Consider the following 72,089-nt stretch of genomic DNA (forward strand, 5'->3'; position numbering starts at 1 on the left):
ATAATAATAATAATACCATTCGTTTTAGCTAGCACTTATTATTGTATTTGTTATATATAACTTACTGACATGACCCCTCATCCTCTCATCTCTGAAAGACAGAAATTTTAATTTTGAATCTATTTTGTAGGTAGAAAAGAGAAGTCCAAGGGATAAACAACTTCCTCAAGATCACTCACTAAGGATCTAAACAAATGATCTTTTTTTCACAGCATTGCGTTTGATTTTAAAATTGGAAGATAGGTAATGGGAAAAAAATATGTTCCTTAGCTTAAACAATTAAAATTTCACTTCCACCCCACATTAAATTTATCATCATTTTTCTTCTTTTACATCATTTTGAAGGAGTCCCTGGCTTTTTATTTACCTCCTTGTTCAAATTCTCTATTACCAAGCAGGTTTTTTTTTTTCTCCCCTTGAAATATCCTTTACATCTGTCCTTTTCTTATTTATTTACGTCACACCAATTCTTATCCCCGTCTCAAAAACACCATCATAGTCTCTCTTTGCCTCTAGCTTCAAATTCATACTCCTGCCAGCTAAGTCCTAAAACATCACGTTCATCGATGACAGATGACTCCCATAATCAAATAATGAGGAAATCTCCACAGTTCCTGCTATAGTTTAGACCTTTATCATTATGTCTCTCACACAAACTAATGAAATTATTCTCATTAACTCCAAAATTGCTCCTTTCTAATATCCTAGCCTCCCTGTTTCCATAGTAACCTCAATGAAAGGCAAATTTCACTCTGCTTTTTCTTTATACCAATACCAGTGATCAGCGACTTCTAGATATTAAAGGTAGATTCTGACTCTTTTGCATGTGCAGAAGACATGTTGGATTTTTCACAATTGTTATTTTTCCCTAAGACTGATTTGCCATTTTCTAATATTATATGTTGTTTCTAACCTCTGTGCATTATCACAAGGTGATCTCTTGACCAGAAATCTTTTACACTATCGTTTTTCCACTTGTACTTCCTTTCTTTCCTCTTTCCTTTATTTTACTATACATCTCATTTTTCAGGGTTTAGCTAAGACATGTCTACTAAATTAAGCATTTTCCTGTTCTATTCTCATGACCCAGTTTGGGTTGACTATATATATATATATATATACATATATATGTGTATATTTGTGTATATACATATACACATGTATATATATACATATATATGTGTATATATGTGTATATACATATACACATGTATATATACATACATATATATGTGTATATATGTGTATATACATATACACATGTACATATACACATGTATGTGTATATATGTGTATATACATATACACATGTATATATGTGTATATACATATACACATGTATATGTATATATATATGTATATAGTCAACCCAATCTGGGTCATGAGATACATATATATTGGTATTGAGGTAAAATTTATTGAAAACAAGTATAACCATCTTAATGGGTAAAATTAGTGACATTTAATACATTCACAATGTTCTTCAGTCATCCCTTATGTCAACTTTGAGAATAGTTTCATCAATCCCTTAAAAAAGGTTTGTACATGTTAAGCTTGAACAATTGGTATCAAATCTCAGAATCTGTCGCCAAACCCAAGGTTGTGAAGATTTTCTCTTATGTTTCTTCTAAGAATTTTGCCATTTTACCTGGTACATTTAGGTCTTTGATCCATTTTGAGTTAAATGTGGTAGATGCTGTGAGATAGGGGTCCAATTCAGGGGATATTCACTTGTCCCAGCACAATTTGTTGGAGAGACTATTTTTAACTCAGTGAATGGTTGTAGAACCATTGCTGAATTGGCCATAAATGTATGGATATTTTTATGGATTCCCAATTCTATTCCATCGGTCTATATGCCTATTTTATGCCAGTAACACATGCTTCTGATAACTATAACTTTGTGGTAAATTTTGAAATCTGAAAGTATGAGTCCTCCCACTTTTTCTTCTTTTTCTAGATAGTTTTGTTTTAGAAGCCTCCTGCAATTCCATGTAAGTGTGAGAATTAGCTTTTCCATTTCTGAAAAGAAAAAAGCTGTTGAAACTTTAATAGGGATTTGTACCGGGTACTGTTGCTACCTTAACAGTATTAAGTCTTTCAATCCATTAAGTCTTTTGTTTACTCAAATCTTCTTTAATTTCTTTCAGCAATATTTTGTACCTTTAAGTGTATGAATGCTTCACTACTCTGGTTAAATTTAGTCCTAAGTATTTTAGTTTTGTAGACGTTACTGTGAATAGAATCATTTTATTAATTTCCTTTTTTGGATTGTCTCTGGCTTGGGTACAGAAATAACAACTAATATTTGGGTGATGATCATGTGTCTTATACTTAACTGAATTTTCTTATTAGCTCTTTTTGTGGATTCTTAGGATTTCATACATATCAAATTATGTTATCTGCAATTGATTTTACTTTCTCCTTTCTAATTTTGATTCCTTTTATCTCTTTTTCCTGCTGAATTTCTCAGGCCAGAACTGCAGTTACAATGGTGAATAGCAGTGGTGAAAGGAGTTGTTCTTATCTTCTTCCTGATCTTAGTAAATCTTTCAGTTTTCAATACAGAGAAATAGTAGATATAGGCTTTCCATAAATGCCCTCTGTCAGGGAAGAATTTTCCTTCTATTCCAAGTTTGTTGAATGCTTATATTATGAATGCATTTGTATTTTTTCAAACGACTTTTCTGCATCAATTGATATAATTGTTGTGATGGTTAATTTTTGGTGTTACTTTGGTTCAGATAAACAATGCCCACATAGGTGATAAACATTATTCCTGGATGTGTCTGGCAGTGTGTCTCTGGAAGAAATTAGCATTTGAATCAATGGACTGAGTAAAGAATATCACCACCTTCTAAAAGTGGGTATTTTTCAATCTGTTGAGGTCCTGATAGAACAAAAAGGTGAGGAGAAGGATGAATTCATTCATTCTTGAGCTGAGACATCCTTCTTGTCCTGTCCTCAGACATTGGCACTCCTAATTCTTGGGTATTCAGATTCAGACTAATGCTTGCATTATCGGCTCCATATCACCCCCCAATTATCAGGCCTTCAGATTCCGACTAATTATACCACTCCCTTCCTGGGTTCTGCAGCTTGACGGCAGATCGTGGGACTTCTTGGCCTCCATAACTATGTGAGTCAGTTCTTATAATTAATCTCATATATATTCTTTTTTCTTTTCAACGTTTATTTATTTTTGGGACAGAGAGAGACAGAGCATGAACGGAGGAGGGGCAGAGAGAGAGGGAGACACAGAATCGGAAACAGGCTCCAGGCTCTGAGCCATCAGCCCAGAGCCTGACGCTGGGCTCGAACTCACAGACCGTGAGATCGTGACCTGGCTGAAGTCGGACGCTTAACCGACTGCGCCACCCAGGCGCCCCAATCTCATATATATTCTTTTGCTTCTGTTTTCCAAAGAAATCTGACTAAGACAATCATGTTGCGTGTTTTATTGTTTTTTTCCCCTTTATTCTATTAATGTGATGTATTACATTGGTTGATTTTTGTATGTTGAACCACCCTGGCATTCTTGGGATAAAATCTCACTAGGACAAGATATATAATAATTTTAAGATGACGGTAACTTTGGTTTGTTAGCGCTTTATTGAGGATTTTTATAATTACATTTATTAGTATTATTTGTGGTTTTCTTGTGACGTTTTTGTCTGGCAGTGATTTCTGGTTTCGTTACATGCTGGTCATGAGAGAAAATAATTTGCGTGATTTCTGTCTGTTTATATTTATTGAGAATTGTGTTGTGACCTAACATATGGTCTATCTTAGAGAATACTGAAGTACCCAATTGTTATCATCAAACTATTTCTTCTTTTAAGTGTATCAATTTTTTTTTTAACGTTTATTTATTTTTGAGACAGAGAGAGACAGAGCATGAACAGGGGAGGGGCAGAGAGAGAGGGAGACACAGAATCTGAAACAGGCTCCAGGCTCTGAGCTGTCAGCACAGAGCCTGACACGGAGCTCGAACTCACGGACTGCGAGATCATGACCTGAGCCGAAGTCTGACGCTTAACCGACTGAGCCACCCAGGCGCCCCTTAAGTGTATCAATTTTTACTTTATATGTTTTGGGACTGTTATTTAGTACACATATGTTTATAATTATTTTATCTTCTTAATGAATTGATCCTTTTATCACTATACATTATTCTTCTTTGTCTCTTAAAGAAGATTCTGACATAGAATATTGCCAGACATAGAATTCTTGGTTGACAATTTTTAGTCTTTCAAGACTTCAAATATGTTCTCCCACTATCTCTAGCCTTTGTGATTTCTGCCGAAATATTTGCTGTTCATCTCTTTAAGGATCTATTATATGTGACTACTCCCTCCCTTTAGCTGGGTTCACATTGTCTTTTTACACTTTTGGTGGTTGGGCTTTTTTGTTGCTGTCATTGGAATATCTGCACTCTTTATCACATACAGTCTCTGAAGTTTCTGTTCCTGTAGCTTAGGGTCAGCTAGTGTTTTGACAGGCACTTCCTTTGACAACTGGAGTCAAAAAATAAAATAGAAAATGATAGAGAAAGAAAGAAAAGGAAAATGAGAAAAAGTCTCTCAGTATTTGCGACGTGGCTCTGAGATGGGGCACTGCTTCAATGCTTAGCCAGGCCACGTAAAATGGCCTCAGGCTCATTGCTTTCACTGAGCTTAACATTCAACCAGAGGTGAAAGGTTAAGGACAACTCAGGTCTCTCTGAGTGTCTGTATTCTGCCCAGGACATATGCATGATTTCCAAATTCTCTGGTATACATAATGTCTTCAATATCCTAATTACCTAAAGAAACTCTCTCTCAACTTTGTCCTCTAAGACTCTGGGCACGGTTATTGTTCGCCTCAACTGTGAACTTCTGCCCAGATTGCAGTGATTTGTTTATTTATGTTACCATGTTTTTGAGGAATGAGGAATAACCATTGTTCCCTCCTAAGAAAGTTCTAGGTAGGTAAAACAGTATGGCCCTAGACAAGTAAAGGCAGACACAGTTTTTTGAGAATACGATCTTCTCTGTTCTATCTGGAACCAAGGACCAAGGGCCCCCACTAGCAAGGTGAGCCGCTGCTGCTTTGATTCCGATCAAGTAAGGGTAGATGGTGGAGCTAGGACAAGTAAAAATGCTGTAAAGCTTCCCAACCATTTTAAAATAGGTTTTTTCTTCATGTAGCATTTACTTTCTTGCCATAAATCTTTTATTATTTTTCAGATTTCTGACAAAGTTGGTTCTGACAATTTTCACTTGATATCTCAGTTTGAAGAACATGACCTTGGAGCTGCCTGGTCGGCCATTCCCATTCATGACCATTTCTATTGACCATTTTTGATTGTGTGCCAACTTTTCCTGAATCATTTGTCATTTTACCTTTAACCTAGGCCTAAATATATTCATTCACACATCAGTATTCCACTACCTGCTTAAATTTAGGGACTATCTCAAACCTGACATATGCTTACCTAAGACCATCCTAACATGACATATCGTGGGTGGTCATGGATATTTAGTAAATGAATAAATTGAATTTTAGTAAATTCAATGAATTTACTAAATTGAATTTTAGTAAATTCATCCTATGTGATTTTGTGCGTTCTGCTCAAATGATCTCTTTTATCATCTATTTCCTTGACAATACTATTTGAATGTCAGATGACCACCTGAATCATCCGTATGTTTGTTTCTATTATTTATTTGGTCTACTTTTTTTAAAATCTATGTGTGTGTGACATATAGTTGACTATAACAGACAAAAAGGCTAAATATATTTTATCATATATAAATTTATCATTTAATCAGGATATAACAAATGGCAATATCATATTTAGAGTTTGAAATCAAATAAATTTGGTGACTGAAAGAATTTTATCATGGATTATGAAGCTAGTAAAGTTGCATTCATCAGATTGTAGACACAGCCAAAAATATGTTTCACAATTTGTATCCCTTGGATTATAGCTCTAATCACTATGCCATAATCTCTGTGAAGACAAATATTTTTTATGCCAAAAATAGCAGCAATAGGCTTTCAAAAATTCAAAAATTAAAATTGAACAACATACTTTATGATTGAAATTTTGTATTTTGATCAGTGTTTGGATTCAATTTAATTTTTTGGAAGAATAGTTTTAAATATAGAAATTTAACTTACCTTAATGATAATGGATTTATTAGCAGCATCTGTTTTTATAACGTATTTAAAGAACTTAAGAAAAAAGGACTACATTGTAAAAACAGATGCTGCTAGAAATATTTTGATTTTCATACTCCAAAATGTTTTTAGGTCTAGCAAATTATTTATGAATATTGTCACTTGTTCTTCTCAGTTTCAAATCAAATCACGTAATCATTTGCAAGATATTACAGCAGCAGTAGCTATAATATATAAGGAAGTTTTTTTTATTCCTTATTATATATTTACTACGTATGATTTCGTATATTTACATTTATATGACATTTATACATTCAATTATTCAAATATTTTGTTTTATCATTTAATTTGAACACTAGATAAATGGTACATTTCTTAACTTCAGATTTCATGTAGATCTTGCAAACTTACCTAAAAGCAATAACAAAATCTTTATTAATGTCCCAATACAACGTGTGGGTTTTTATGGTTTCTGAATTATATCATTGGTATGATCACTAACTTACCAGTAAACTATTTTCTAATTTTAAGAATTATATGACTAATTAGTAAAAAGAAGGTAATTTTAATTCTATGTAAAATAAAATTAAGCTTAAATATTAATTGTTTTGGCTCTAATATAACTATGAAAACAATAAGTGTAATAGAAGCAAGAAATAAAAAAGAGAAAACTCAACTATTGAGCTTTTAGAAACTAATTAATTATATAGATATAGACATAGATATATGGATAGATAAAGACAATTTTTGTTGCTGTTGCTTAATGTTCCCATAGCAGACATATTTACATTTATTATACTTCAGAATTAACATGCAAACACAGATACACATGCACACATAGACACATGTACACATCCCCGATACTCTAATTCTATACCCCAGAATTTTAAAAATTATTTCCTGAACGGAAAATTATAAAAGGTCAGTGTAAACATTCAAGAAGGATATACAACAAACAGAACAACAATTCCCCTGCATATTATGGTGTATCTTACACAAACAACACTTCTCTAATAATGAGTAGCTAATCTAAATAAGACAAAAAAAAATTCTATATAAAAGCATTAGAGAGCTTCCAAGGTTGGTAGGCTTTAAAGAGTCAATATTCTAGGTAGAAAAAATGTAGTCATTAAGGGGAACTTCATATTCCAAGGCTGTAATTTGTAAGCTGTCTACATTGAGCGACTGGTGAACAAAGATTTAGCAGTCTCTTAGGATTGAAGAGGTAGAAATTGAATTTCTGTGATACCAAGTCACCTAGGGATGGAAGGGTCAAGATCTAAGTGAAAAGGAAAATACAGGAAACAGGTTACTAAGATTAAAGCTCTCTTTCAAGGTCATAAGCCAATGAGAAGCAGCAACCCAGAGTCTGAGAACCTAAATGGCGTTTAGCGATCTCAGCGCTGGTGCGTGAAAACGAACAGAGTAGAATTACATTCCACCACGAGGATGACCAATTTAACTCTTTAAGGTCTTAGCTGGAATCATAAAAGAGACATCCTAGGAAGAATTGTGAATCAGCTTTGGATCAGGCATCAATAATTGAAATCTCACCCCATTTCATCCCAAATCCTGATTGATGGAGATTGGCTTCCAAAATAACTGCTTGGTAGGTGTTTGAAGCCTTTGAAGATTTTCACACAAAATATTCGATATTCAATTAAAAATCACAGGAATAGAAAAATAGATTTTAAAAAAAGTAGACCAAATAAATAATAGAAACAAACATACGGATGATCCAGGTGGTCATCTGACATTCAAATAGTATTGTCAAGGAAATAGGTAAAGAGATCATTTGAGCAGAACGCACAAAATCACATAGGAATGAAGCTGAAATTCTAGAACTGAGAAATATAATAGCTGATGCTAAGAATTCAATAAATGGATTTATCAGCAGCTTGGATCCACCTGAAGGAGGGTTAAAAAAGCAAAATGCAGTCAGTAAAAGATTCACAGATAGCAGTATAGAGATTTAAAACGATAAATTACAGCAAAAACCATGAATTAGATTGGGTTCTGTGAAGAAGTCTAATATATATGTAAGGTGGAAATCTAGAAATGGAAGAAAAGGGATATTTAAAAGGGTTTTTGTTTTTGTTTTGTTTTTTTTTTTTTGGAAAATACTTGCAACTAAAATTTTTGAAAAAACATTTTTGCATTTTGGAAAATGCAGTCAGTTCTTTAAAATATAATGGTTGAGGGGCACTTGGATGGCTCAGTCAGTTAAGTGTCCAACTTTGGCTCAGGTCAGGATCTCACAGCTCATGAGTTCAAGCCCCACATCCGGCTCTATGCTGACAGCTCAGAGCCTGGAGCCTGCTTCTGATTCTACGTCTCCTTCTCTCTGCCCCTCCCCTGCTCACACTCTGGTTCTCAAAAATGAATAAAATGTTTAAAAATAAAATAAAATAAAATAATAAAAAATAATGGTTGAATGTTCAAAGTCAAGGAAGACATTAGCCACAGTTGCAATAATTGCTGTAAACATCAGTTTAGCATCCAGACCTATTGTTCCAGCAAAGCAGCTGTCCCAAATATTTTTAATGACAACTTTTTCTCAAAATACAAACTGATTGCTTTTTTAAAAAGGCGAAAGATTTATGCGATCTGAAGAGAAACCAGAGCATTAAACGGATTGCTTTTTAGATGCCAGTTCAATACAGCAACATCAGAATTGAAAATGCTAAAAACCTAAATGAATCCTAAAAGCATCTGAAGTAGGGGAAAAGATACATTCCATTAGAATTAAGTGGCTTTTAAATAAATGGGAATTAATGTTGATTTATTGCAACATTATACTATATAACAATGAGAAATACATTTTACTGTATTGTATAACAATGAGAAATACATTTACATTAATGCAGCACTAATTAGTATCTACAGACATAATGTTGAGGGAAATAAGGTGAGTTTATGTGGTAATAATAGTCAGGGTCCTGAGTTTGATATGTAGTTACTAAAAGAAGCATGAGAGAATTTAATTGTTAGTAATATTCAATAATTTGATCTGATTAGTGATTAAAGGGTATGTTTACTTTGAGACAAATATTGAAGTATGCGCTTATGATTTGGGTACTTTCTGAATACATATTATATTTCAATGAAATGTAATATTTAAAGAAATAAAATACCTCACTTTACTTTCTGGTTCCACCCAATGCTGTATATCACTCTACAAAATCCTCAGCTCTGTACATACGTATACAGCTTTTTTTTTTTTTAATTTTTAATGTTTACTTTGAGAGAGACAGAGTGTAAGCATGGGAGGGGCAGAGAGAGAGGGAGACACAGGATTCAAAGCAGGCTGCAAGCTCTGAGCTGTCAGGACTGAGCTGGATGTGGGCCTTGAACTCACAAACCATGAGATCATGACCTGAGCTGAAGTCAGATACTTAACCAACTGAGCCACCCAGGCACCCCATACATATATAGCTATTTAATGAGATTATCAAATGAGATCTTGTTTTGCATTTTCTTTATGTATATGTACAAAACGGCTTTAAAAACTTTTGTAACAGGTGCAGAACAGTCCGTTGTAGAGATATACCTTTTCCCCCCTCAATCCCTCTATTTTCAGGGGCACTTGTATTATTCACAATTTTCATCTTTGTTTTTTACTAATCTTAAAAAATCTAATTTTCACACCTAACCCTCCATTCCACTGAAGGTAAAGGTCTTTCCTCCTCCAAACCAAACTTCTACAAAAGGCACTCACTGTAGTGACCATCTGTCTCTTCATTCACCCTGCCCACCTACCCAAGGAGGTTTAGCTTCTGGTCCCATTATTCCAGCCAAGCAGTTCTTATTCTTCACAAGGAAATAGCATTTCTTTTCCGTTTCAAGTTATCTCTGCGTAACCATTTCTTCCCTTTGTAATCGCTGTTGTCCTTTGATTTTAATGAAAATAAGCATTTCAAGTTTTCCTCCTATTAGTTCCTCTTTCTAAGTGTCTTTTTTGACTCACCATAGTACACCAATTTATTATAGGTATTGATGCACCACACAGCTAATTTGGGCCCCCCTCTGTTTCACATTTTCTCTCTGAGGGATATAATTAATTTCTTTGGTGTAAAATATTATATATCTGCTCACCACCCCACAGGCCTATATTCAACAGCTGCTTTGTGTCCCCTTTTGGATATCTCAAAAGTAATTGAGAATCAACATATCTAAGGCTGAACCTAGCATCCTTTCAGAGTGGTGTGTTTAAATAAATATTCCCCATATCCATTCAGTTAAGAAAGCCAGGTATTATGGCATCATTTTTTGACATTTATCATTCTCAAAACTTGTGTAAGTACACAGACACACACGTTTAGTGAATCCTCATACCGTGAATCCCTTACTTACCAGTGTTTGTTTCCTTTCTAGTCCCCATAACCACTACCTCTCCCTGGACCACTAAGACAATTCAGACAAAGAGCTACTCAAAGCGTGTCTTCCCTTAGGAGGCAGGCATAATGTTTCCAAAAGTTGACCTCTGTCATCCACCCAGGATGAAACTCTTCATTGTTCTTGTTACTCATGGGATAAAGAATAGTTACTCTTAAGATAAAGAATGAGACTTATGACATAACGTTTGTGACTATACATAGAGTTACATGTAGTTGTTTTCTGTTATTTACATTCTCCTTTATATCCAGAGAATTAGATTTATAAAATATGAATACACATAATAGCAGCAAAGTACTAAGTTATAGTGGGGGTTAAGTAATATGCATAAAGTGTACAAAAAGTTCTTAATATAAAGTCTAGTACTTAATAAGCATTGAGGTATGTTATCATTATAATCATATTACTATAAAGGTTAACACAAACACATAGACTTAGTTGCTTGACTAAAATATATTAAAAGGATAATTGAAACTGCTCACAAGTTTTAACCATCACACCAAATGTAGAACTCGTCCTCATGTAGGATGAGATTTCAAGAGAGTAAGATTATTATCATTATTTTCATCATCTTAATCATATCCTGAAGAAGCATTTTAAATATATTTTGAGGTATCTGTCAAATAAATGGATTGACATGCTTACTATAAGGGAGAGAAGAGCAGGTAAGCGTATTGTTTAACATGTTATATAAGATTAAATGAAATATTTAATTTCTCTGGGTAAGAAGTGGTAAGATAATTCTGTAAGACAGACAATATGTAGTAGCAAGTGTATTAAAATTGTCAAACAATACCCAATATTGTAATCTAGCTCTTTATTATTGTACTTTGTGAGGTGATATTACCCAGGAGGATCTTTGAGCCTTTTTTTTTTCCCATCCTAAAGTAACAAGAAATTTGTCAACATCAAAAGCTAACAACCACTGACATACATCTCTTCTTATCCACTAACAAACATCTCTTCTTATCCATCTTTATAGAACTTTTAAACATTAGCCATAGCTGAAACTTGGCAGACTCTCGAATGAGTCTATAGATTTTGTGATGATCCAAAAATTATTTGAAATATCAAAAGAGATACATCTTAGTATAACTCTGTAGTATTTCTTCAATACAGTTTGAAAAATATGATATTGATTTCTCCTTGGCTATGGTGAAATGATGCCTTGTGTAGCTTACAGTAAGTCTTCAAGAGTGTGTTAAGCAACATTCTTATCCTTAGGTAGTCTTCACTTTATATTGTGCCATATTTACCCTGCGGCATTTTCTTAATGAGGTTATTTTCTATGTCCGACTAACATAAATTGCTTAATTAATTTCCCTCACATCATTAAAAGCAATGAACTCCATTAATGTTACTGAGACTGAAAATAAATACAATGTTAGAAAGTTGAAACGATCATGAATCTCACTGTAGAAATTGCTTTGAATAAAATAGTCCAAATAGTATTGGCCTATTTACTGTAAATTATTAACACTGAAACTCAGACAACTTGGGTTATGACCTAGAGTCCAATACCCGTAGCCATAGTGAATATAGACAGATCGGATTTTTTTTAAAGTTTATTTATATATTTTGAGAAAGAGCATGAGTGGGGAAGGGGCAGAGGGAGAGGGAGAGAAGAGAATCCAAAGCAGCCTCCGCACTGTCAGCACAGAGCCCAGACTCACAAACCAGGAGTTCATGACCTAAGCCGAAATCAAGAGTCAGGTGTTTAAACAACTGAGCCACAGGGGCACCCCTACAGATTGTTAACTCAATACAGGTTTCATTGTCTTTATTTGTATAATAAAGATAATGGTTAGATTTTAAAGAATCATAGAGAAAATCAAAGATATCAAAAATTGGTTTGAATGTTTAAAACTAAGGACTTGGTGAGCTCCAGAGATGATCAACCTTAAATAGGGTCAAAGGATTGATAAATAATTTTTTTACCAGTAAATCTGTATTTCACAAAATATTTTTTTTTAAAAACTGTACACAAAAATAGCAAAAATATAAAGTGGGTCCAAATGATTTATTGATTTATCACTGTCATGTTAACAGTTTTTTCTCTGGAAATTTTCAGAAGAAGCAGAGGGAATGATATCAAAATTATGGATGCCACAAGGCTTGTATGTCATGTTGGCTTTTGTATCTCAGACTCCTTTGTCGAGGATGAAGTGTCAATCACACCGTCGTGTGAGAATGAGACATGACACTGAAAATAAATCAAATCTGAAAACCTGAATCTCGTTTTACACCCAAGCCAACAACAACAAAAAATGACTTTTTAATAAGTAGTATAAATAAATAGTGAGAGAAAAAGCTAAAACTACTAATTTGGTAGTAATGTAGCGTGTACATTGTATATACACACAAATACCACGATATATATGCCACTATTTTCTTTATTCACTCATCTATCCATGGACCCTTGGGTTGCTTCCATGTCTTGGCTATTATAAATAATGCTGCAGTAAACATAAGGTGCATAAATCTTTTCAAATTAATGTTTTTATTTTCTTTGCATAAATATCCAGTAGGGAAATTACTGGATCATATGGTATTTCTATTTTCAAGTTTTTGAGGAATCACTGTACTATTTTTCACAGTGGCTGCACCTGTTTACATTCCCGCCAACAGTGGACAAGGCCTCCCTTTTCTCCACACCCTCCCTAACATTTGTTATTTGTCTTTTTCATATTAGCTATCTGACAGGTGAAAAGTAGTATCTCATTTGGTTTTGATTTCTGTTTCCCTGATGATAAGTGATGTTGAGAAGCTTTTCATGGGTCTGTTGGCCATCTGTATGTCTTCTTTGGAAAAATGTCTATTCAGCTCCTCTGCCCATTTTTTAACAGGATTTTCCTAGGGTTGAGTTGTGTAAGTTCTTTATATATTTTGGATATTAACCCCACATTGAATATATCATTTTAAAATATCTTCTCCCATTTGGTAGGTTGTTTTCATTTTGGCAATGTTTTCCTTTGCTGTGCAAAAGTTTTTAATTTGGGTGTAGTCCCACTCATTTGTTTTTGCTTTTTTTCCCCTTGCCTAAGGAGACATGTCTTAAAAAAATGTTGCTAAGGTGGATGTCAAAGAAATTACTGCCTATGATTTCTTCTAGGAGTTTTATGATTTCAGGTCTCACGTTCAGGTCTTTTTTTCGATTTTGAGTTTATTTTTATGCTTAGTGTTAGAAAGTGGACCGGTTTCATTCTTTCACATGTAGCTACTCCGTTTTCCCAATACCATTTGTTGGGAAACAAGACTGTCTTTTTCTCATTTCATGTTCTTGTGTCCCTTGTTCTAGATTAATTGGCCATAAAGTTGTGGGTTTATTTCAGGGCTCTCTATCTTACTCCACTGATCCACGTGCTTATTTTTCTGTCAGTACCATATTATTTTGGTGACTACAGCTCCATAGTATATCTTGAAATCTTGAATTGTGATACTTCCTGCTTTGTTCTTCTTTCTCAAGATTACTTGCGCTCTTCAGGATCTTTTGTGGTTCCATACAATTTAGGATTATTTATTCTAGTTTGTTAACAATGTTGTTGCTAGGGGCACCTGCTTGTCTCGGTCATTTGAGTGTTTGATTCTTGATTTCAGCTCAGGTCATGATCCCAGGACTGTGGGATCAAGCTCTGTGTTGGGCTCTCTACTGATCATGGAGTCTGCTTAAGATTTTCTCTCTTTCTCTCTCTCTCTCTCTCTCTCTGCCTCTCTCTCTCAAAAAAAAAAATGTTGTTGGTATTTTGCTAGGGATTCCTTGAATCTGCAGATTGCTTGGGTGGTATGGACATGTTAACAATATTTGCTCCTCCAATCCACCAGCAAGAATACTTTTCCATTTGTTAGTATCACTTTCAGTTTGTTTCATTGATGTCTTATAGTTTTTAGAGTGCAAGTCTTTTACCTCCTTGGTTAAATTTTTTCCTAGGTATTTTATTATTTAAGTGCAATTATAAACGAATGTTGTTTTGCTTTCCCTTTCCGTTACTTTGTTTTTAGTGTGTAGAAGTATAACAGATTTCAGTATATTAATTTTGTATCATGCAACTTTACCATATTCATTTATTAGTTCCAATAATTTTTTGGCAGAGTCTTTAGGGTTTTCTATATATACTACCATGTCATTGCAAATAGAGTTTAAGTCCTTCCTTACCATTTTGAATGCCTTTTATTTTTTGTTGTTGTTGTTGTCTGATCACTATGGCTAGGACTTCCAGTACTGTGTGAGATAAAAGTGATGACAGTGGACATCCTTGTCTTGTTTCAGTTTTTCACTATTTAAAAAAAGTTTTTTTAACGTTTATTTATTATTGAGAGACAGAGAGAGAAAGAGCATGAGCATGGGAGGGGCCGAGACGGGGAGACACAGAATCCAAAGCAGGCTCCAGGCTCTGAGCTGGCAGCACAGAGCCCGATGGGGGGCTCAAACTCGCAAACCGTGAGTTCATGACCTGAGCTGAAGTCAGATGCTCAACCGACTGAGCCACCCAGGCGCCCCCAGTTTCTCACTATTAAGGATGATTTTAGCTGTGAGTTTTTCATATATGACCTTTTTTTATGTTGAAGTATCTTCCCTCTAACTGTACTTTGTGGAGAATTTTATCATGAACAGGTCTTGGATTTTGTCGAATGCTTTTTGTGTGTGTGTCTATTTAAATAGTCATATGTTTTTTATCCTTTCTTCTCTTAATGTGATGTATCAGGTTGATGGAGTTGTAAATACTGAACCACCCTTGTATTCCTAGAGTAAATCTGACTTGATGATGCTGATTTTTTAAAGTATTGTTAAATTTAGTTTGCTAATATTTTGTTGAGATTTTTTGCATCAGTGTTCCTCAAAGATACTGGCCTGTAGTTTTCTTTTCTTTTCTTTCTTTCTTTTTTTTTCATGTCTTCATCTGGTTTTGATATCAGGGTTATGGGGCTTTGTATAATGAATTTGGAAGCTGACCTTTCTCTTCTACTTTCTTGGAATAATTTGAGAGTAATAAGCGTTAACTGTTTTTTACATGTTTGGCAGAATTCGTCCATGAAGCCATTTGGCTTAGCTCTTCTGTTCGTTGGAAGGTTTTTTGTTCTGTTTCAATTGTTGATTCAAATTTTATTACTAGTAATTGGTCTTGTTCAAATTTTCTGTGTTTTCCTGATTTGGTTTCAGAAGATTATATGTTTCTAGGAATTTATTCATTTCTTCTAGGTTGTCCAATTCTTGGCATATAATTTTTAAAATATCCTCTTATAATCCTTTGTATTCTGTGGTGTCATTTGTTATCTCCTCCATTTCTGACTTGACTATTCCCTTTTTTTCTTGTTGAATCTGGCTACAGGTTTGTCAATGTTGTTTACCTTTTCAAGGAACCTGCTCCTGGCTTCATTGATCTTTTCTATTCCTTTTTTTTTTTTTTTTTAAGTTTCTATTTCATTTACTTTTGCTCTAATCTTTATTATTCCCTTTTTTTCTATAAGCTTTGGATTTGTTCTTCTTTGGCTACTTCTTTTATGGGTAAAAGTTCATAAATAATTTTAAGCAAACATTGACTTAAAACATAAATAAATCTCTCAAAAATCATAAATATTATATGTCCAAGCTCTCTGAAGTACTAAAACACTAAAAATATATATGAAAGTGTGATTAACGTTGTATCTGCTACTGTTATTGCAGACTGATTTGTTTCTTTTTTATCTGTATAGTCATTTAAATCTTACTGACATATAGAAATACCTATGTTTAGAAATAGAACACTGACTTAATGATTCTGAGTTGGCAAGTCTAGAATGATTTTAAATTTATTTCTATTGCTGGAAATAAAGGATTGTTTGAGCCTTCCATATTAGTTTATATTTAGGGTTTGATGGCTATTCTTAAATAAATAGCCAGGGAAATTCTGTTTTGTATTGTCACTGTTTGTAATTTGGAACTGAAATGTCTCAAGCCCAGAGCATTTATTCCATCCTGGAACTCTAGTCTACTTCTTACCACATTTACTTAGTCATATAGAGGGTGTTTGGCCCCAATTTACTAATCATATCAGTATGCCTACTTAGCATCAGAATGTACAAAAGGTTTTTTAGCCCAGAATATAAGAAGCTAGCTTTGTATATTTCATTTCCAACTTGGTACATTTGGCTAATTCACTAGTTTGCTCTATCCCACAAACCTGAACTCAAGTTTATGTCCCATCCTCCCCTTTCCATTCAACAAGTTGGGTCTCTTACCCTTTACATATCTCTTTACTTAGCTGGAAAAAATGGCATATATACTATATATACAACTGCATGTTACATATACTATATGTATAATTAATAAAAGAAACCAAATGCCTAATAGCATATACATATCATTATAACATAATCTGTCTTAATATGGTCAAATTTTAATTCAAACTATTTTTGGGAATTTTTATGTTTCTTTTCATTATTTGATTATCAACCTGTTCTTACAACTTTTTATATTCTCAACTTATTTGAGTAAGTTATAATTATTTTTCAGTGTTGGATGCCAAACTGTAACAATTTGAACAGTCGGAGGCCCTATCGGCTTACTCTTTATCCTTTCAAAATTATCATAGAGATTTTTAGTTTCTTAGCAGTAAGCATATAATCCAGATGTACTTTGCTTTTTTTTTCTTACATCACAACATGGAATGAGCTTCTCTCTAATAATAGAAATTCTTTTTAATGATTTTTTTAATGTTAATTTATTTTTGAAGCGAGAGAGAGACAGAGTGTTAATGGGGGAGGGGCAGAGAGAAGGAGACACAGAATCTAAAACACGCTCCAGGCTTTGAGCTGTCAGCACAGAGCCCAAAGCAGGGCTCAAATCCACGAACCGCGAGATCATGACCTGAGCAGAAGTCGGTCGCTTAACTGACTAAGCCATCTAGAAGCACCCCTAGAAGTTTCTTTTGAAGGAAAATATTATCTCATATCAATCTTAGTGATAGAGACATACAACAGATTTATTTTATTTAATAAACATTTATGGAGCATATATGATACAATAAGGTTTTTCATGCAGGTACAACTAAATAAGACTCCTTTGCTCTTGATTTTATTTTAAAATTGAGTTAATGTGGAATTACTTTATAATTTATTTTTGTTACTATTTTTGCTTTTGTTGCATTTATTATTATTTTTCAGAATACTGTATTCATTTCTATTTATAGCACATAATATCTAAAGGGTTTAGGGTCATACTGTAATATTAATATTTGCGTAATTTTATTTTTCAAGAATGGATACATATTTTAGGGCTGAAGGTCATAATTTCATTTTATCAGTTCTTGTAAGCTAGAACTTTACCCCAAGGAAAAAATGTGTTATCACTAATGTAGGCAGTATTACTTAGCTTGTCATGGCATGTTGCTTCAAATTCCAGGGTAGCTCTGAAATATCTGGAAGAATTGGAAACTAATGATATGCCTTTTGGTGTAGCAAGTTGACATGTTGATAGATTAGGTATTCCCAACAAAACATCACTGTAATTACACTGTAATCACAAGGGTCAATGTGCAGATCTTCTTTTTTGATCACGCTTTATGTCTCCTGCCTTGTTAAATCAGTAATTTATTATGGAAATCTTATCTTTAGAGATTGAAGCTCATCTCCTACCCCATTTATTGGCCTGACTAGACCTAGATAGCAAGTAAAAATAGGAAGAAACACACACACGCGGGCACACACACACACACACACACACACGCAAGTAGGATACCAGGTATTTCTTTTTCTTTGTGTTACTCCATATGTATTTGTTTATTCGTTTTGAGTTTTGTTGGGAAGAAGGAAATAAAAAGGAGATTGGCAATTGCATTGTTCCAAATTCAAAACCTGCAGAGAAGATTTGCTGAGAGCTTTCTTTCTAGTTATCTGGTAAGAGGTGCAGAAAAAATAATAGTTTAATCTTTTTTTCCCTGAGTAATTAATGAATTGACCCTTGGATAGTGGTAAATAAGCTATTATAATATTAAATTGGATAAATGTGCCCAAATTCTTCATAAATGGAAATCAATAATATAATTCTCACAATACGTCAGGTGTACTCTCACAGTAGGAAGTTTACAAATTACATTTAGTGATATGCTGCTTAATTCCATTCATAGAAAACTTGATATCAATATAGCATTGAAAACTATTTTTGAGTTTTTAACAGTATAAAATTTGAGGATATTAAAATATTTTTGCTAGGGTTTATTTGCGTGGCATTAGTGACCACATACGTTGGGAACAGGCAAATATATACTGTGGTCTCATTAGTTTTTCACTAACTAGCATATCATTTTAATTTTCCATTGTCTTAGTTTCTTTTGCCACAAAAGGTGATTGCTGAGGTAGGCTATATATAATATGTTTTCATATTTGATCATTTTGCTTTTAAGTTTTTCAAGATCTCCTGGGGGAGGTGTGTCTGTAAGAGAAGCAAAGGCTGATTTAAGATGGTAAAATGATTATATTTTGGCTGTAGTGCAAAATATAAAAGAAATGGATCCTCAGTTTAACTTGTCAATCCTTGTTATCTCTTCTGCAATACATAAGAGATATGCACACTAAAAATATGTCAGGCTGCAAAGTATTCACCAATTAAAAGTAAAGAAAAAGAAAGTTGCCCTCTATTCAGTGTTACTGTCCAGATCAGACCTGGCTTAGATTATTACTATTAAGAACTGTATTATTCCTGCATTTCCCCCTTAATCTTAACTTTAGTGATCTCAAGCCTATATATATATATTTTTTTTTCTTCTTAAAGTATTCGAGCCCCAATTCCATGTCAAATAAATAGCTTTTGAAACCTAATCATCTAGGTATTTAATCATAAGTATTTCTCATCCATATATTTCCATAGTTATTGTTGTCACTCTAGTCTACTAAATATAAGGTGTTCAAATTTTGGCCTTCACTCACACTTTGCGCTTCTACTTATTTCTAGCATGGGGGGGGGTATTTTATGATCAAATTTGGCCTAAATCCATTAACCATGAGCTTATGTTCTTACCCCCCAAAATTACATATTTACATTTAAACCAACATGTATGACAGAATAGAATATTCTGTGGATGGAGTGTGGCTAGGTTACTGATAGCACAGGATTCTCAACCTTCGTTAGCACGAGCAAGGGAAATTGTACAGGCAAGTAGAACCAAGCTGGCACCAGGAGACTAGTTGCATATGAGATCCAGATAAAATCTTGAATCCCCCAACCAATTTCATGGCCTAGAAAAATCCAAATCTCCCCTGAAGATTCGTGCTAATTTTTTCAGGGCTTTCATTCTTCTGGCCTTCTCTCCTTCTTGGGTGGTAACTTCCTTAACCATCACCTTTGTTCTGTTCCGTGTTGAGAGTCACATGAGTTTTAGTGGCCTTCTTTTGTTCTCTCAATCAAAACATATTCACACAAAACGTTCATTTCTTTTTAGATTTAATATTTGGGGGGGGGGGCATTTGGATGGAGTCAGATCATGCATCAAAAAGGCTAAGCCATCTTTATTAAACTCACATTTGTTGCTTCCTTTTCTCTTCTCCTTTCCTACTATTGTGCAGAGCAATCGGGCTACATCTTTATTTCATGCCCACGTGACTGAGGTACACAGCAGAAAAAATGCTCATTTGTACAGTGCACCCGAGAACAGTGTTGTGCTTATGGATAATTTTCTTTTTACAGAGACACTATGTAATGGGGATTTACTAGTGTACTGAGCCAGATCCAAACCTGATCACAAAGAGGAGAGAGGAGTTGTAATGAACATCCCTGTATAATTTTATGAGCCAATCCAAGTAGAATCTTTTAGCAAGAGCGGTACCAAAGCAGTGAGGTTTTCAAGAGGCACGCTGAGATTAAGACATTTGCATTGTATTCCAACATCAGATCTCAAAAGAAACAGATCATGTTACTTATAATCAAAAGTGGATCAGTATTCCAGTCATGATATTAGGTACACTGTCTTTCCCATAAGGGTGGATGTTTACTGCCTCTTACTCACTGTAGTATGTGTAGTACAGGAGGGATTTATTTTATTCTTTATTTCTCTATTCTACCCTCAGAAAACAGAATGACTGATATGACTGTGTGTCAGAGGGGCCCATCCCAGTTTGTGAGTTTTTTTTTTTTTTTATAATTTAACTTTATTTTTTTTAATTTTTTAAAAAATTTACATCCAAATTAGTTAGCATATAGTGAAACAATGAATTCAGGAGTAGATTCCTTAGTGCCCCTTACCCATTTAGCCCATCCCCTCTCCTACAACCCCTCCAGCAACCCTCTGTATGTTCTCCATATTTATGAGTCTCTTTTGTTTTTTTCCCCCTCCCTGTTTTTATATTAGTTTTGTTTCCCTTCCCTTATGTTCATCTGTTTTGTCTCTTAAAGTCCTCATAGGAGTGAAGTCAGTTTGTGAGTTGGTTTTTTTTTTTTCAACGTTTATTTATTTTTGGGACAGAGAGAGACAGAGCATGAACGGGGGAGGGGCAGAGAGAGAGGGAGACACAGAATCAGAAACAGGCTCCAGGCTCTGAGCCATCAGCCCAGAGCCTGACGCGGGGCTCAAACTCACGGACCGTGAGATCGAGACCTGGCTGAAGTCGGACGCCCAACCGACTGCGCCACCCAGGCGCCCCCAGTTTGTGAGTTTTTATACCTAGTTCCTAATCTCCCTCGTGAGCATTCTGCAAAGGATCTTTGGAACAGAGCAATTGGATGCGGATTTACCACATGACTGGGACCCCTAGAGTCTAAATTGCAATTCAACCCTGTACTTCAAAGTTGGAAAAACTTGTTAATATTGATCTGCTTCTTTCTCTCCTATGTATGGTGACTTCCCTCCCCATCCACTGCACTGCCAAAGTTGAAACAGTTATGTGTTACATCTTGGCCAGAAAGAATTTGTCATATTTTGGATTTCAGGTAATTATATCACTTTGGAGCCTAAGATCTCAGTTGGGCTTAAAATGTTTCTCTGTGTCTCCCTCTCTCTCTGCCCCTCCCCTGTTCATGCTCTGTCTCTCTCTGTCCCAAAAATAAATAAACGTTGAAAAAAAAATTAAAAAAAAAAAAGGGGCGCCTGGGTGGTGCAGTCGGTTAAGCGTCCGACTTCAGCCAGGTCACGATCTCGCGGTCGGTGAGTTTGAGCCTCGCGTCGGGCTCTGGGCTGATGGCTCAGAGTCTGGAGCCTGTTTCCGATTCTGTGTCTCCCTCTCTCTCTGCCCCTCCCCCGTTCATGCTCTGTCTCTCTCTGTCCCAAAAATAAATAAACGTTGAAAAAAAAATTTTTAAATGTTTCTCTGTGTAAATTATCTTTATTGTTCTCATTTTTAGTGTTAGAGTGACAATGCCCTGCATACTTATGTGTTCTGATGGAAGCAAAAGTTTCAAGCCATGCTTTCTTAAATAGTTCTCTCACTTTGCAAATTATAAATATCAATATTTATAAATATTAATATCAGAGTATTTCTTATACTATTAAGAGTACAAGAGAATACATATTTTAATATAAACATAAGACCATCTCATTATAATAATAAGTGATATCCCAATATCACAAGAAAACAAAATTTTATAAGAATGTTAATCACATAAAACATGAAAAATGACTCCTGAGCCACATTCTGACACAGGCTACAACATGGTTGAAACTTGAAGACATTGTGCTAAGTGAGATAAACCAGACACAAAAGAGCAAATATGGTGTAATCCAACTTACATGAGATATCTACAGAGGTCAAATTCATGGAAACACCAAATAGAATGTTGACTGCCGGGGACTGAAAACACCCCCACTGGCCAAAGTTGTAACAATTTAGGCAGAAAGTAAATGACAATATTGGATTATAACCTAAATAATAAAATAAACATGCATGAACACACACTGATATAAATAAATGATTGAATCAATGGGTAAAATAGAGGGGAAGCTAATACTTCTTTGCAGGAAATCCCAATTAGTAAATATAAAAATAATGAAATAGAAAAATACACGGTGGTAATCACTGCAGGCTAGGTTCACAGACCATACTAATCCTTGTGGGTGAGAGTATAAGGAGAAACAATATTTTCATAGACTTAAAAGATGTTTTCCTCAATATATTTTTATTAGAATGGAAACAGGATAATATTTATATTGAAGAAATATGGCAGACACTGCAGAGTTGTTATCTGTTTCCTTTTTAAAATATATAAATATAATATTCCCCTTGATATCAGACACTAAAAAAAAATTCCTCCACAAATTGAGGGCGTCTAAGAAATTCTAAATCAGTATTTTTTCAAAATTGTCAACATCAAGAAAACAAGGGAAGACAAGATCTGTCATAGGTTGGAAAATGAAAAAAATGAATGATAAATGAAATGTGGATACTGAATTGGATGCCAGAATTAAAAAAAGATAGGGGTGAAATAGGAGTGACTTAAATAGTTTAAAAACTAATTTCTTAGTTTCAGTAATAGGTATGTAAAATGTTAAAATTAGGGCAGGGGCGCCTGGGTGGCGCAGTCGGTTAAGCGTCTGACTTCAGCCAGGTCACGATCTCGCGGTCCGTGAGTTCGAGCCCCGCGTCAGGCTCTGGGCTGATGGCTCAGAGCCTGGAGCCTGTTTCCGATTCTGTGTCTCCCTCTCTCTCTGCCCCTCCCCTGTTCATGCTCTGTCTCTCTCTGTCCCAAAAATAAATAAACGTTGGAAAAAAATTTAAATAAATAAATAAATAAATAAATAAAATTAGGGCAAACTGAGTGGAGGGGACAAGGGAAATCTGTATACAATTTTTGCAACTGTTCTTTTAGTTTAAATTTATTTCAAAATAAAATGGTTTTAAAAATGAACTTCACCCACTTTTAAAGGTATGACTTTTGGAGGCAATCATGTCTCTCTTTTGGGAGGGAGGGTAATTATTTTAGATATTTGAAAGCAGCATAACAGTATTTATTTAGCTGGGTACATATTCATTCATTCTTTATTCATTCATACATTTATTCTCCCATCCATCCATCCATTCACTAATTCACTTAAGGGTGTTCCAATATTCAATTTTCACTGAATTACTTAGGTTTTGCAACATACGTGTAAATATTTTTAACTGGAACTTTAATATAATCTTAAACACAAGTCCTCATTTGGACTCTTCTATGCTACGAAATGTTACATGCAATATAAAATAAATTTTCTTTAAATAAGGACTACCTGGAAAATTCACATTAACACTAGTTTGTTAAAATCTAATTCTTGTCTTGAGTGCCATTTGTGACTAATTTAATTTTAATACCTACTAACCTTTATCACTTATTATTAACTTACCATTATTTACCTTTCTTATTTTTGATAAAATGCTCAGGAAATAAAAATGAAATCTGAGAAACAGTAGAACCATCTAAAAGTAATACTTTCTTTGCTCTTTTTTTTTTTTTTTTGGTATTTAATTGTAACCATTTCCAAAAATTTCTTAAGTGTGAGCTCAAAAATCTACAATGAGACTATTGAAAGCAAAAAAAAAAAAAAAAAAAAAGAAAAAAAAAAAGAAAAAAAATAGTACTATTTATCCCCTAAGCAAACAAAAAAAGATCCAATGTAAACATAGCATCTTCTTTTCATTCAAGTCATTGTGAGTGATTCCAATCTTTTCCAAGAAGCTTTCAGTGACTAATCTATCAGTCATGAAGTGTGTGTAAACACCAAAATAAATAAACGTATGAAAACACTTTGGGAATATAGAATCATCTGTTTATGTTGTATACTGTGAGTCAATACAAGAGTTGATTTCTGACTCGATACGTACATTCCCAAGGGCTGTAAGGCTACCTATCACTTTCCCTGATGAAGCAGTAGAAAATCTGACAGTTAGTTGTCAGAAAGGATTTCAGTGAGCATCCTAAAAATAAAAGGAAAGAGCAAATTGTGTGGATCGTTTTTCAAGCGATCTCAGCTCTAGAAAGTTCCAGAAGAGTGAATACAAATGATAGATTCATTTTGAAATATACTGCTAATTGATATTGATAGTAGAATAATTAAGTACCCAGAGTAGACTTGAACCAAAACTGTAAAGTAGATGACTTTTCAACTTGGGAATCTTAATGGGGATTATTGTACACTTTTTTTTTTCATTCTACTGTAGTTTCTAACTCTGCAATCTTTGCAACCCCTAGTGCCACACCAGCCACCCTGTATTCCTCATGTGTACCTTTGCATGGAAACTGGACTTATGCCAACTTACCTTCTTTCCTTTTCTTCCTCTCTTCCTTCCTTCTGATAAATATCTATGAAGTGTTGATTACACACTAGGCTCTAAGCTAAGAGATCGTACAGCATTGTATATAAAATTGTCACAGCTCTTAGCCACACACAGAATGTATGGCTTGCTATCTAGCAGATAAAAAAGACAATAAACAAATAAATATGCACACATCTCTTGCCTTCTGTGATGCATCTCCTTACCTTGCCTCTGATATTAGCCTCAGTTAATATAAGTTGTAGTAGACAGTTCTGGTGAGAACAGACTTACCTGGTGCTGACACTCCCCATTCCTACACTTAACATCTTGCCACTTTTGTTCCCCAATGACTTTTCCAATACCACTATATCTTGACCTTTGAGCACATGCTGTTAAGAAGGTCAGAATAGAGTTGAAGACCTTGGAGGCCATCCTCTGCCAGTAGAAGAAAGCAGCTGATAGATAAATGCTCTAGCCTTTCATCTGTTAGGAAGTCAATTCAAGCAGGCTTTTTAAACAGTTATCAAGGGCTGCTAGTAGAACTGTGCATCTGTTTTTTAGTAATGTGACATATATAATACATCCTGATACAGAATTTTCTTTATTCTCTGAATTGCTTACTTTGTTCTATTATATCTCCATTCTGGGCTTCATCCTCCCCCAAAATATCTGCACTCAAGTCCTTGTTTCAAGTTCTGCTGTTAGAGGATCAAAAAAATTAGAAGAATATCCTTTCAGTTCAGCAAATGAATGTCTAATTATAAGTCACATTAATTTTGATGACTAATAAAGAAAAGGGTATTAACAACAGAGAAACTTTTTTGGATTTTTCTGAGGGGTAGGGAGGTTTATGAGGAGTTAATTGTGTTGGCCTGGAATTGACCTGAGCGACTTAAATATCTAAAGGGCACTGCTCCTGCTTAAATTACGAAATGCACTGGTTAATACAAAGAGTTAATACAAATTTGGGGACGGGTTGTTTAAGCTTGGCAGTGGTGATTATTAATATCAGTTAGATTGATGATTTATACCTTCTGAGAATCCCAGAGGACTCTTCCGTGGCACTCTTTACATAGCAAGAAATATGCCTACATTCCTAGCAAGGTATAAGAACCCCCAGCTGAGACTCTAATTTAAGCTTCCTGGTTCCTCTGTGTTATAAGACCGCCGTGGCAGTTTCTGATCAGGTCAGAATAATCACAATGACCATCATAGCTCTTATAAAGCAAGAAAAATGAAAACATGAGTATGTGTTATAATCATTGGTCAAAATACTTTTTCTTAACACTGTTCCTATCCTGTATCTTTTTCCTAAAATAAACCATAGGTTAGTGAGCATTGACATTTTGGGTCCTATAATCTTCTCTAACGCTAAAACCCTAACTCCCAATCTTATGCAGAGGAGATCATACTTATCAGTGAAGAAACTACATTATTTTTGTTATTGTTGTTATGAACAAATCATTCAATATATGTTGGTTTAACTTCAAGAAGGATCAGTATAATTTTCCATCGTAACAGGTATAAGAAGACAAATCTTGTGATTATCTCAATAGAAAAGGTATTTTACAAAATTCAGTGTTCATTCCTGAGAAAAACTTTCAACAAACCGAGAACTGAAAGAAACTTTCTCAACCTGATAAAGGTCATTTATGTAAAACCTACAGCTGACATCATACTTAATGTTAAATGGTCATTATCAGAACAAGACAAGAATATCTTACTACTTTTACTTCAACACTGTAGTAGATTATAGCCAGTGCAATAGAACAAAGAAAAATAGAATTCAGATTGGTAACAAAGACATAAAACTCTTGTTTAACATGAGATGTTGACATGATTGGCTATGTAGACAATGTAATGAAAACTAAAATAACATGCTAGAATTATTGTGGTGAGTAAGGTTTTAGAAGACAACTGACAAAAATTTGCTATATTTCTATATACTCTCAAGAAATTGAAGCAATAAAAGCAATTTATTTTTTTATTATTTTTTTTTCAACGTTTATTTATTTTTGGGACAGAGAGAGACAGAGCATGAACGGGGGAGGGGCAGAGAGAGAGGAAGACACAGAATCGGAAACAGGCTCCAGGCTCTGAGCCATCAGCCCAGAGCCCGACGCGGGGCTCGAACTCACGGACCGCGAGATCGTGACCTGGCTGAAGTCGGACGCTTAACTGACTGTGCCACCCAGGCGCCCCCTGAAAGCAATTTATAATAGCATCAAAAGTACACAAAATCTGACAAAAATGGTCAGATTTGTACATTAAAAATTATAAACATTGTTAAAAGTCACTAAAGATCTCAATAAAAGCAGGAATATACTTTGTGTGTTGACTATCAATATATTTAAGATGTAAAATTTCTCTAAGTGTAGATATAATGCATTCCCAATCAAAGATCAAACAGGTGTTTTTCCCCTGTAGAATTAACAAATGAGTATAAAAATCAAATAGAAATGCAAAGTACTAGATTAACCAAAAGTCTGAAAAGCAATGATAAGCACAACCTACTTTCAAGACTCATTATAAAACTATACTTATCAAAAAGTATGGAGGTGAAGTCAAGGTAAATGATCTATAGAATAAAATAGAGAGTGCAGGATTAGACTTACATGTATATTGACAACTGATTTTAGCAAATGTGCAAAGTATACTCAGGAGAAAATGAATCATCTTTTTGATGGATGTTACTGAAATTACCATACCCCTATATTTAAAATACTTTGATAAATGTTTTACGCTACATGCAAAAATTAATTCAAATTGGATCATATATAAAAATGAAAATCTAAAATTGTGAAAGTTTCTCAAGAGATCTTAAGAGAAAATCTTTGTGACACTTGGTTAGGCAAATATTTCTTAGATATTGCAACAAAAGCATATTCCATAGAAGAGAATTTGATACATTGGACTTTGTGAAAACTAAAAGCTTTGCTTTTCAAAAGTCACTCTTAAGAGAATGAAAACACATAATACAAACTGGGAGAGTATTTTTGTAACTCATGTATTGGCTAACAGACTTGTGGACAAGTTCCACAAACAGCTCTCAAAAGTCACTAAGAAAAAAATACTGAAAATACTTAAACAGCTACTTCAAAGAAGGTATAGATTTCCAATAAGTATATGATTTCAGTAAACATATATATTATTTCCAATAAATGCATGTTTTATATATGCTCAAAATCATTGATCAGTAAGGAAACCCAAAGCAAAACCACAATAAGATGTCACTCCACTCATATTGTAACAGCTTAATTAAAAAAAAAGAAAAAGAAAAAGAAAAAGGAAGAGAGAAAAAGAAAAAAAAGCCATCATAACAAGGGTTGGCAAGGATATGGAGGAACTGAAAGGCACTATTGGTGAGAATGTAAAATAGCCTCTCTGCACTGACATTGGAGGCTGTGGCAGGAGGTGTGCCCTGTGCATGCAGAATATTGCCTGTGAGTTCCTGGACGGGTACCTGCCCCCTAAATGCTCTTTCAGAACCGCGTCATCGTCACCAAGGACGACGCGTCCATCCAGATGAATGTGATCAAGATTGATAAGGTGACAGGCAAGTTCAACAGCTAATTTAAAACCAACGATATCTGTGCATCCATTTGCAGGATGGATGGGTCACATGACTCCATCCTCAGACTGGCAAAGGCCTTGGGCAATGTTTCAGTGAACTTCTGACTGGAGAGGATAATGGATGTGGAATATTTACCATAAATAAATAGCAACCCGTCTCCCCCACAAAAAGAAAGAAAATGTAAAATGGCACCTCCACTTTGGAAAACTGTTTGCTTGTTTTTGTGTTTACCATACCATACTGTCAGTCCACTCCTAGATATTTTTTCAAGAGAGTAAAAACTATTTATCTGCGTATATAAAGACTTGTATAGAAATGTTCTTGGAAACTTTATTTGTAATAGCCAGAATCATGTAATAATCTATTAACAGATAAGTAGATTAAAAAATTGTAGGGGCGCCTGGGTGGCGCAGTCGGTTGAGCGTCCGACTTCAGCCAGGTCGCGATCTCGCGGTCCGTGAGTTCGAGCCCCGCGTCGGGCTCTTTGCTGATGGCTCAGAGCCTGGAGCCTGTTTCCGATTCTGTGTCTCCCTCTCTCTCTCCCCCTCCCCCGTTCATGCTCTGTCTCTCTCTGTCCCAAAAAATAAATAAACGTTGAAAAAAAAAAATTAAAAAAAAAAAAAATTGTAGCATAGTCATATAATACAATACTACTCAGCAATAAAAATATAAATATGATACATATGTAAATTCCATCTTTATTATGCTGAGTGAAAAAAACAGGCATATGAGAGAATTCACTTGACAATTCTATTTATATAAAACAAAAAATGCAAAGTACTCCATTGTGACAGAAAGCAAATGTGTATAATATACAGCTATTATTTTATTTTAGAAGTTTAATTATATTTTAAACCTATTAAAATAAGTAAAAACATATATTTGTAACTTTAACTGCTTTTTTAGCATTTCCAGACCTCCACATATCTTTGTCTAAATCCAAAGTTTTATCTGATTTTATACCCCTTTTTTCATCAAACTTTTTAAGATTAATTTTAGTACAACTGTGCATGTAATATATTGTCGCACCTTTCATTTGTTTAAGAAATCTGTATTTCACCTTCAGTTCTGAAAGATAGTCTCTCTGGGTATAATATTCTAAGTTGAATTTTCTTCTTTATTTCATTACATACATACATACATTGGAGAGGGGATGACTCTCCAATGTCTTCTGGCTTGCATTGTCTCTAGTAATGAATCTTACATATTTTATAATCTTATGCCTCTGTAAACAATGTACGTTTTTAAAATTTTTATGTATTTATTTTGAGAGAGTGTCTGTGTGATGAGCAGAAGAGTGGCAGGGGGAGAGAGAGAGAGAGAGAGAGAGAGAGAATGAGAATCCCAAGTGGGCTCCATGCTGTCAGCACAGAGCCTGACATGAGACTCGATCTCATAAACTGTAAGATCATGGCCTGAGCTGAATCCAAGAGTCAGATGCTTAACCAGGTGAGCCACCCAGGCACCTCAATGTACATTTTTTTCAATGATTGCCTTTAACATTTTTTGTGTTTGGTTTTCAGAATTTTGTCTTTGCTGTACTGGACATATCATTTGAATTTGTGTTTGTTCATGTGTGTATATGTTGGTTTTTAATCTATTTTGAATACATGGTGTTTCTAAGATATTTGTTTAATTGATTTAATGATTTTTGGAAAATTTCTTGACATTTTCTATAAAAGTTTACTCTGTATTCCTTTCCTTCTAGGATTCCAATTACATTTTAAACAATATGTTTTTATTAGTGTCTTGTTAACATTGACTGCTTTGTCTCTTGAAAAGTTTTTTTCTTTCCTTCTCCTTCCTCTTCTCTTGGAATTGTGTACTTTCGCAATAAAATTTAGAAAACCTATGTAGCACATATATATGCAATTCTTAATCAGTCAAATAGACCTGACTTGTCTTTAGGTTTTCTAGTTATTCTGATTGCTTTCAGGACAGCAATTTCTCTTAATCACTCCTTGTGTGAGGAGAAATAAGAGGAGATTTCACAGTGCTAATTAAAGAGCTAAGAAAGGTTGGCTAAAACAGAATCTACAGAATTTCATGAAATATTTGGTCATTGTTATTTTTCATTTCACACAGAACAAATTCTTATTAAAAGGAATAATCTTCTGTCATAGCCTCTTCTCAGATACTTAATTATAATGTTACATACATTTGCTGGCTAGTAGACTGAATCAGAGAGGTTTACCTGTATGCGTTGGACAGAATAGCTGGGTATTAAATTTTTATTTGGCAAATCCCATTAGCAGAATGTAAAAAAAAAAAAAAAAAACAAAAAAAACACTATTTGCAAGTGGTACTATGAAAATGGGGTGAAATTAAAATAATGTACTAAGAGTGTAACATGGAATACAGTGTAACAAAATGAAACAAAGTGATAGTTTTCCTATATAGTTGTTAGCATTAATATAAAGTGATCTTTTTATAGATAGAATTAAAGTGGTAGAAACATATTCAGGGTTATGTTCCATGTGGATCTGAATGAATTTGCCTTAGCCAACTGGTTTGTGTATTTGAAGATATTATTTAATCCTTCAAGTAATAACAGTTATGGTGCTTTTTTTTAATAAGTTTTAGTATCCCTTGTTATTATGGGTCACCTTTCTTGATAATGGGGGGATTTAGCGTTAATTAAAATGCTTCAGAAATCATACCTTAAATGTAACTTTTATTGTTGAGCATCCTACTCCATCAGAAAACTAAAAACAGATTTGGAGTGACAGAAATGTCAGCAGAGTAGGAGGATTCTAGGCTCACCTTGTCCCATAAATACAACTAAATAAATATCAAATCATCATAAATTCCCCAGAAATCAACCTGAAGACTGACAAAACACTAATGGGAGAGAAGAGGCCGTACTGAAGAAAGCAGAAAGTGTAAAGATGTGGTTTAAGGGTGAAACAAATCCTGCCTGCTGTGGAAGGGTAGGAGGCATGGTGATGGAGAAGGGTGAGAGAGGAGCTCACAGGGGAAGGCACAAGGAGAATGTTTCCTCATAGCCATTGGCTTGGGAAATGGGAGGGGCTGAATTGCCTGAATTCTTGCAACCACCAAGGCTTAAAAGCCTGGAGTTTTAAAGGTCAGTGGACTTGGCTGGCGTACAGCCCAATGGACACTATGCTACTGTTGGAGAAAAGGCAGACATACAACCTGGGTGGCATCCAGCATGGAAACAATGATCTGAAGAGCTCCTGGAGCACACAGTGGGAAGATTATTTGCTCTTCTTTGAGCATGTCCTGAGACACAGCATTTGTAGAGACACTTTTCCAGTACAAAGATGTGCCATTTCCTTCCTCCACCTCTCAGCATAAACACAGAGCCACCTGCAGGAAGTAGCACAGTGTGGACATTGGCTGCCTAACTTGCTTACACCAAGCCTCACACGTCTACACTCTGGTGGAACTGACCTCCTCAGTCATACTTGGCTAAGTCCCAGCATGTCAGGACCCTCCTCCAGAAGACCAACACAGGCCCCCTGCCCACACCATGTCTCCTGAGAGTTTTACAGGGTGTCAGTTCCAGAGCAGATGGTGACACATCTCATTTCACAAGCAGAACAGAGCACAGTTAATTAAAACTCACCACATTCAGGCTAGGGAATAACAAAACACTGCTCACAGTAGAAAAGGAGAGTCTCTGCAGATGACTGGAATGAAGGATAGAGCAGTCAAAACACAATAGCAGAGGCACTGGAGGCACTCCCTGAAATGCTAGGACCTGGGCACGACATGACCTTTTCTTCATAAGGCATTTACTTTCATAAGGCATTTTTCAGGAGCAGAAGACACATGTGGCTTTTCTAACACAGAGAAGAAGGCAGAGACATAGACAAAATGCCAAGATGGAGGAATGTATCCAAAATGACAGAATAAGAAGGCCATGGCCAGAGATCTAACTTAATTAAATGGATATAAGAAACATGCCTGATGGAGAATTTAAGGCAACAATCGTAAAGATACTCACTGAGTTTGAGAAAAGAATAGAAGACATCAGTGAGGCCTTTGCCACAGAGATAAAACAGTTAAAAAAGAATTGATCAGAGATGAAGAGTGCAATACATGAGATTATAAACACTATTGATGCAATGAACAGCAGGCTAGAAGAAGCAGACTTAGAAGACACTGTCATAGAAAGTAATGAAGCTGAACAAAAAAGAGAAAGCAGAATTATGCAAAACGAAAATAGAATTAGGGAATTCATTGATTCCACCAAACATAATAACATTAATATTATAGAAGTCCCAGAAGAAAGAGAGGGCAAAAAATTTATTTGAAGAAATAATACCTGAAAGCTTACCTAATCTGAGAAAGGTAGCAGATATTCAGATCCAGGAGGCACAGAGAGCTCCCATCAAAATCAACAAAAGCAGGCCCACATCAAGACATATTATAATTCAATTTGGAAAATATAGCAGTCAGTGAAGAAAAAAATCTTAAAACCATCAAGACAAAGAAAGTCCTTCACTTACAAGGGAAAACCCATGAGGCTACCAGGAGATTTTTCATCAGAAATTTGGCAGGCCAGAAGAATGGCATGATATATTCAAACTGCTGAATGGGAAAAATCTGCAGCCAAGAATACTCTATCCAGCATGGTTATCATTCAGAATAGAAGAAGAAATAAAGAGCTTCCCAGACAAACAAGAACTAAAGAGTTTGTGACAACTAAACCAGCCCTGAAAAAAATATTCAAGGGGATTCTCTGAGTGGAAAGGAGAGACCAAAAGTGACAGTATAAAGCAGGAAACACAAAAGCCGTAAAAATGAATATTTATGTGGAAAATCAGTCAAGGAACTCACCAAAAAAGGATATAAAATATAATAACGTACACCTAAGATGTAGAGAGAAGAGGGGAAAAGAATGTGTTCAAACTTAATGGCCATCAACTTAATATAAACTACTATTTGCAGAAGTTATTTACAAACCTAATGGTAACTGAATACCGGAAACACTAATAAGCATGCAAAGAGAAAAAGAGAAAGATATCTGAATATATCACTAGAGATCATCAGCAAAACATGAAAGAGGGGAAAGACAAGAAAGGATCAGAGCAAATATCCATAAACAACCGCAAAACAAGCAAAAGCTTGCAATAAATATACCTATCAATAATTACTGTGAATGTAAATGGACTAAACACTCAATCAAAAGACATAGGGTGATAGAATGGATAAAAAACACAACCTATCTATATGCTTCCTGCAAGAGACTCATTTTAGGCATAAATAAACCTTCATATTGAAAGTGAGAGGGTGGACAAAGGAAAGCCAGAGTTGCGATACATATATAGAACAATGTGGGTTTTAAAACAAAAAAAGTAGTAAGAGACCAAGAAGGGCATCACAAAATAAAAGGGACAATCCAATAAAAAGATAATACAATTGTAAATATTTATGCACCTAGCATGGAAGCACCCAAATATATAAAAACAGTAATAGGGGCGCCTGGGTGGCGCAGTCGGTTAAGCGTCCGACTTCAGCCAGGTCACGATCTCGCGGTCCGTGAGTTCAAACCCGCATCGGGCTCTGGGCTGATGGCTCAGAGCCTGGAGCCTGTTTCCGACTCTGTGTCTCCCTCTCTCTCTGCCCCTCCCCCGTTCATGCTCTGTCTCTCTCTGTCCCAAAAATAAATAAAACGTTGAAAAAAAATTAAAAAAAAAAAAACAGTAATAAACTTAAGGGAACCATTGATATTAATACAATAACAGTAGGGGACTTTAACACCCCAGTGACATCAATGGACATATCATCTAAGCAGAAAAATCAACAAGGAAACAATGACTTTGAATGACACACTGCACCAGATGGACTTAACAGATGTATTCAGAACATTCCATCCTGAAACAGCAGAATACACATTCTTTTACAATGCACATGGAACTTCTCCAGGATAGACCACATCTTGGGCCAAAAAACAGGTTTTAACAAATATAAGAAGACTGACGTCATACCATGCACCACTTCTGACTGCAATACTATGAATCTAGAATTTAACCACAAAAAAACATTGGGAAAGACCACAAATACATGGAAGTTAAATAACATGCTACAAAACAACAAATGGGTCAACCAGGAAATAAAAGAAGAAATTAAAAAGTACATGGAAATATATGAAAATGAAAGTGAAAACAGAACAGACCAAAACCTTTGGGATGCTGCAAAAGTGATCCTAAGAGGGAAGATTATAGCTGTACAGGTCTACTTCAAGAAACAAGAAAAGTCTCAAATAAACAACCTAACATTACACAAAAAGGAGCTATAAAAAGAACAATAAACAAAGACTAAAGCCAGCAGAAGAAAGGAAATAATAAAGATTAGGACAGAAATAAATGATATAGAAATTTAAAAAACAATAAAACAGATCAATGAAACAGGAGCTGGGTCTTTGAAAAAATATTAAAAAAGTAATTAATCTCTAATCAAACTAATAAAAAAGAGAGAAAGAAGGGATTCAAATAAACAAAATCACAAATGACAGAGGAAAAATAACAACCAACACCAGAGAAATACAAACAATTATAAGAGAATATTATGAAAAATTATATGATAACAAATTGGACAACCTGTAAGAAATGGGTAAATTCTTAGATGCATATAATCTACCAAAACCGAAGCAGGAATGGGCACCTGGGTGGTTCAGTTGGTTAGGCGTCTGACTTTGGCTCAGGTCATGATCTCACGGTTCACGGGTTCAAGCCCTGTGTCGGGCTCTGTCCTGACAGCTCAGAGCCTGAAGCCTGCTTCAGAGTCTATGTATCCATCTCTCTCTCTGCCCCTCCCCTGCTCATGCTCTGTCTCACTCTCAAAAATAAATAAACATTTAAAAAATTTAAAAAAAAATGAATCAGGAAGAAATGGAAATTTTGAACAGATTTATTACTAACAAGGAAATTGAATCAGTAATCAAAAAACTCCCAAGAAACAAAAGTTCAGGACCAAGATGACTTCAGAGGCAAATTCTCCTAAAGATTTAAACAAGAGTTAATACCCATTCTTCTCAAACTCTTCTAAAAAAAATTAAAAGGAAGGAAAATGTTCAAATTCATTCTGTGAAAAAATAAATAATCCAATTAAAAAATGGACAGAAGACATAAAAAATATTTTTCCAAAGAAGAAATACAGATGGTCAACAGACACATGAAAAGATGCTCAACATCACTTCTCAGGGAAATGCAAACAAAACTACAATGAGCTATCAGCTCACACCTTTTAGAATGGGTAACGTTAGCAAGATAAACAAGTCTTGGTGAAGATATGGAGGAAAGAGAACACTCCTGCACTGTCCATGGCAATGCAAACTGGTGCAGCCACTCTGAGGAACAGTATGAAGGTTCCTCAAAAAGTTAAAAATAGAACTACTTTATGAACCAGCAATTCCACTACTACATATTTACTCAAAGAATACAAAAATACTAATTCAAAGGGACACTTGCACCTGAAATTTATAGCAGCGTTATCTATAATAGGCAAATTGTAAAAATAGTCCAAGTGTCCTTCAACTGATGAATGGCTAAGGAAGAAGTTTATGTATATATACAATGAAATATTACTTAGCCATAAAAAATAATGAAATCTTGCCATTTGCAAGAACATGGTTGTAGCTAGAAAACATTATGCTAAGTGAAATAAATCATAATGACAAAAATCATTTGATTTCACTCATATGTGGGATGTAGAGAGAAAACAAATGAGCGACGGGGAAAGAAAAAGAGGCAAACTAAGAAATAGACTCTTAACTATATAACAAACTGAGGGCGACCAGGGGATATGGATAAGGTGACGGGTGAAATAGACGATGGGGATTAAGGAGGGCATTTGCTGTGGTGAGCGTTGCATGCTGTATGGAAGTGTTGAATCACAGTATTGTACACCTGGAACTAATATTACACTGTATGTTTTCTAACTGGAAAAGCTTAAAAAAGAAAAGCTTAAAAGAGAAATAAATAAAAGCTTAAAAAAGAAAACTAAAAACAACTTGTGTATCAATTCATCAGTGATTATGTAGATTTAGATTAGGCTTAGATTTCCTTAGTTTTAAGGTAATGTCTATTTTCTGTTCCAGGGTTTCATGCAGGATAGCAGTTTACATTTAGTTGTCCTGTCTCCTTAGGCTCTTCTTTCTTGTGACAGTTTTTCAGACTTCCCTGGTTTTTGATGACCTTGACGATATTGAAAAATAATTATCAGGTATTTTTGAGATCCTCCTATATTGGAATTTCTTTGATGTTTCTGTCATAATTAAATTGGGGTTATGAATTTTGGGAAGAAGACCACAGAAGTCAAATACCATTTCCCCCATTATATCCAGGGTAAATACTAACATGGTTTATCATTGTTGATGTTGACCTTGAATACCTGTTGAAAATAGTGTTTGTCAAGCTTTTTCACTGTAAATTACTGTTCTCTGTGTTTGTGTGTTTCTTTCTGCCTTTCACACTATTCAAATTATTCCAGCTTAGTCGTTTAGGAGCTCTTTCAGTTGACTCATGTTTGTCTTCAACACAGATTCATCAATGTGAGTTATGTTTTTGTTTTGTTATTTTGTTTGCTTGTTAGTTTTTGCATGTTTTTGTTCTTCTTAGCATTTCTTTGCTTTCTGCTTTAAGCTTATCTTAGTATATTTCTCCAAACAGCCTTGGTTGTTTCTGGTTGTTTTTATTGGAGACTGTTATTTAAATATACAATCTGGGTGCTACATTTGTGGCTGGGGGTGTGTTTTCTCTGAGGTCATCTTATCTGACAGATCAAGGAAATAAGTGTACATATCAACCAATATACAGGCACATATTATAAATATTTCTATATGCAATCATCTACATCCACATGAAGTGAAGCATGAGTACATGTGATATCTCTAATTCTTTTCTTTTTTTTTTTCAGTTCTTATCCATTACCACATAGATCATTTTATTTTCATTGCCTTGCTTATCTGTAGCTTCTAATTACAAAACAAAGAGAATTAACTCCCGCAATCCACCACCATTTACTTATTTTAATTCCAATATACGTGTATAGTAGTATCACAATTACTAACCCATGTCCACATAGCCTTTGGAAATATTTTATAAACTAGAATACATGAAATTCCTTTTGTCTTTAATATTACAGATTTTATTTATTTCCAAATTGATTTGTATTGGCACTGCTTCCCCCCAACTTAAGTGAAGGTGTTTCACACATTTTTAGTATTGTTAGAGTCTCCTATCATAGTATGGATACCTTATCGGAAAGTTCCAACGTCCCAAATATTCTTTTAAATTTGTATAAATTAAGGTTTACCTTTTGTGCGCTAATGTTCCGTGTGTTTTGATGAATGCATAATATCATAGCCATCATTACACTGTCATACAGAATTCTTTCACATGCTAAAAATTATCTGCGCATTACGTATAAAACCTTCACACCCTAACCACGCCCAGCGCTTGGCAATCTCTGATCTCTTTTGTCTTCACAGATTTGCTTTTCCTAGAATATCATGTAATTGGAATAATATGCTATGGAACGATATACTTTTCAGGACGGATTCTTTTACTCAGCAATATTTATTGAAGTTTCTCCATATCTCTCCATTGCTTGACAGCAAATTTCCTTTTTATTGCTAAATAGTATCCCATTTTATGTTTTTCTCTAATTAGGTTATCTATTTATCTATTGAAGGACATCTTGGTTGCTTCTAGTTCTGGGAAAATTATGAATAAAGCTGCTATAAATATTTGTGTGTAGGTTTGTGTGTGGTCTTAAGCTTATATACCAGTTGAATAAATACGTCGAATGTGATTTTTGGACTACATGGTGAGATTATGTTTGGCTTTGTACAATACTGCCGAACTATCTTCCAAGTGGCTGTGTATTCTCTCCATAAATGATTGAGAGTTTCTGTCAATGCGCATTCTCACTAGCATGTGGTTTTGTCAGGTTTCACTGGTTTATCCACTGTTGCTGTTGTTTAATTCTTGTCGTAGCTATTCTAATAGGTAATGTAGTGGTTCCAAATTTTTTAAATATGCTATTCCCCAGTACTCTGGTTTCTCTTCAGATTGCATAAATCTTTCGCCTTTTAAATATGCTATTCCCTAATCATAAGTGAGGTAGAGGGGTGCCTGGGTAACTCAGTCAGTTAAGTGCTGACGTCAGCTCCGGTCATGATCTCTAGGCTCATGGGTTTGAGTCCCACATCGGGCTCTGTATTAAAGCTCAGAGCCTGGAAACTGCTTCTGATTCTGTCTCCCTCTCTCTCTCTACCCCTCCCTTGCTCTCACTCTGTCGCTCATTCTCTCTCTTTAAAAATAAATAAACATTATTTTTTTTAATTAACAAAAATAAATGAGGTAGAGCATCTTCTATACTCTTAGTTGTCATCTATATATCTTCCTTAGTGAGTTGTCTGTTCAGATATTTTACCCATTTTTTCATTGGATTGTGGGTTTTCTTACTGTTACGCTTTAAGATCTCTTGCATATTTTGGATACAAGCCCTTTATCAGTTAGGTGTTTTGCAGATACTTTTTCCACGTCATGACGTCATTCTCTTAACAATATCTGTATAGATACCCATTTGTAGTAGCACCATTTGTTGAAAAGACTACTATTTTTCCGTGGAATTGCTTTTGTGTCTTTATTGAAATTCAGTTGTCTCTATTTGTGTGAGCCTGTTTCTGGGTTTTGTCTTCTTTGCTATTTGTGTGCCTATTTTTTCACAATACGATGCTGTCTTGTTTACTGCAAGCTTATAATACATCTTGAGTTATGCAGTTTCAGTTCTGTTGATCTACATGCCTGTTCTTCACTATGACCACACTGTCTTAATTACTGCAGCCTTATAATAAATTTTGAAATTACGTGATGTAGATCTTCTAACTTCTTGCTTCTTCACTATCATGTTGGCTATTCTTTATCTTTTGGTTGTCATATAAACTTTAGAATCAGATTATCAAAATTCTAAAATTATTTTCTGTATTTAGATTAGGATCGCATTCAATTCATAGATTAAACTTGAAAGAATTAATATCTTAATTATACTGTGTCTTCCAGTCCATAAACAAGGATTCCATCCTCATGCATCCTTAGTTGAGAGTTTCTTTTATATGTATGCATTATTAAATTCTAAATATATAAGGATTATCCTGCTTTGTTTCCATTTATTTACTTCTAGTTTAAATCCACTGTGGTTTTGAACATATGTTATTTGATCTCTATCATTTTAAATATGTTAAAGTTTACTTTTAGACCCAAAGTATATCATATCTTCATGAATGTTCAATTTGCTTTGAGAATAATGTATATTTTGGTATTGTTGGATGGGGTATTTAATAAATGTCAATTAGATCAAATTATTTAATGATAGCCAAGCAATTTCACACACACACACACATTTCAATATATTACATCGTGGTGATTTTGATTTTAATATACATCACTAAGGCACATGACACATGGAAAATGAAAACCACCACCACCAACAAAGTCTTTTTTGTGACCTAGGTGGAGAAATAAGATAAAAGACACCTGGTTCTGTGTAGGTGACATACACGTACTTATTGGGAAATTAAAGAATCGCTCTTTATTCCCTAGACACTTGGCTAAAGATCAGCAGTTCAGGGCAAGTCAGAACTCTCTAATTCTGAAAAGGTTAGCCTAGTCAAGTTTCTTTGACATTACAGGAAATTTTTTTAAAGCAAAAGAGTATAATCAGAACTCACCAAAAAGACTCTCTTAGTCTCTTTATACTCATACAATTGAAGTTATCCTAATCTTCTACCAATATTTCTTGAAGTATTATATACCCCTTTCAGAAACTTATCTCCTATTATAATGTTCATTTGAATATATATTAAATCATTGAATACCATTCTCTCATTTGCTGCTCTGAACGTCATTTGACAGATCCCAAAGTATCTGAAGGTCAGTGATGTTTAAATGAATGTTTTTAACTGACACTGTCTTCTATTTGTGGCAGACACTTAAAAGAAGGCTGCAAAAGTTTTAGTCCTTTATATACTCCATTTTATTTTATTTTATAATTATTATTTTTTAATGTTTATTTGTTCTTGAGAGACAGAGAGACAGAGCACGAGTGGGGGAGGGGCAGGGAGAGAGAGAGGGAAACACAGAATCTGAAGCAGGCTCCAGGCTCTGAGTTGTCAGCACAGAGCCTCACGCCGGGCTCCAATTCACAAACTGCAAGATCATGACCTGAGCTGAAGTCGGACGCTCAACTGACTGAGCCACCCAGGTGCCCCTATATACTCCATTTTAAAGCACATTGGCTTCTCTGTGTTCTCATCTATCTCAAAACCACCCAGCCATTTTCCTTTTTTAACACTTACATTCTTTTTGCTGCTAAAAAATATATTTTAACATTCCTTAATTTTCAATTAATGTAAAGTTACTTTGTTCTGAAATAAATTAAAAAATATGATTGCTTATACTTGGAACTTATGTACAGAGAGATAGATGATAGATAGATGGATGGATGATATAGATTGATAATACACAAAGAATGGTGATGTTGTATACTTAAAGGAAACCAAAAATATAATAAATTATTTCTTTTAAATTTAAAACATTGTTATAAATTATAATGTTGGTAGTAGTAGAAGTAGCAAGTGTAGTAGAAGTGGCAAGAGTGACCATAGAATCAGAAGTATAGTTTAGATAGTGAGAATATTGGACTACTTTGTCCTAGTCTACTCTGTCATCGATAAGTATTACTATACCTTTGACCAGATTTTCTTCTTTTTTTTATTTTTTATTCATTTTAGTGTCATTTCCCTTTTTGTTATCTGAGATGACTGGCTTAGTCTCTCCATTGCTTTCTAACTTAAAAATGTTGAATCTACTGTCTGGATTAGCATTTGGGGGAGAAGTGTTATCGAATTCAATTATTCACAAACAGAGGGTTAATAAGCTTTAATAAGGAAGTTGTGATGTATGACAGTTTGAAATGTGATCTGGAGTGATAGAGTGATACAATGATTACCCATAAGTATTAATGAACTAAAGGAGAGACATAAGACAACAAAAGCATATTGAAAAAAATTATGAGTTGTATAAACTTGAAATTTATGTAGAAGACAAAGCATTTCTGACAGCATATTTCTTTGGATTTGTGAAGACATTCAATTACAGAAATTTAGCAAATGTTTAATGAATGAAAGGATAAAAGTGAGCTTTAATTTGAAACAATGAATATAATTAGGTTCTGAAGGTTGGGTTAATTGAATTTCCTAAAAAAAGGATTGGAATCCAGGAAATCAGAGGTCCAGTTCAAATTTAACTCAGGATTAATTCTAAGCCATTTACTGCCCTCAAGTCACTTTCTTCCAGAAGCTATTTTTCAAAAGTGAAGGCTGAAGAGAGCTGGTCTGAATGTGGAGTGAACCAGGAATCATGGAATATAAAGAGAATGGATGTTCTAAAATGGATGTTGTAAAAAAAAAAAAAAATGGTAACTATGTGACTTCAGGAGTATGAGGGTGCAGAACAAATGCCTAGTTTAACACATGAAATACAAGATGTACAGAAACAGACGCAGTACAATTCCGGAGAATACACAAGGATGGGTGAACTCCCAAAAAAGCAATTCTGTAGACTGGTAACTGAGGCTAGGAAAGTCAAGAGGAAATAAAGAAATCAAATACATCCCTTCTTAGGTAGTTTTAAAACTCTCTCAATTGTCCTTATTTTTCATTTCCATATATTTTTTAAACCTTAATGTCATAAATAGAACACAGTCAATGTCTTTTAATTAGCGGTCTTTTGTTGTTGCTGTTGTTAGGTCACTGAGATTTTTCAAGCTGAAGTGGCCACGTTTTAATAGCACCAGGTAGTCAAAGAACATGAACATGAATTTGACAGAATATGACAGAGAATTTCTGAAAACTCTTTATGCATGTTTTTTTACATGATTTCATGAATGAAAGAATGTTAAAACATAAAATACATGCTGGAAAACAATGATTAGTTAAAACCTATAATATGTGTATGTATTTTCTGAGAAGTATGAATGATGGAAGTTGCAGAATGATAAACATAGAGTAATTGTGTGCTTCATTCAAAGGTGACAAAATAATGTTTTTTTGTGTGATAAAGGTAAAAATAATCTCCACTCATGAACATGGATATGTTTGTTTGAAAACCTTATATTCTACATGTGTTCCTTTCTTGATTGCTTCCTCATAAGCTTATTTAAGGAAAAAAAAAATGTCTAAAAGAAAAATCTGAAGTATCAGGGACTTTAGCTGCAGATAGCATATTGAAAGTGTATTGCGTAGCTTAAAGAATCTCTAGGTGAGCCAAAAACAAGACTTGGAGTTTACACAGTTGGGAACAGTACCCAAAGAAATAAAACAGAGATGCCCTCCCAATGGGCATAGATTCTGCAGACAATGTGCAGTGGGCACCTCTGATATGTCCACTTCTGGAAGCCAAATTTGACATTGGGCCTGATTTTTTGTTCCTAACTTCTGAACAAAATCGGTACATGTGATTGCCAGATGCTAGGTTACCCATCTGTGCCCTCACTGTACTGAATCATAGGTTTTCTGAAGTACAGAAGACATAATACCTGTTCAAAGGCAAATATCTGCACCACTGACAACAGCAGACCAATTGGTAGCCTCCCTGTCTGAAATGAGATAAATTGAAATTATGCAGGGTAATGATTCACAGACCTTTACAACCTGAAAGCTGTAAGTTAGTTGGGCTCTGCTGTCCAAGGTCCTGGGGAAAAGGGGGTTGAGCTGAGTCCACTGTGGTATGCATGTGTAAATCTGTAGGGTAACACTTCCAACTTCTTGTCCTACATATAAGGAGCTTAAAGTCACCACTCTGTCCTAAAAGTAAGTGAAAAGGTGATCCCACTGAAAAATCATTAACTTCTTGGATCCCTATGAGAAGTGAGGGCACAATAAAAATTACTGTGCCTACGATTGGAGAGATAGGCAAATACAAGTAATCACAAATAGAAACAACAGTGGAAACCAGTGCTGGAGTAGGAAAACCTGAACTGTATTTGATGAATTTCTGGAGGCTCAGTTCAGGCAACCCTGAGAGTAGAAAGCAGCACAGGACCCCGCCACAGGAAGACTCCTGCAATGTTATAAAACGTACTCCAGGAGCTTACCCGGATCTCCACAGTAAATGCCAGTGATAAATCTCATGTTTCTGGCGAGGGGAGGAATAAAGTCCCCTTTTGAAATAAACCAGAACACTCTGTTCTTCTTAACAAGATCTGCCTCAGGAGAAACTAGTTAACCAGAGCCTAACCTGCTGGGGTTTTATCAGAATTTACCTAACCTGAAGGAAGGAAAATCCTCAACTCCGCTCAGACTTAATCATCCTGTCCCACCCAAGGCAGAGAAGTTCACAAGTTAGAAGTCCGGAGGCAGGTTCACTAAAAGATTGAGACCTAACCTTAATACCGTTATGGATGCTTCCTGTTCCTCCACACCTCACCACTATTTAGAGAAGTTCCTTTTACCTGGTACATCATGTCCAGCTATGAAGAAGAAATTACAAGGCATAGCAAAAGGCAAAAAAAAAAAATTGAAGACAGAAAAAGCAGAAGGATCAGACATGGCAAGGATGTTGAAATAACCAGGCTAAAAATGTAAAGCAATTATGGCTAATATTCTAAGGGCTATAATGGACAAAGTAGATAGCATATAAGAACATTAGGCAATGTGAGCAGAGCAATGGAAATCCTAAGAACCAAAAAGAAATGCTAGAAATAAAAAACATACTCAGGGCTATTAGTAAACAGGACACACATGAAGAAAGACCCTGAGCTAGAGGATATAAACAATAGAATACTGAAAAACTGAAAAAAGAGAACAAAGACTTGAAAGAACAGATCACAATATGTAAGGACTGTGGGACAACTCTAAAGGTATAACATAAACCTAATAAGAATACCAGAATGACAAAAAAGACAAAAAGAAACAGAAGAAATATTTGAAACATTAATGACTAAGAAGTTAATTAATGTCAGACACCAAACCACAGATCGAGAAAGCTCATTGAACACCGGCAGGATTAATGCCAGAAAAACTACACCTACACATATTATTTTCAAACTGCAGAAAATCAAAGACGAAAACAATTTAAAGAAGCTACAGGGAAAAATTTCTTAAGATACCTTACCTATAGAGGACCAAAAATAAGAATTGCATCCAAGTTCTCCTCATGAACTATCCATGTAAGGAGAGTGAGATGAAATGTTTAAGGTACAGAAAGACAAAACACCCATCTAGAATTCTGTACCCTATAAAGTTATCTTTCAAAAGTGAAGGAGAAATAAAGACTTTCTCAGGCAAACAAAAATTGAGGGAATTTGCTGTCAATAGCTTGCTTTGCAAGAAATGTTAAAATAAGTTTTTCAGGGAGAAGGAAATAAAATAGGACAGAACCTCAGATCTACAAAAAGAATGAAAGAGTATCAAAGAAGGAATACATGAGAGTAAAATAAAAACTTTTGTTTTTCTGATTTTTTTCCTGTTTTTAGTTTATTTATTTTGAGAGAGAGAGAGAGAGATAATCAGGGAGAGAGTAAACACAGAGAATCCCAAGCACAGAGCCTAGCATGGAGCCTGATGTGGGGCTCAATTCCATGAACTGTGGGATCATGACCTGAGCTGAAATCAAGAGTCAGATGCTTAACTGACTGAGCCACCCTGTTTTCCTTATTCTTTTTTTTTTAAGTTTATTTTTGAGAGAAAGAGAGACAGAGTGCAAGTGGGAGAGGGGCAGAGAGAGAGGAAGACAGAATCAGAAGACAGTGAGCTATCAGCACAGAGCCCAACATGGGGCTCAAACCCATGAACCTCAAGATCATGACCTGAGCTGAAGTCGGAGGCTTAACCAACTGAGCCACCAAGGTGCCCCTGTTTTTGTTATTCCTAATTAATACAACAGATAATTGTTTGTTAAAAATAATAGTAATGATACATTTGATTATATAGGCTATGCATATTCATCTACTCATATATACCTTCATGTATATTCATCTGTTTATCTTTATGCGTGTCATATAAGTGAAATGAATAAAAACATTGACACAAGATAATGAGAGGAAGGAATTGGGATTGATCTGTTTATATAAAGTATGCACACTACACATGAAATGACCTGTTGCTATTTGAAAATGGACTTGCAGTCAGAGAGAGACAAATACCATAGGATTTTGCTCATGCAGAATTTAAGAAACAAAACAGATTAACATAAGGGAACAAGAAAAAAAAGAGGGAAGCAAATCATAAGAGACTCTTAATGCTAGAGAAAAAACTGAGGATAGATGGAGGGGAGATAGGTGGGGGGTGGGCTTAATGGGTGATGAGTACTAAGGAGGGCACTTGTTATGATGAACACTTGTTATGTTAGTGATGTATCTCTCAATTCTACTCCTGAAACCGCTATGGCACTATATGTTAACTAACTAGAATTTAAATAAAAATTTGAAAAAAATATGGACTTGGATTAGTTATACATGTGTATTGTAAACTGTAGGACAACCACTAAAAAAGGTAAAAAAAAAAATACAACTGGTAAGCTAAGAAAGAGAGAAAATGGAATCCAAAAATTCTCAATTAAAACCACAAAAGACAGAAAAATAGTGGAAGACACAAAAAGAAACACAGAACATGGGAAACAAATAGATAAAAGTGATAATTAGGGTAGATGTTAATTGAATTATATCAATAAAATTTTGAATATCAATGATATAATGCACTAATTAGATGACAGAAGTTACGAGTGGATCAAAAATATGTCCCAACTATATGTTGAGTGTAAGAAACCCACTTAAAGTAAAAAAGATACGTATAGATTAAAAGTAAATGGATGGAGAAAATTATACTATGCTAATACTAATCAAAATTAACCAGGAGTAGGCATATTATGTTAATTTTAAGTAGAGCAAACTTCAGAGCAAGTGAAGTGATCAGAGATAAAGATGGCATTACATAATGTTAAAGGGGTCAGTTCTCCCAGCAGAATTCCATAACAATTCTTCTTTTTTTTACGTTTAAATTAGTTAACATACAGAGTTGTCATAGTTTCAGGAGTAGAACCCAGTGATTCATCTCTTACATATGTCACCCAGTGCTCATCCCAGAAAGTGTCCTCATTAATAAGCATCATCAATTTAACCCATCCCTCACTCACCTCCCCTCCAGCACCCTTCACCTTGTCGCCTGTATGTAAGAGTCTCTTATTCTTTTCTTTTTTATTAAAAAAATTTAAATGTTTATTTGTGATTAAGGAAGAGAGAGACAGAGCGTGAGAGGAGGAGGGGTGGAGTTAGAGAGGGAGACACAGGATTTGAAGCAGGCTCCAGGCTCTGGGCTGTCAGCCCAGAGCACGATGTCGGGCCCGGACTCACAAACCGTGGCATCATGACCTGAGCCAAGGTCAGATGCTTAACCAACTGAGCCACCCAGGCACTCCAAGAGTCTCTTATTCTTAACGTGTATACACCTAACAACACGGTGTCAAACTATGGAAGGCAAAAACCGATAGATCTCCAAAGACAACCTGATGAAACCACTATCATAGTTAAAGACTTCAACACCCCTCTCAAAAATGGAAGATCAAGCAGACCCCAAATCAGTAAAAATATACTTGAACTTAAAAACACCATCGATCAACTGTATATAATTGACATCTATAGATTACTCCAAACTAACAATAGGAGAATACACCTTCTTCTCAAACTCACATGAAACATTCAAGATAGACCACATTCTGAGCCATAAAATACACCTTAGCAAAATTTAAAAGATTGGAAATGATAAAATGTCTGCTTCAGACTACAATGGAATACAACTAAAATTTAGTAACAGAAACATAACTGGAAAATATTCAAAAAGGTGGAGATTAACACACTTCTGAATAACACCTCGTTGAAGAAGAAATCTCAAGAGAAATAAAAAATATATTAAACTAAGTGAGGGAACACATGATTTACCAAACTGTGAAATGCAGCCAAATCAGCTCTTAGAGGGAAATTTACAGCACTGAATGCATTTGTAGAACAGAAGAGAGATCAAAAATTAATCATCTAAGTTTCCACCTTAGTACACTATAAGAATAAGGGACAATTAATACAAAGTAAGCTGAAAATGAGAAATAAGAATTCTAGCAGAAATCAATGAAATGGAAAATAGTAACTCAATAGAGAAAATCAATAAAAACAAAAGCTGATTCTTTGTAAAGATCGATAATATTGGTAAGTCTCTAGCCAGGCTAAGACAAAAGAAGACCAACTTTCTGATATCAGTAATGAAAGAGAAGACATAACAAAAAATCCCATGGACATTGAAAGGAAAACTATGAACAGTATTTGTTCACCAATTTGATAACCTAGGTGATATGGAGCAAGTCCTTGAAAGACCATCTTCCAGACAATAAAAGATCAGTGGTTGTGGTGGAAAGAAGGAGGCAGAGTTGAATAGGTAGAGCACACAAGATTTTTAGGGCCGTGAAAATATTCTGAATGATGTTACAGTGATGGATATATGTGATTATACATTTGTCCAAACCCATAGAATGTATGACACCAAGAGTTAACCCTAAGGTAAATTATGGACTTTGAGTGATTATAATGTGTCAGCGTAGGTTCATCTTTGGTAAAAAATGTATCATTCTGGTGAGTGGTATTGATAATTGGGGCAGCTCTGCATGTGTGAGGGCAGGAGGTGTGTTTGAAATCTCTCAGTTTGGTTGTAAACCTAAAACTTCTCTTTAAAATAGTCTTTGGAAATAAATAAATAAACTTCTTTTACAACATGCACACACAAATTCGCAGGGAAGTGAGCTTAAGCAAAATTCAGACTCTTTCTGACATCGAGTCACCCAAACTTCATTTTTCATTGTATGTCCTTAACTTCCCATTAATTCTTCTGTTTAAGAAAAAGTAAGATAATATAATAAGAAAACACACTTCGGTCCCCCCGCCTTGATTTTTATATTGAGAACATACTATCCTGTATTTCTGCTGATAAGGGTAATTTATATTTATTCATCAGTTACTATGCACTAGGTATTGCTTTAAATATTTTATATTTAATAATTCAGTCCTCACAAATAATATGAAATATTTACTGAAATTTATTGATAAGAGAAATAGTCGTTGAGAGTTTAAGTAAATTGCCAAGATAATACACACAGTAAGTGGAAGAACTGAAATTTGAACCTATGCAGTTTGGGTACCGACTCTTTGTTCTTCAACTTCATTCTTTTTGTCTGAATCAGACCCTACAGTAGGGATCAAGAATGCAAAAAGAAGGCAAATAGGAGCTACTGAATTTAGAAATGGATATACTGATAAACTCTTAATACTTAATAATTAAAGTCATTATAAATGCATGTTTGCCTGGGATGATCCTAGGTTATAACCTCTGTTCTCTTATTACAATTAACAGTGCCTCTTTTATTCTCAAATTTTCCTTGTTTGGGAAACTAATTACAAATTCATCTTTTGAATAATGCCATTTGTGCTGCTAGAACACAGCCTTACATTTCAGAATTATCAATAAACAAGACTTGACATGTTGAAATTAAGGTTATCAGACTCTTATTGTTTGAGGGAGAGTCAGTCATTGTCCTCCAACTTGAAATCAAAGTATGATAAATTAGATATATAAAATATTTGGGGTAACCATACAAGTAGAGATTATTCGTCGATATTGTTGATGGAACTGCTGTGGACTAAATATATTTCTTCACATATATATACAATAGGGAAAGTAATCATTGACTGACTTCCTATTTTTTTATTTAGTGATACATTTCAGTGGATAAAAGCTATGGTTTCCAATTACTTCACATTGATAAACTATGAGAGATACATAGTGCTAAAGGAATAAATTGAGCTTCCAGTTTGAGAAATATACCCTGGGTTCATTTAAAATATTTTTAAATTTACTGCCATTATTCTCCAAAATTCCAAACTATGTGATACTTTATTTAAGATACCCTTTTTGAAAGGAAAAAATTATGACATATATAAGTGGCTTATAGCTGCTATAAATCTATTGTTTTATCAACTGAACAGCCTTATCAATCCCCTCCCCTACCACGAAAAAAAAAAATTAGAAAAACCTTTGGGGAGTGTTTTATGGGGCATTAATTAAATAATAAAATATATATCTCATTCATATAACCTGGTAATTAGAATAAATTGTATTTGGGTGCACCTGTCTGGCTCAGTCAGTTAAGTGTGCGACTTTGGCTCAGGACATAACCTCGCGGTTTGTGAGTTTGAACCCTGCATCTGGCTCTGTGCTTACAGCTTAGAGCCTGGAGCCTGCTTGGGATTCTGTGTCTCCCTCTCTCTCTACCCCTCCTCCACTCGCACTCTCTCTCTCTCTCTCTCAAAAATAAACAAACATTAAAAAAAAGTGAATAAATTTTATTTGGGTTTTTTTTTTTAACTTTTTTTATTTATTTTTGAGACAGAGAGAGACAGAGCATGAACGGGGGAGGGGCAGAGAGAGAGGGAGACACAGAATCGGAAGCAGGCTCCAGGCTCTGAGCCATCAGCCCAGAGCCTGACGCGGGGCTCGAACTCAGGGACCACGAGATCGTGACCTGAGCTGAAGTTGGCCGCTTAACCGACTGAGCCACCCAGGCGCCCCTATTTGGGTTTTTTTTTTTTAATTTGACCCATCAATATATTTTAGTACTTCAATAGAGACCAAAAAATGTTTAAAGTATTTAAACCTAATTATATAAAACCAATAGGCTATTGACACAAAACAAGTAGCACACATAGAAGTAAACAACAAGACTTTTATGAAACAATAACATAATTTTGACAAGATAACTCTAAACTAAAACATGAATGTATGTCATTTGTACTGGGTGATTGGTACCATCTCTCAGAGCTGGCTGACAGGAAGTTTTTGTTTGTAGGTACATATGTACATATGTCATAAATGCATGTTGGTTTTCCTTTTTCCAACATCCCTTTGTCTTTTGGGCAATGGACTTCATTATATAAGGTTATGAGGGATGGTAATGACAGCAGCTATCAGAAACACAGGAAGTATCAATCTTGTCAGAAATAGGGCATTAGATGAAAGTTCCCTTTTAGTAAAACACAAAAAGTAAATCAGAAGAAGTGATTTAGTATTTTCAAGTAGGAAATTGGCTGCTTAAATGCTTTTTTGCAATTTATTTCCAAGCAAACTATGAGTGTTTCAGTAAGTCACAGACTCTCCAAAATGTCTTAAACTCTCCAAAATCTATATTCGTTTCTAACGATATCATTATAGCAATAACTATAATGGGTGCTAGCAACTCAAATTCAAAGCAATACTAAAGAGAAAATTTAGAGGTCAATATTCATCAGGATTTTTGTTGAAGTACTATCAATAGAAAATACCTTTTAGGCTTCTCTAGTTCTTAGCTACTTTCCCTCTAAACACTGTGTTTCTTCCTAAAAAGGATTTTCTTTTCACCTTACATCCATAAGGATAAAGATTTTCTTCTCAGATAAATGAATGTAATGGAAGTAAATATTTTATTTATTTTTTTAAGTTTATTTATTTTGAGAGAGACAGAGAGAGCATTAGTGGTGGATGGGCCAAGAGAGAGGGAGGCAGAGACTCCCAAGCAGGCTCTGCCCTTTCAGCCCGGAGCCTGTTGCAGGGGTTGAACCCATGAAACCGTGGGATCATGACCTGAGCTGAAACCAAGAGTTGGATGCTTAACCAACTGAACCATCCAGGTGACCCTGAAGTGAATCTTTTTAAAAACTACATCAGCTTTCTCTATATTCATTTGATGAAGCCTCCCTTTTAAAAGGAAAGAAACAATGACTATATCTGTTTTAAGCAAGTCGTCTCCTTATATTAATTGCATCCCTTATATTTCTCTAAGTCTGAAAATGTCTCACTCAATGAGTCTTATTTGTCCATAAGTGTTTATATGTAGGTATATATGTATGTTCCTACATACATATTAAAAATAGAACATGATTTCTTCCATCTCTTTGTTTTACTTTGCAATGTTTCTACAGTAAGACCAGATCAGGAGTGGAAAGAGTATACAGATAAGTGGAAAACAAGGATTGCATACACAAGAGTGAGCAGGTTTTGAAACTAATTAAGAACCTTGCTACCTGGTCCTGAGCATCCCAAAGGAGGTGCAGAATTAGCCAACATGTACCCGGAGGAATATGATGGTGCTGGCTTATGGGGGGGCAGAGCAGGGAGGCACAGAACTTGAGGCTGGGTAAGCAAGTATCATAGACTTGGGGGCACTTTCCCAAACATAGAGCTTAACACCCAGCAAAGACTTAGAAAATAGGACAAGGTCACTGCTAGAGTGGCTCATAGAAGCCTGAAGAAAATAATTGTCCACACCGAGCAAAGTGGGAATGCCTGAGTTTCTCTGGGGCACAGTACTAGAAGGGGTCAAATCGTTCAGAAAAGTGACCTTGCCGGAAGGAACATATTTTGTGAGAACAGAGCACCCAATGGAGGATTATATTGTGCAAGAATGTCCAAAGGACACATCGATTTACCAAAGCCATCAGGAACACAGTGGTGATAGAGGCACTGTCACCATTTTGTTCAGTATTGGCTTTCTTCTGCAGGCCAGGGCTGATGGCAAGACAGACAATCACAGAATTTGGCTTTATACCAATAGAAAAGGTGGAGCACCAGAGGGAACGTGGGAGTTTTTAACTTCCAGAAACCAGGGGACCACAATTACTATGGCACCCTGTGTATCCAAAAGATAAGCAAGGGTCTTGACCTAGAGATGGCTAATAAAACATAGGTCTCTGAAAACAAGAGTTGGGCAGAAAATGGATGTGAATGTAGGTAGCTATTTCTTTTCTTTTTTTTTTTTTTTTTTTTTTTGTATCACTTGTATATCTTCCTTTACCTTTCCTTACAGGTATGTTTATTCTCACAATATAAACCTTTTTGAGATTGTATTTGACACAAACACACACACATACACATACACACACACATATATATGTATATATTATATACACAGTTATATCAGTATTCTCTACCAAATTGAGAGAAGCCTAAGGTGTAAAGCAAAATCACCATAGTTCGTTCTTCTCTTCATAAACATTTTTTAAAGTTTATTTACTTATTTTGAGATAGATTGGGTGGGGCTCCAGAGAGAGAGAGAGAGAGAGAGAGAGAGAGAGAGAAGCAGAATCATAAGCAGGGTCCACACTGTCAGGGCAGAGCTGGGATGTGGGCGATCCTGCGAAATCATGACCTGAGCCAAAATCAAGAGTCGGACGTTCAACCAACTGAGCCACCCAGGCACCCCCCTTTCTTGTCTTTATAATCCTTAGCCTCATTGTTCAGTGTTTTTCTCTATTTTTTTTTTTTTTTTTGGCAACCAATAACCTCTTCCGCCTTTATTCATTCATTCAGCTGATGTTTATTGAGGGTATATTACATACTAGTTTTACTGGTGATACAATAGTGAATACGACAGAATTTCTGCCCATTTGGCACTTACATTCTCTAAAAGAAAGACACAGTAGAAAAATGATCACGTAAAGTCCCAGGTAATGATGGCTGCTCTGGAGAAAAAGAAAAAAAAAAAAAAAAAAAAAAGCTAGATAAGTGGGATGAGCTGCCTGGAGTTGATGGTGAGGTGTTTTACGGAGTTTTACTGAGCTCTTGTTTCCTTCCTCCCTGTTAAAACCATGGTTTTAAAATGAATGATTCTCTTTTTTTTAATCTTTTTATTTATTTTTGAAGGAGAGACAGACAGAGTATGAGTGGGGAGGAGCAGAGAGAGAGGGAGACAGAATCCAAAGCAGGCTCCAGACTCTAAGCTGTCAGCACAGAGCCCAATGCGGGGCTCGAACTCATGAGCTGTGAGATCATGACCTGAGCTGAAGTCAGACGCCTAACCGACTGAGCCACCCAGGTGCCCCATAAAATGAATGATTTTCATATTCATCTGCAGAGCTTTAAGAAAAATTACTACGGGATAGTAGTATTTGTGATTTGCATTAATTGTGGAATATAAGATTCCATCATTGTTTGGTACAGGCAGCATTTGAAGAAAGCACACAAAAGAACCTAATTCTTCTCTTTGGACTAGCACTGAGCCCTCTGCCTAAATAGTGCCCACCCCCAAACCTTGCACCAATATCTTGAATCTTTTTCTATAAACTATAAAGACGATCAAAACAGAAAGGATTTAAATTTCTCTTTGATCCTTATATGTGAACACCTGCCCCAAAATCAACATTTTCTCCAAACGTGTAGGTTTTAATATTGCTATGCACTGTTTTATAGACAAACGTGCAAATAAGCCAACCAGACATCCAAGTTCTAGTCTCCCGTTTTGATTTCTGTGCAGTGTTTAAGCATGGCCAAGGTAGAGTGACTGTCATCGCCAGGAAAGGCTGATGTTATAGGCCGTTTTGCTCAGATGGTGGCAAGGAAGTGACGGCTGCCCACGTTAATGGCCATAGCTAAGAATATCCCATGCTGTTAAATTCTGTCAGCACACTAATAGCCTAGTTTAGGCAAAGCCAATGCCACACCGATCTTCCAGTTCAGAGAACAGATATATTGTCTCCAAATAATAGATATAATCAGTGGCCCTTCTTTCTTCCTCTCTCCAGCACCAGAGAGCATGTGATCTGTTTTTCTCTCGCTATTTGAACAACAGTGATTCCACGCCGAACAAATACCCAAATTGACATTTACAGCTGCTCTGAAGAAGACATTTGGCAGCAATTTGAAAAATGACAGCGGGGTCATTTAGAAGACCTCATGTCCCATGGCATTTTTTTTTTTTTTTTTGTCGTGCTGCCTTTCCCTGGTAGCTGTGTAGAAGCACTAATATGACAGCATGCTACATAACCTAGGTGACCTGAGATTAATTAGCTTGCCTGAGCCTCCCAGTATCATCTGTAAAATGAGCCAAATGGAAAAGAAATGGCAAAACCATACTAATCATATGGATTACAGAACATTCCGTTTTTGGCAGAATTTCATTTTGACAGATACATTTCAAACCGTAATTTATTTCAGTTTTATTTGAAAAACAAGATTGTATCTTGAAAGGATGGTAATTATATATTGGAATTAGATTAGGGATTTTGCTAATATGAGAGGAAAATAACATGTTGAAAAGTATTATCTAAATCCCTAGGAATATAAGAGTGCTGAGTAAGTCAAAGTTGCTTGAAAGTCATGTTTCAAATTGGGTCACACTCATTTTGCTGTAGCCATTTGCAATCAAATTTATGCTAGGTGAAGGGAAAGTAAAAGAAAATAATGCGGGAGTAAAAACCCTTCCCTTAAATACCATATGCTGGTTATGCTGGTAGCTGTGGCCAGATTGTTAATGCTCTCAATTAAAATCAATATAACTCTCAGTCCTTTATTTATTCCTATATTATAAGGGCATCAAAACAAAAAAGGCCAAATTTGAGTGTTCAGCAAAGGGAAATATGGCTATGTTTAAATAGCTTTGGACTTAAAGAAATCTGATTAGGGGGAAGAACAAGATTGCTGGTGAGTAAATAGTAGAAAAGGAAAAGTATGGCTTCCATGTTTTTTCTGATTGGCCTTGTACGGAGAGAGTAGATTTTCAGCTAGTAATATCTCTCTGTCATCCTAGGTATTAGTGATGTGGGCTACATGTCTCTGGTTACCCCTGGATACTTGGCTCCTAAAAAATATATTAATAGTATCAACAACAAAGGCAAGAATAAATGGGAGAAATAAAACTCTGTCAACAGAATCAGTATGCTGGGGACCACAGACTAGACCATAGAGCAGCATTCCTCCTGTCTGCAAATGTTTCCCTTCTTTGACTGAAAGGATCCATGTCCTGCATATTAAACACACCCGGAATTGCAGTGAATATTCTGTGAAGAGTTCAGCAGAAATCATTGATTAGAGTGTCCTTGTTGTGCGAGCTACATTTTTTTTTTCCTGCATGAAGCTCTAGAAAATATCAGCTATGCATGGGTCCTTTACCCTGATTTTGATTTTGTTAGTTTCCTCTGAGAAATTAAAATATTGGAAAACATTTCTTCATAATGCACTGGAATGGAGACACGATTAACAGATTTCCCCGTTCGTCTGAGTTAAAATTCACCCTAAAGCATTTCAACAAGTAATTATAATACCAAATATTCAAAAAGGATCCAAAAACACTAGCAATGAAACAAATAGTTGCTGGCATATATATTATCTTTTCTGAAGCCTGAGATGACAATAGGTAGCTTACTGACACATGGAAACAATGTGGAAATATTCCGAGTATTCCAGCAATGTTCAGTACTCACTTCTTGTTGCCTACACAAGTACATCCTTCTACCAATGCTTCCTTCTTCTTTCTGCGTATTTTACTTTTCCCTTCCCTATTGGTTTATTACCATCAGCAAATGTTTCCATTTCCAAGCTGTTTTTGACTTGACCTTTGCCTCAAATTTCTGCCATACCTCTGCTGCCTTTATAACAAATCTCGTTGAAAGTGTTATCTATAGTTTCTTCCTATGTCTCCTCTATTTCCCATTAACCCTCTGTAACCAGACATATATTCCATGATAACACTATGACTTTTTTGTCAAAGTAATCAATGAAGCTCAGTGTTACTAAATCCAATACCAAATCTCAGCCATAATCTTAATATGGAATTGGGGGAATATTCAGAAGCTGTTATTGAAATTCAAGTTGTCAAAAGACAACTGCTCTTTTGCCGCTGTGCATATTGTTCCCTGATATTTATCCTTCATTAGAGCTAATAAACTTGATGCTTTGTGAAGGCTATTCTGCCTTATGAATTGGATTATCAATCAGAATCCCAGACCACTGCCGCTACTGAATGATTTGTAGGTCTTACAGATTGGCGTCGTGAAGACCATTGACTTCCAGACCTACAACTCAATATGGCAAGGCTACTTGATGGTTAGACAGCGAAGATGGAAGAAAGAGCTCAGATTTTGATGTCAGGGCAGTTGCCGACCCACTCTCAGTATGCAGCGGCAGAATTTCTGTGGTGGAGGTTTGCTTGTTTGGTGTTTGTTTAATATCTGTGAGTGAAAAGTGTGAAATTGGAAAAATAAATTCATAAGGAAAGGCAGATTGAGAGAAGAGTGAGAAGGACTATTACTGGGTGAGTGCTTAATTGATTTTTTAGTATAAGTAGGATTGCCAAAAATATGAGTCAATTATAGCAGGTGAAGCAAGCACTTGAAAAATGTGTGATTGTTACAAGGAAGGTTTTGTTGGGAATTTGAGAACTACAGTGATCAGTTATGATTTTATTCCGGTGTGACCATTAGTGATTAGCCTTAGTCTCCTCTATGACACAGCAATAAGGTGACCATGGACGTTTACGAATGTAGTTCAAAGGAGTGTGACGTGTTGTTTGAAAATATTAGTACTGCCTGGTACGTCTTAGTTCTCTCAGATTTGTTAGTTATATGATCAGGAGACTTACAATTTCGGGGTAGATATAAATGAACAGAATGGATTGTTCAGGTAGAATCCCAGCAGTGTTCAGCACACAGAAAATCCCTCAGAATTTAGATGCAATTGAGTTGACCAATTTGAAACGAATGAAGGCATGAAGTGAGCAAGTTTATGGTGAAAAGATTATCACCTGACTCTCTTACCTAATTTAAACACTGAAATATCCCCTCAAGTCCTTGAAATGTTACATGTACAAGCAAGGCGAGATTGTTGTATGATGACAAGAAATGACCCAACAACATTGATACGGCTCTGGTCCAAACAACTACATACTTTATGATACAGGCAATTCCTCTTGCTTGGGCCACCTTATTTCAACCTCATGTTGAGAGGTGATAAGGCATATAGGACGCGACCTCTTGCTACCATATCTGCCATGTATTGTTTAATAATGAGAAAAAGGTAGAAGCCATTCAAAAGAAGGAAGATGGCTAATAGAAAAATAAAAATGATAAGAAGAGAAATGGAAAAAAAATGGTTTAGGCGAGTCAGCTATTCAGGTGGTAGATAAAGAACAGGATGAAAATCAGAATGATAGTGATAGTGTTGTGGTCAAATACTGCTGCTACTCAATCACTGGATCTCGACAGTGGTGTATCCCAGCTCATGTGTTGGCCTCTCTTCAAAGGCACCATAAATCCTTCTCCGTTTATTCTAAATTGGATATATATAAGTCCAGTGATGCTTAGGAAGTATGGGGGGAAAAAGGAAAGGGTGTGATACATTAATGAAGGTATTCAGTTGCTGACCTATGACTGGATGTCAAGAAATGTTCCTCTTTGTTTGCTTTAGTGATCATGCCAAGAAGAAGTCTTTAAAAAAAGTTTTATTGAGATATGATGCAATTATACACAATTTGCTTAACCCCCTCTTCACAATTATATTGAGCAATAGTAAATTTCAAGATTTCTGCCTTAGTTCTATTTTGTATTATATAAACAAATGCCCGCCCCCCCATTTCACCTTTCATTTGGTTAACATATATTTTTACATTCCTTTGATTTTAAAATTTTGATAACATTCTTGCCTAAATGTATCTATTATAATCTATATATGACAGGTTTTCTCTTTTATTCCATTCTAATAGTCTCTTCTTTTAAATAGATGCTTATATGTTACCATGAAAATTTCATCGATAGTTATTTTTCAATTTCAACTATAAATATGTCTTCTAAATTCGAAACTCTTCAGTTATTTTCCCATCCTTCAAACATAACCAGGAAATTGGCATGCTTCATCTATCAACAGAAAGCCACACACACACATTCTTTTTATGGCTCTCTAGAATTCCAGTTACATTGTTTTAAAATATGAACTTATAGTAAATATGCACCATTTGCCAATAGTTCAAGTTTTCTTTCTTTTTTTTTCTTTTTTGCAATTCACAACCATCTTTAAAACAAGAAAGACTCATACACGAATCTATTGCATTTCAGTATTTAGTTTCAACAAAACACAACGTCTTGGAAATTTACAAACTGAATAGCTTTCCTTTCCATTGTATATGTTGAGGACAACTTTTTTACCAAAGTTTTGAAAGTTAGAGAATTCGTTGGTAGGCAGCCCTGAGCTAAGTTGATGATAATGCTGCTGATTGTATTGTGTCTGTTTTGAGGTTTTTGTTTGTTGTTGTTGTTGTTGTTGTTGTTTTTCTTTTCCAGATTTGGAGGTTTCTATTGAGATGTTCTCAAGGGCGGAGACTTTTTCCTCAGCTGGGTCCAGTCTACTAAAAAGCCCATCAAAAGTGTTTTTCATTTCTACCACAGTGTGTTTTATTGCGAACATTTATTTGGGGTAATTTCTTAGGATTTCCATTTCTCTGCTGACACTGCCCATGTTCTTCTTGCTTGCTGTCTGCTTCATCCATTATAAACCTTAGCATATTGATTATAGTTCTAAATTCCTGGTCTGATAATCCCAATATCCTTACTATGTCTTGTTCGGATGCTTGCTCTGCTTGGTCAAATGGTGTTCTTTGCCCTTTGGTATGACTTGTCTTTTATTCTTGATAGTCAGACATGATGTGAGGTCTCATAATCTTTTAGTTAGTATTTTAGTTACAGGATGGCTAGAATGGGCTGGACTTGGCTAGTTCCCTTCTTCCACGTGCAAAATTAGAACTGGCAGGATTTGGCGATTTTTCTTCCCTCGGGTCAGCTGTCTCTGATAACACTCCAGCCGGTTAGACTCTGGTTAAATAGTTTCCCCTGAGGGTAGGCTGTGTTAAGAAGAAAGCAGCTGTTTCTGGTTATTCATTTATTTTCTCATTGCTTTTAAAAAAATTTTTTTTAAACTTTCTATCATTGTTTTTATTTCCGTGGAATATTTCAAACATTCACTAAAGTAGAAGAAGCAGGATAATAAGCTCCAATGTGCGGAGCATTTCATCCTCAACAATTATCGCGATTTGCCAGTTTCAAATAATTTACTTTCCCCTCTCCCTGCCGGAAACAAGGGGGAGTAGTTTTTTCCATTATTTATTTGGAGAACCTGCTGAAGTTCCTGGAGGTCGATCTTGGGAGCCTGGCGTTCTGTGACTCATCTCCCGCAGATTTGTTTTAACTCTCTGACTTGTCTGCACTGACCCTCCAGGAATTCAGCAGTTGCAGTTCGGGTTTTCCTATCTTGTTTTGGTTCCACGCTGGTTTCCCTATAGTCTCTACTAGGTAAGTCCTAACTCTCTTGTTTGCTTGTTTGGCTCTCCAGTCGTGGGGGTAGTGGTTTGTTGGCCCCGTGTCCTCCCTTCTTTCCTAAATCCAAGAAGAGTTACTGATTTTCAGTCTGTTCAGCTATTTTTTTTTTTTTTAATGCTTATTTAGTTTTGAGAGAGAGAGAAAACAGAGCGAGTGGGGGAGGGGCAGAGAGAGTGGGAGACAAAGAATCCCAAGCAGGCTCAGCACTGTCAGTGCAGAGCCCAAGGAGGGGGCTCAAACCCACTAACGTTGTGATCATGACCTGAGCCAAAATCAAGAGTCACATGATCAACCAACTAAGCCACCCAGGCGCCCCAAATGTTTGGCTTTTTTATTTGTTATGACACAGTGCGAATTTTTAAGTTACTTACACGGTGAACTAAGACTGGAAATTGTTTTTGTTTTGTTTAATTAATATACTATATTTTAGATTAGTTTTGGGTTATAGAATAATTAAGCAGAAACTGCAAGTTTTCTGTATGTCCTCTTCCTCCACAGTTTCCTCTATTTACTTTCCCATATAATTAATAACTTAGATTAGTGTGATACAGTTGTTAAAATTGAATCATTGCTGATAGGCTATTATTTCCTAAAATACATAGTTTACATTAGGGTTAATTCTTTGTGTTGAATATTCTGGAAAAGTTTTGTTAAATGCATAATATTGCGTATATATCATTACAGTATCATATAGAATATTTTCCTAATCTATGCTTACTCTATTTTCCTAATCTATCCCTGTGCTTAATCTATGCATCTTTCACTCTCTACTTACCGCTAAATCCCAGCAAACGCTTATCGTTTTACTGTTTTAATATAATTGTCTTTCCAGAATGTCACTAAGTTGGAATGATACAGTATGTAGTCTTTTCAGACAGGCTTCTTAGTAATAAATATTGAGGGTTCCCCAGTGTTTTTTCATAAGCTGATAGTTTCCTTTCATTGCTGAGCAGTATTGTTAGGATGCCCCACGGTTTATCTATTTACAAATTACATGACATCTTGGGTGCTTCCAGTATTTTAAAATTATGAATGAAGCTGTGTAACATTCATGGGCAGCTTTTAGTGTGAACATAAGTTTTCAGCTCACTTGGTAAATATTTACAAGTGTAACTGATGGATCATAGGGTAAGACTGTGACTAACTTCATAATAAGCTACCAAAGCGTATTCTAAATGAAAGTGGCTTTACGTTATTTTTTCCTGCAAGCTGTGAATGAGCATTTCTGACGCTCCACATTGTCCTCTGCATTTGGTGGTGTCAGTGTTCTGGGTTTGAGTCATTCTAGATGCACAGCGGTATTGTGTTGTTTTAATATGCGATTCCCTAATGACATACGATATTGAGCAATGTCTCCTGTGCTTTGATCTGCCATACGTATTGTTTCTTCCTTCTCACTTTGTATACATTTTATGTACTTCTGTTCCTTACCTCGTTAGCAAGGACTTCCAGTGCACTGTTTGATAAGAGTAGGGAAAGAAGATACTCTTGCCTTCTTAGGGGGAAAGTATCTGGTTTCTTGCCATTACATACATTAGTGTTTTTATTAGTTTTTTATTTCTTTAAATTTAAATCAAGTTTATTAATTTCCCCTCCGTTTCTAGTTGGAAATTTTTTGTTTTTTTTTTTTTTAATCATTAGTGATACTAAATCTTTCCAACTACTTTTTGTGTACCTATTAATAAGGTTTTTCATGTTGAGCCTGGTGTGATGGATTATAGTAATTAATTTTAAAATGCTGATCCAGCCTTATGTACCTGGAATCAATTCTGCTTGTTCATGGTATACAATTATTTTAATACACAGTTGAATTTTATTTACTAATATATTGTTGTGGGTTTTTAGATCTGTTTTCATGAAGGATATTGGTTTGTAGTTTGTTTTTTTTTTTCCTTTTTTGTCATGTTGTTTTCCAGTTTTGTTATTTGAGTAACGTTGGCCTCAGAATGAGTTAGGAAGTGTTTGCTAGATATCTATGTTTTGAAATTACAGACAGTTGTATCATTATTCCTGAGATGTTTGTTAGAATTCACTATTAAAACCACCTGCAACAGGTAATTTCATTTTGGAAGGTTATTAATTATTGATAAGTTTTTTTTTATTTTTTTAATATTTATTAATTTTTGAGAGAGAGACACAGAGAGAGTGAATAGGAGGAGCAGAGAGATAGGGAGACAGAATCAGAAGCAGGCTCCAGGTTCTGAGATGTCAGCCCAGAGCCTGACGCAGGGCTCGAACTCACAAGCCGCAAGATCATGACCTGAACTGAGGTTGATGCTTAACCGACTGAGCCACCCAGGCTCCCCGATATGGTTGTTGTAATAGAGATCTATTCAGATGATAGAACTCCTTGTGTGAGTTTCTTTAGATTATGACTGGCATAGAATTTTTATTTCATTAAGTTATCTAATTTGTAGGCATACAGCTGTTAATAATATTTGTTTATTAACATTGTAATGTCCACGGGTTCAGTAGTGATGGGCACTCTTAAGCTTCTGGTAATTGTAACTTGTGTCTGAGTGTTGGTAGCCTGAGCTTATAAATTTTACTGTGAAAGAAGACTGAAAAAGTAGTGATCCATATTTTGTTTTGGCAAAGGAAAAGTGTTGGCCTAGTTAAAGTGGGCGGTAGAAAAGATACCTGTGAACTTATTTAGTAGAACAAGTTTGAGAAAGAATGCTAATACTGCAAGTTGTATGTTATTAATTTCATCTCATTAAGAACTACAAGAAGTTTAATTCAAAAAGGAGTTCAACTGTTTTCAATCAGGAACTCACTGAAAAAAATAAAATGTTCTAGAAAATCTGTAATGAGCCTCAGAAGTTGTGACTGTTTCTTTATAAAATTATAATAGATGAGTTTGAGAAATGAAATGAATAACATTTTGCTACTTAAGATACCGTTTTGGGCAAAGAGAAATTTAAAGGACCCATGTTTATAAAATTAATTGCTAAGATACCTGCATGGAATAATTCAGTTCAGAGGGAATATTTTCATATGGACATCTCAATTCAAGTTTCCTATAAACCAGCCAAATTAACAGAGCCTAGAAAAATAGAACCAACTATCTGAGCTACAATCATCCAGGAAACTTCACATAACATAGGTTAAAAAATAAATGTTATTTTTGTAAGTTACCAATAAATGTGGTTGGTTTTGCGGCAGAAAAGAAGTTGTATATTACAGTAGGGGAGACAGGGACCCATTAGAACTATTTTTTCTCTACAAATATTCTAACCTACCCAATATTTGTGTATCTTTTGTCATTGAAAAAATATTTTCACACTTGTAGCATCTGATCCTTAAAATGTTGTGAGTTAGACCAAAAATATGCTGTGTGTCCTCTAAGTGTTAGAGTCAAGAAAACTGAGGTTTGTAGAAGTAATTTTCAAGTTCCTAGAAAAGATAAGGAAAGATCTATACCTTTGGATAATGCAGCTAGTATTTTTTATTACACTAACTTGTTTGAAATTCATTATGCATTAACTACGTGATTTTATCTGGTTTATACTTATATTAGTAAATTAAATAGCAATGCAAGTAATAAAAAAAAATCACTCTTCAAAGAGATACAGACATTATTAACCTATTCTTCATTGGTGTGAGAAGGCAATAAGTCAATCAGAAACCAGACTATGTGTGGTCATAAAAAAACACAAACATCCCCTTGATTTTTAGAAAATATCACTGTGTCTGGCTTCCTGATTTGTATCATAAGTGACATTTAAGATCAAAAGAAAGTACTAGTGTTTCCTTCACTCTGCACCATATATTCTAACACCTGATGTTATTTTCATTTGTTTTCATTTCTAAAATTTACATGTTATCTGATGTCCTGATGTAGATTAAAATCTATTTGAGGACAAGTACTTTTTTTTTTCTATTTTCTATTTTCTATTTTCTATTTTTTTCTATTAACACACTCACTAACTCAACAACGGTAGATGTTTATTTTTTTTTTATTTATTCAATGAACAAATGAACGTAAATTTTGTTAACTTTTGTTAAAATGGTACTAATCTATGCAAAGGCTAAACTTGTATTTATTTCCATGCATGAGCATTTTTCTCCTGATTAAGGAATGTAAAGAATAGCCCTTCTCGTGTTCTTTTTTGAAATTGTTTTTTTTTTTATTTGTTAATTTTTGAGAAAGAGACAGAGAGACAGAGATAGACACAGAGCACGAGTGGGGTAGGGACAGAGATAGGGAGACACAGAATCTGAAGCAGGCTCCAGGCTCAGAGCAGCCCGCACAGAGTCCAGCGCAAGGCTCAAACCTATGAACCTTGAGATCGTGACCTGAGCTGAAGTCCAGTGCTTAACCTGCTGAGCCACCCAGGCGCCCAGACCATCTTGTGTTCTATATTGATTTTTTTTTTTTGGATACTGTCATTACCTATAAATTACTCATAATATGTATCTCATATTAAGAGCCTCATAGTTCTTACATTATAGAATGCTATTTAGTAAAAGTTTGTTATACGGACAGTTGCTATTATTAAAAACTTTTAAGGGGAATTATAAAATTGATTAATTCTCTGAAAAGGAAATAATTTCAGTCTGTTTTATATTCATGAAATTTAATTTCATGGTTACCCAAAAAGTTCAAATCTGTCAGTGAAAAAAATGTCGTCAGCCTAATTAATGTCAAATTTTGGAAATGCACAGTCTCTGCTTTGAATACTGATATTTCTGGTTAAAAATAACTAAATTAAGACTCAGTAGAATTTAAGAAGCAATGTATTACCTGTTAGTTTCATAAAATGTTGATCCCTAGCTGAAACTTTAACATAAATCTTCAGTGCTGCCCCATTGCTACTTAATTCCATTTACAAGTTACTGTATCATTGCTCTATTCTAAGAGGAGGTAATGTGTTGTTATTACTTATAATCTGAAATGTAATAGTGCCTGAAGATCTTTAAGCCACTTGAGGACTTAAGGCAATCTCAAAATGGTCAGACTTTCTCAGAAATGATCCTTGTTTCAACAGCAGACTTAGACATCTGTTGAGATATTCAAGTCAATAGTTTTATTCCAAATGTTTCTCCAGAGTGCATAATGGAATTATGTGTATATAGATAGGTTGTCACATTAAAGGTTAACATTACTGTTGTAGCTATTAAAATACTTCGCTGTGCTAAACAAACTGTTATTGTTTGCTTTTTGCTTTGTGTTACTAGGCTACTACAAAGTTCTTGAAGGTTTTTCTTAAACAGTGTGATGTCCAAATCCTCCTTGTGGGTGCCTTTTCTAGTTGGTCCAGGATCTTGTGTTTGATCCTAACAGTTGTCCTCTATCTAGAATTTAGGGATGACTACTGATGACTACTTTGTCCTTATACTTCAACTTAATTCAATTCAAGACTTTTACATTGAGCTAGGAACTGTGCTCCCCTTTGAGGATGAGTAGGAGACAGTGCCCTAGGAGTATCCCTGGGGAGCAGACAAAGAGCTAGGAGAGGAGGCATGGAAACAAATAATGATTACAGTAAGGTTATAACAGAGGAAAACATTGACTTTTTTTGTGGATAAAAGAGGATGGTGCTACTAACTTATCAGAAGGGGTTCATATTTATATGCTACCAATAACCATCTGATTATCCCATATAAAGCTATAATGTATAAATCTATAAAACACCTCCAAACTTAATTGTACTGTGACTTAAATTGTTTCCTTATTCTCTAAACTATCAAATGATTTTGATTATAGTATTTAATTTATTCTAATGAGAGTACAAAGTACATTATTTAATGGGTTAAGAACTATTTTTAGGGTCATAATTGAGGCCAAAAATCTGAATCACCTACCTTCAGCTCTTTTGAAAGTTCTGAGAAAAAGCTACAGATAAACTAGAAACCACGACATATGTACCATAGTTTGCTATTACTAGATGAGGCACAGTGAAAACAGGGATTGGCTGGTACATTTTATTTTGGAACATCTTAGATAATACTGATATTGCTAAGGGTTTGAGGTGTGTGTGTGTGTGTGTGTGTGTGTGTGTGTGTGTGTGTGTTTGTGTGTGTTTGTGTGTGTGTGTTTAATACAGAAGACATGAGGGGCGCCTGGGTGGCGCAGTCGGTTAAGCGTCCGACTTCAGCCAGGTCACGATCTCGCGGTCCGTGAGTTCGAGCCCCGCGTCGGGCTCTGGGCTGATGGCTCAGGGCCCGGAGCCTGTTTCCGATTCTGTGTCTCCCTCTCTCTCTGCCCCTCCGCCGTTCATGCTCTCTCTCTGTCCCAAAAATAAATAAACGTTGAAAAAAATTTAAAAAAAAATACAGAAGACATGAGAAGAGTCTTCAATTATTTTTCCTTACATTGTTGATTGTTGTGGTTGTTACTCAGTCTTCTTAATAACTTATTTGTTGAATGTCATTCTGGTTCCTACTTTTTAGCTACTACTGTTTTTAGGTGTAATTTGTCTTCTTGACTGCTGCCTTATTGCACTAGCTATGATCTTCAATACAGTGTTGAATTGCCCTGGTAAGACTAAAACACCTTGTATTCTCCCTGATCATGGGGTAAGATGGTCTGTATTTTACCATTAATTGTAATATCACATACAGTTTTTGGTTTTGATTTTGTTTTTGAGACTAAATTTATCAGGTTGAGAAAATTTGCTAGTATTCCTAATTTGCTGAGAGGTTTTATCATGAATGTATATTGAATTTTCTCAAGTACCTTTTCTGTCTCTTTTGCCATTAGCATATAATGTTCCTCTTTTAATATTAATTGAATTATATAGAAGGGTTTTTTTTTTTTTATGTTGACAACTTTGACTTTGGGTTTGTTTTCTTGAACTAGCTTCTTCATGTGGAAGTTTATATTATTGGTTTGACTCCCTTTTCCTTTTTCTTTCTTGAATTTAATGCTATATATAAATCTAAGCATTGAATAGCTCATGAAAAAGCTTTTAACAAATTGTGTTTTCATCAGTTATTTTTGTTGAGGTTTTTTCTTTTGACCCATGATTTATTAGAGAGATATTCTCTAATCTTGAAGCATGTGGATATTTTCTTGATACATATTTGTTAGTGATTTATGATTCGATATTACAAGAGTTCATAACAAATTCTGTACAAATTGTATCTAACAAAATGTGACTTGTTTTATGGCTCAGCACATGGCTTTTGTCATGGAATGTTTGTGGTACATTTGAGAGAAGTGTGTATTTTACCACTATTGGGCGTGATGTTATATAAATATCAATTAAATCAAATTGTTTGGTACAGTTCTTCAATCTTATATATACTTACTATTTTCTTGCCTAATTCCTGTATCAATGACTGGAAGAGTATAAAAGAGGCTAATTACTAATTGATGAAGAGGTTTTTTTTTTAAAGGTTATATTTACCATATATTTTTCTTCTGGGCATTTTCTATTCCTTCAGAATTAGTTTTCTATATGGAATCATTTGTTCTTAATCTAAAGAAATTCTTTTAGGGATGCCTGCGTGGCTCAGTCAGTTAAGCATCCAACTTTGGCTCAGGTCATGATCTCATGGTTTGTGAGTTCGAGCCTTGTGTGGGGCTCTGTGCTGACAACTAGGAGCCTGGAGTCTGCTCTGGATTCTTTGTCTCCCTCTTTCTCTGCCTCTCCCCTGTGCATGTTCTGTCTGTCTGTCTCTCTCTCTCTTAAAAATAAACATTAAAAAAAATAAAAAGTAAATAAATTATTTTTAGCAGATTTTATTTAGCAGTTCTGCTAGAGATAAATTCTTCCAGATTTTGTTTGAAGTGTCTGTGATTCATTGATCCTTTCTCTGCTGCTTCCAGTCTTCTGGAAAGTCACCTTCCTCCTTCCAAAAAATCTCAATGCCAAATGTGAGATTTTTTTTCAATCCTAGAATTTCCATTCAGTGCTTTTGAAAATTTCCATCTCTTTAGTAAAAAGCATCATTTATTCCCTCATGTTGTTGGCTTTCTTGTCTAAATTCTGTAACAGGCTTATAATAATTACCTTAAAATCCATTTCTGATAATTCTAACAGTGGGACACTTCTGGGTCTCAACGTATTCTTTCTTTTGGATAGTAATATGTTGTTACATTTCACAATATTTGATAAAATGTGAAATACTTTGATGAAGAAAGCTGATGTAAATTGTTATGATTCTCATAAAAATGAGACTATTTCATCTTGCAAATCATCCATTTAGGATTGAAGGATAGAGGGTCTGATGCATTGTGTAAGCTCCTACCTGTTGGCTTTCTCTTGGTTCCTTCACATACATCCTTACTCTCCATCAGGCCTTTGTTCTGTCCCTTGGCAGCTAGTGACCCTTACTTCTCCTGCTTCTATTCAAGAGACAGACAATCATTTCATGTTCAAATTTTAGCTTTTTCCCTCTGACCAGCATTTAGGGAGGTGACTTCCTCCTCTCAATGCTCTGTTAAAGGTTAAATCCACCATGGATCTCATCGAGCCGGGGGCTTGTTACCCTCTTATATTTTAGTACATTGGGTTTATATTCCCATGTCTACTTTCTATCGGCTTAAAATAACTATGATTTTTGAGTATTTGTCTTGGAATAATTACTGGGTTTTAAGTGGCATTCCTTAGTGATTTTTTTTAATAGCATGGTACCATTTTAAAAATGCACTTGAGGATCTGGTCTTAAATTAATCGTGCTTGGAGCTACTGTGACTATCAATATAACAGTACTTGGGCCAAAATACCCACGGTTGGGGGTGACTCAACTGCATCCCAAGAATTATAGTTGTCTTGGGTAAATACTTGGAAATGAAAGACTAAGAAACATGTATACTGAGAATTACAGGTTTATGTTTTCTAGAGAATCAGGCAATAAGGCTTCCCAACTGAGTCAAATAGAAACTCACAAAAAATACATTGTAGACAAGCTTTGGACCATTCGGTATAAACACACATTCCTGCCATAAGAGTAAAAATAAGAATGAGTCAGCATATTGGAGGTCATTGAGTGGACAATCTTTATATCTTGCCAAGTAGGTATTAATCAAAATACCCTGGTCATATACTATGCAAATGAAAAAAAGAACAGTCAACAAAAAAAAACAACAAATATCAGTGGCATGGGAAGGAATGCCACTTGGAAAAGAGGATGCCAGGCCATACTTGAGAAAAAATACCTCCTACAGTAATCAGAAGATAACTTATGTTCACTTTTAATTCCCTTGCTTCAGGGGCCATATCTAGAAAGAAGTTGCTATAGCCGATGTCAGGTTACTGCCTATGTTCTCCTGCAGGATTTTTATGGTTTTGTGTCTCACAAATTATGTCTGTAATCCACTTGGAATTTATTTTTGTGTATGGTATAAGAAATTGGTCCAGTTTCATTCTTGTGCATGTTGTTATCCAGCACTTGATCAAAAGAGCTTCTGCGCCGTAAAGGAAACAATCAACAAAGTTGAAAGACAACCTATGAAATGGGAGAAGATGCTTGCACATGACAAACCTGATAAACAGTTAGTATCCAGAATGTATAAAGAACTTACACAACTTAGACCCACAAAATGAGTAATCCAATTAAAAAATGGGCAGAAGACATGAATAGCCCTTCTCCCAAACAAGACATGCAGATAGCCAGAAGGCACATGAAAAGATGCTCAACATCACTGATCATCAAGAAATACAAAAAGAAATAAAAATCAAAACTACAATGAACTATCACCCCACATGTGTCAGAATGGCTAAAATTAACAGCACAAGACACAGCAGGTGTTGGTTGGTGAGGATGTGGGAAAAGGGGAATCCTCTCGCACTGCTGATAGAAGTGCAAACTGGTGCGGCCTCTCTGGAAAACAGTATGGAGTTTCCTCAAGAAGTTAAAAGTAGAACGACCCTAGGATCCAGGAGTTGAACTACTAGATATTTTCCCAAAGAATACAAAAATATTAATTCAAAGGGATACATGCATTATAGCAGCATTATCTATAATAGACTAATTATAGAAATAGTCCAAGTCTCCATCAACTGCTGAATGGATAAAGAATATATAGTGAGTGTAAATACGTGTATATACAATGGGAATATTACTCAACCATAAAAAGAATGAAATCTTGATATTTGCAAGGACATGCATGAAATTAGACTGTATTATGCTAAGTGAAATAAGTCAGTCAGACAAATACCATAGGGTTTCACTCATGTGGAATTTGAGAAACAAAACAAAGGAACAAAGGGGAAAAGAAGAAAGAAGGAAACCAAGAAACAGACTCTTAACTATAGAGAACAAACTGACAGTTACCAGAGGGGAGAAGGCAGGGGATGGGTGAAATAGATGATGGGCATTAAGGAGTGCACTTGTCATGATGAGCACCGGGTGATGTATGGAAGTGTTGAATAACTACATTGTATGCCTGAAACTAATACTACACTGTGTGTTAACCAACTAGATTTGAAATAAAAATTTAACAATGAAGATAGCTTAGAAAATGGGTTTCAGTTCATAATAGAACACAAATCCATGAAATTCAAGGAGAAATTCACAAGGAGAGAACAGAGATGCGAGGAAAAGAATTTAAGTTGAAAGGAAGTGACTGACTAAAGAAAAAATAAACTTTTAGGAGGAAAGTAACTGTATTACAGTATTTGTTGGAAATAGCAGGAGGCAGAATTTTAAGTTAAAAAAACTAATCGTGTAGACACTTAACATTGATAAACAGAGAAAACAACATGGTTGACAGAGATGTAATAAAATAAAGATCTACTTTGAGAATGCGAGTTTTCTCAGAAAGAGAACAATTAGAAGAGACAAAAAATGTAAATCATAATTTTGAAATAGTTGGATGTAAGGAGTTAAGGCAGTTTTTGATTTTTTTTGTAATAATAGTCTTACTTTATTTTACGACATTTTTAACAACCAGAAAAAGAAGTAAGAACTATTCTTGTTCTCATCATGCAGAAATAATCACCGTTTTCAAGCACAAAATACTGCAAAATTGTCATCATAACAAATTTACGTTATTTTCAAATAGAAATTATTCTAATGTTATAGTCTCCGTGATAAAGACACTATCTTATTCACCGTTCAGAACCTAAAACAGTTGCTTCTATATAATAGTGTTAGTAAACACTTGTAAATGAATACTTTTTTTTATGTAACACATGTTTATAAAAAGAAAAACCTATAATCACCCTGCTGTTGTAATTAGTAGTAAATTTTAGTACTAAATATCTTACCAGACTTTTGTTCATCAGAAATGTGTACGTATATTTAAAGAGATACTATGTATACACTAAAATGCGTATTTAATATTGTTTGAATATAGTCCTCAGTCTGTCTTAGGAAGCATAATTTTTCAGAGATCGTCAGAGTCCAGGCTAGGTTCAGAGAGGGGGATATTTAGCTTGTCCATCTTGTTCTGATCTTACTCATGCTTTAAAATGAAATCGGATGTTGCACTAACATCAGACCTGATTTTTTTCTAATGGAAAACATGAATATGAGTGTATTCCAGTAACCCTGAGTTACATATAAAATATCTGGTATCTTTTAAAAATGCTTCACTTTCCATTTATCCGATCTGGTTTCGTAAGAAGACTCGTCTTCTTGGAGAACGATATTTACCTTGCATATTTTACAGAGTTGTCTAAAAATGTGGTAAAGTGCCCTATCTGAACATACGTTAAAATGTAATTCATTATAAAGTTATGATTACTGTTTCCAAGAAAGGATCTTTAGAAGATTCTCCCTCATGGCAAATGCTGCTTCATCACACACAGACCCATTTTAATGCTCTCCTAGTGGTATGATCTGTGAAGCAGTCATAAAATACGTTATACTAAATATTCTTTATACTTAAAAGTGATTCTTAAGCTCTTGATCTATATAATACCTGAAGTATCCAGTGACAACATAGTGCCCGATTGGATCGGATCTGAATCATAATGTTCTGCTCCCATGCAGTGTGCATTTCTATTGGAAACTCTACGACTGCATTGCAATCTGAGGCCAGTAGACAAATGAAATCCTTGATTTACCTGCCTACAATTTATAGGCATAGGATTTATATCTGAACTCTGCTGAAATAAAAATAGCCGTACTAACGGTGGTAAAAACTGTTTCTTATTTAAGTGTAAATCAGAGAAGGTGGTAAAACGAAATAGTAATCATTGTAGCTCTTTTTTCACTACATTATCTCTCATGGTGAGGTAAGATAAATTGCGTGAAGTATTGGAACGATTCTATATTTAGTTGATCTAAAAGTGGATTTGTTTACTCATACGTGGCTAAATAAACTGATGAGTGGATGCAATAGAATATGATTGACATCGACAATGCATCATTCTTTCTACAGCTCTGCAATACAGTATTGAATGAAAAGACCACGTTGGAAAAGTAACAGGTTTCATTAATCTAGATTTTGAGAACGTGCAAAAGAAAACATACTTTTATGAACAAATCTATTCAAGTATAAGTATAAAAAAGTTGAGTGAGAATTGTAAACTCTTACTTCAATATTGTTCAGAGCTGAGTTGAGAAACATTTTCCCTGTATCTATAAAACATAAAAATGTGAAATAAGGCTTCTAAGATGCTCAGGGAGGTTATGGAGACAGCGGTAGGGCACTAGTTTTCAAATTTAAATCCAGCTTAACAGT

General features: G+C 35.1%; 1 pseudogene; it reads left to right on the plus strand.

Annotated features, from left to right (window-relative positions):
• Positions 1-28,177: 28,177 nt before the first annotated feature.
• Positions 28,178-28,428, plus strand: LOC123607639 (annotated as a pseudogene).
• The last annotated feature ends 43,661 nt before the right edge of the window (positions 28,429-72,089 follow it).

This window comes from Leopardus geoffroyi, chromosome A2 (genome assembly GCF_018350155.1).
Source record: "Leopardus geoffroyi isolate Oge1 chromosome A2, O.geoffroyi_Oge1_pat1.0, whole genome shotgun sequence".
In the NCBI taxonomy this organism is placed as follows: domain Eukaryota; kingdom Metazoa; phylum Chordata; class Mammalia; order Carnivora; family Felidae; genus Leopardus; species Leopardus geoffroyi.